General features: G+C 46.5%; 3 protein-coding genes across 3 annotated transcripts; all 3 read right to left on the bottom strand.

Annotated features, from left to right (window-relative positions):
• Positions 1 to 33,423: 33,423 nt before the first annotated feature.
• Positions 33,424 to 35,208, bottom strand: LOC123188696 (patatin-like protein 2). Its single transcript, XM_044600928.1, has 3 exons — positions 34,943 to 35,208; positions 34,667 to 34,848; positions 33,424 to 34,580 (listed from the first exon to the last, which is right to left on the bottom strand). The coding sequence occupies exons 1-3, from the start codon at positions 35,090 to 35,092 to the stop codon at positions 33,683 to 33,685; spliced, it is 1,230 nt and encodes a 409-aa protein (XP_044456863.1). The 5' UTR covers positions 35,093 to 35,208; the 3' UTR covers positions 33,424 to 33,682.
• Positions 35,209 to 47,799: 12,591 nt separating this feature from the next.
• Positions 47,800 to 51,849, bottom strand: LOC123188704 (protein FAR1-RELATED SEQUENCE 7). Its single transcript, XM_044600939.1, has 6 exons — positions 51,582 to 51,849; positions 50,333 to 50,591; positions 49,618 to 50,230; positions 49,068 to 49,528; positions 48,681 to 48,968; positions 47,800 to 48,525 (listed from the first exon to the last, which is right to left on the bottom strand). The coding sequence occupies exons 1-6, from the start codon at positions 51,662 to 51,664 to the stop codon at positions 48,217 to 48,219; spliced, it is 2,013 nt and encodes a 670-aa protein (XP_044456874.1). The 5' UTR covers positions 51,665 to 51,849; the 3' UTR covers positions 47,800 to 48,216.
• A 4,128-nt stretch (positions 51,850 to 55,977) lies between these two features.
• LOC123188711 (adenine/guanine permease AZG1) lies at positions 55,978 to 57,927 on the bottom strand. The gene has a single exon (XM_044600948.1). It carries the CDS (start codon positions 57,769 to 57,771, stop codon positions 56,038 to 56,040), a length of 1,734 nt encoding a protein of 577 aa, XP_044456883.1. The 5' UTR covers positions 57,772 to 57,927; the 3' UTR covers positions 55,978 to 56,037.
• Between the last annotated feature and the right edge of the window lie 14,162 nt (positions 57,928 to 72,089).

A 72,089-nucleotide genomic window follows, 5' to 3' on the forward strand; every position in this document is an offset into this window, starting at 1 on the left:
CCACTCCTCGCACCGTTCACCCCCGCCGCCCACCACTCCAGCAGAAGCCTTGGCGCGAGCTCAACTGCTCCTAGACTATCCTCCGACGGTGGACAAGACCGACGAATGGAGGTGTTGGGGAACGTAGCAGAAATTCAAAATTTTCCTACGTGTCACCAAGATCTATCTATGAAGAAACTAGCAACGAGGAAAGGAGAGTGCATCTACATACCCTTGTAGATTGCTAAGCGGAAGCGTTCAAGAGAACGGGGTTGAAGGAGTCGTGCTCGTCGTGATCCAAATCACCGGAGATCCTAGTGCCGAACGGATGGCACCTCCGCGTTCAACACACGTACAGCCCGGTGACGTCTCCCACGCCTTGATCCAGCAAGGAGAGAGGGAGAGGTTGAGGAAGACTCCATCCAGCAGCAGCACAACGGCATGGTGGTGGTGGAGGAGCGTGGCAATCCAGCAGGGCTTCGCCAAGCACCACGGGAGAGGAGAAGGGAGAGAGGTAGGGCTGCACCAAGAGAGGAGAAGTTCTCATGTGTTGGCAGCCCCAAAACCTCAAGTATATATAGGGGGAAGGGGGCTGCGCCCCCTTTAGGGTTTCCCACCCCAAGGGGTGCGGCCAGCCCTAGATGGGACTTGGAGGGGGCGGCTGTTGGGTTTCGTAGTAATTTCAAAAAATTTCCTACGCACACGCAAGATCATGTGATGCATAGCAACGAGGGGAGAGTGTTGTCTACGTACCCAACGCAGACCGACTGCGGAAGCAATGACACGACGTAGAGGAAGTAGTCGTACGTCTTCACGATCCAACCGATCAAGCACCGAAACTACGGCACCTCCGAGTTCGAGCACACGTTCAGCTCGATGACGATCCCCGGACTCCGATCCAGCAAAGTGTCGGGGAAGAGTTCCGTCAGCACGACGGCGTGGTGACGATCTTGATGAACTACAGCAGCAGGGCTTCGCCTAAACTCCGCTATAGTATTATCGAGGTATATGGTGGCAGGGGGCACCGCACACGGCTAAGGAATAGATCACGTGGATCAACTTGTTGTGTCTTTGGTGCTAGCCCTGCCCCTCTATTTATATGTTGAGCCCCGGGGTCGAAACTTGGAGCAAAAGCCTCCTCAAAGTCGGTTTTGCCCGAAAGGCAAGAGTCCCACTCGGACTCCAGGACCAAACGCCACAATCCTTGGCGTCTGGCCCAGACGCCATGGGCCTCGGCGTCTGGCCCAGGGCCAGACGCCAGGGTCTCCGGCGTTTCGCCCCCTGGCCTCCGCAAGACTCCTTTTTGCACCGACCTAAAGCCTCATGGGCTTGACCCCTTGGCCTAACCATATCATCCAATATATGAATCTTTACGTCTCGACCATTTCGAGACTCCTCGTCATGTCCCCGATCTCATCCGGACTCCGAACTCCTTCGGTACATCAAAACATGTAAACTCATAATATAACTGTCATCGTAACCTTAAGCGTGCGGACCCTACGGGTTCGAGAACAATGTAGACATGACCGAGACACGTCTCCGGTCAATAACCAATAGCGGGACCTGGATGCCCATATTGGCTCCTACATATTCTACGAAGATCTTTATCGGTCAGACCGCATAACAACATACGTTGTTCCCTTTATCATCGGTATGTTACTTGCCCGAGATTCGATCGTCGGTATCCAATACCTAGTTCAATCTCGTTACCGGCAAGTCTCTTTACTCGTTCCGTAATACATCATCTCACAACTAACATATTAGTTGTAATGCTTGCAAGGCTTATGTGATGTGTATTACCGAGAGGGCCCAGAGATACCTCTCCGACAATCGGAGTGACAAATCCTAATCTCGAAATACGCCAACCCAACATCGACCATTGGAGACACCTGTAGTACTCCTTTATAATCACCCAGTTACGTTGTGACGTTTGGTAGTACCCAAAGTGTTCCTCCGGTAAACGGGAGTTGCATAATCTCATAGTCACAGGAACATGTATAAGTCATGAAGAAAGCAATAGCAACATACTAAACGATCAGGTGCTAAGCTAATGGAATGGGTCATGTCAATCAGATCATTCAACTAATGATGTGATCTCGTTACTCAAATAACAACTCATTGTTCATGGTCAGGAAACATAACCATCTTTGATTAACGAGCTAGTCAAGTAGAGGCATACTAGTGACACTTTGTTTGTCTATGTATTCACACATGTATTATGTTTCCGGTTAATACAATTCTAGCATGAATAATAAACATTTATCATGATTATAAGGAAATAAATAATAACTTTATTATTGCCTCTAGGGCATATTTCCTTCAGTCTCCCACTTGCACTAGAGTCAATAATCTAGATTACACTGTAATGATTCTAACACCCATGGAGCCTTGGTGCTGATCATGTTTTGCTCGTGGAAGAGGCTTAGTCAACGGGTCTGCAACATTCAGATCCGTATGTATCTTGCAAATCTCTATGTCTCCCACCTGGACTAGATCCCGGATGGAGTTGAAGCGTCTCTTGATGTGTTTGGTCCTTTTGTGAAATCTGGATTCCTTTGCCAAGGCAATTGCACCAGTATTGTCACAAAAGATTTTCATTGGACCCGATGCGCTAGGTATGACACCTAGATCGGATATGAACTCCTTCATCCAGAGTCCTTCATTTGCTGCTTCCGAAGCAGCTATGTATTCCGCTTCACATGTAGATCCCGCTACGACGCTTTGTTTAGAACTGCACCAACTGACAGCTCCACCGTTTAATGTAAACACGTATCCGGTTTGCGATTTAGAATCGTCCGGATCAGTATCAAAGCTTGCATCAACGTAACCTTTTACGATGAGCTCTTTGTCACCTCCATATACGAGAAACATATCCTTAGTCCTTTTCAGGTATTTCAGGATGTTCTTGACCGCTGTCCAGTGATCCACTCCTGGATTACTTTGGTACCTCCCTGCTAAACTTATAGCAAGGCATACATCAGGTCTGGTACACAGCATTGCATACATGATAGATCCTATGGCTGATGCATAGGGAACATCTTTCATATTCTCTCTATCTTCTGCAGTGGTCGGGCATTGAGTCTTACTCAATTTCACACCTTGTAACACAGGCAAGAACCCTTTCTTCGCTTGATCCATTTTGAACTTCTTCAAAATTTTGTCAAGGTATGTGCTTTGTGAAAGTCCAATTAAGCGTTTTGATCTATCTCTATAGATCTTAATGCCTAATATGTAAGCAGCTTCACCGAGGTCTTTCATTGAAAAACTTTTATTCAAGTATCCCTTTATGCTATCCAGAAATTCTATATCATTTCCAATCAGTAATATGTCATCCACATATAATATCAGAAATGCTACAGAGCTCCCACTCACTTTCTTGTAAATACAGGCTTCTCCGAAAGTCTGTATAAAACCAAATGCTTTGATCACACTATCAAAACGTTTATTCCAACTCCGAGAGGCTTGCACCAGTCCATAAATGGATCGCTGGAGCTTGCACACTTTGTTAGCTCCCTTTGGATCGACAAAACCTTCCGGTTGCATCATATACAACTCTTCTTCCAGAAATCCATTCAGGAATGCAGTTTTGACATCCATCTGCCAAATTTCATAATCATAAAATGCGGCAATCGCTAACATGATTCGGACGGACTTAAGCATCGCTACGGGTGAGAAGGTCTCATCGTAGTCAATCCTTGAACTTGCCGAAAACCTTTTGCGACAAGTCGAGCTTTGTAGACAGTAACATTACCATCAGCGTTAGTCTTCTTCTTAAAGATCCATTTATTCTCAATTGCTTGCCGATCATCGGGCAAGTCAACCAAAGTCCATACTTTGTTCTCATACATGGATCCCATCTCAGATTTCATGGCTTCAAGCCACTTTGCGGAATCTGGGCTCACCATCGCTTCTTCATAGTTCGTAGGTTCATCATGATCTAGTAGCATGACTTCCAGAACAGGATTACCGTACCACTCTGGCGCGGATCTTACTCTGGTTGATCTACGAAGTTCAGTAGTATCTTGATCTGAAGTTTCATGATCATTATCATTGGCTTCCTCACTAACTGGTGTAGGTGTCACTGAAACAGTTTTCTGTGATGAACTACTTTCCAGTAAGGGAGCAGGTACAGTTACCTCGTCAAGTTCCACTTTCCTCCCACTCACTTCTTTCGAGAGAAACTCCTTCTCTAGAAATGATCCATTCTTAGCAACGAATGTCTTGCCTTCGGATCTGTGATAGAAGGTGTACCCAACAGTTTCCTTTGGGTATCCTATGAAGACACATTTCTCCGATTTGGGTTCGAGCTTATCAGGTTGAAGCTTTTTCACATAAGCATCGCAGCCCCAAACTTTAAGAAACGACAACTTTGGTTTCTTGCCAAACCACAGTTCATAAGGCGTCGTCTCAACGGATTTTGATGGTGCCCTATTTAACGTGAATGCGGCCGTCTCTAAAGCATAACCCCAAAATGATAGCGGTAAATCTGTAAGAGACATCATAGATCGCACCATATCTAGTAAAGTACGATTACGACGTTCGGACACACCATTGCGCTGTGGTGTTCCGGGTGGCGTGAGTTGTGAAACTATTCCACAGTTTTTCAAATGTACACCAAACTCGTAACTCAAATATTCTCCTCCACGATCAGATCGTAGAAACTTTATTTTCTTGTTACGATGATTTTCAACTTCACTCTGAAATTCTTTGAACTTTTCAAATGTTTCAGACTTATGCTTCATTAAGTAGATATATCCATATCTGCTCAAATCATCTGTGAAGGTGAGAAAATAACGATATCCGCCTCGAGCCTCAATATTCATCGGACCACATACATCGGTATGTATGATTTCCAACAAATCTGTTGCTCTCTTCATAGTACCGGAGAACGGTGTTTTAGTCATCTTGCCCATGAGGCACGGTTCGCAAGTACCAAGTGATTCATAATCAAGTGGTTCCAAAAGTCCATCAGTATGGAGTTTCTTCATGCACTTTATACCGATATGACCTAAACGACAGTGCCACAAATAAGTTGCACTTTCATTATCAACTCTGCATCTTTTGGTTTCAACATTATGAATATGTGTATTACTACTATCGAGATTTAATAAGAATAGACCACTCTTCAAGGGTGCATGACCATAAAAGATATTACTCATATAAATAGAACAACCATTATTCTCTGATTTAAATGAATAACCGTCTCGCATTAAACAAGATCCAGATATAATGTTCATGCTCAACGCTGGCACCAAATAACAATTACTTAGGTCTAATATTAATCCCGAAGGTAGATGTAGAGGTAGCGTGCCGACTGCGATCACATCGACTTTGGAACCGTTTCCCACGCGCATCGTCACCTCGTCCTTAGCCAATCTTCGCTTAATCCGTAGCCCGTGTTTCGAGTTGCAAATATTAGCAACAGAACCAGTATCAAATACCCAGGTGCTACTGCGAGCATTAGTAAGGTACACATTAATAACATGTATATCACATATACCTTTGTTCAACTTGCCATCCTTCTTATCCGCCAAATACTTGGGGCAGTTCCGCTTCCAGTGACCAGTCTGGTTGCAGTAGAAGCACTCAGTTTCAGGCTTAGGTCCAGACTTGGGTTTCTTCTCTTGAGCAGCAACTGGCTTGTTGTTCTTCTTGAAGTTCCCTTTCTTCTTTCCTTTGCCCTTTTTCTTGAAACTAGTGGTTTTGTTAACCATCAACACTTGATGCTCCTTTTTGATTTCTACCTCCGCAGCTTTCAGCATTGCGAAGAGCTCGGGAATAGTCTTGTTCATCCCTTGCATATTATAGTTCATCACGAAGCTCTTGTAGCTTGGTGGCAGTGATTGGAGAATTCTGTCAATGACGCAATCATCCGGAAGATTAACTCCCAATTGAATCAAGTGATTATTATACCCAGACATTTTGAGTATATGCTCACTGACAGAACTGTTCTCCTCCATCTTGCAGCTATAGAACTTATTGGAGACTTCATATCTCTCAATTCGGGCATTTGCTTGAAATATTAACTTCAACTCCTGGAACATCTCATATGCTCCATGACGTTCAAAACGTCGTTGAAGTCCCGATTCTAAGCCGTAAAGCATGGCACACTGAACTATCGAGTAGTCATCAGCTTTGCTCTGCCAGACGTTCACAACATCTGGTGTTGCTCCAGCAGCAGGCCTGGCACCCAGCGGTGCTTCCAGGACGTAATTCTTCTGTGCAGCAATGAGGATAATCCTCAAGTTACGGACCCAGTCCGTGTAATTGCTACCATCATCTTTCAACTTTGCTTTCTCAAGGAACGCATTAAAATTCAACGGAACAACAGCACGAGCCATCTATCTACAATCAACATAAACAAGCAAGATACTATCAGGGACTAAGTTCATGATAAATTTTAAGTTCGATTAATCATATTACTAAAGAACTCCCACTTAGATAGACATCCCTCTAATCCTCTAAGTGACCACGTGATCCAAATCAACTAAATCATGTCCGATCATCACGTGAGATGGAGTAGTTTCATCGGTGAACAGCATTATGTTGATCATATCTACTATATGATTCACGCTCGACCTTTCGGTCTGCGTGTTCCGAGGCCATATCTGCATATGCTAGGCTCGTCAAGTTTAACCTGAGTATTCTGCGTGCGCAACTGTTTTGCACCCGTTGTATTTGAACGTAGAGCCTATCACACCCGATCATCACGTGGTGTCTCAGCACGAAGAACTTTCGCAATGGTGCATAATCAGGGAGAACACTTCTTGATAATTTAGTGAGAGATCATCTTATAATGCTACCATCAATCAAAGTAAGATAAGATGCATAAAAAGATAAACATCACATGCAATCAATATAAGTGATATGATATGGCCATCATCATCTTGTGCTTGTGATCTCCATCTCCGAAGCACCGTCATGATCACCATCGTCACCGGCGCGACACCTTGATCTCCATCGTAGCATCGTTGTCGTCTCGCCAATCTTATGCTTCCACGACTATCACTACCGTTTAGTAATAAAGTAAAGCATTACATCGTGATTGCATTGCATACAATAAAGCGACAACCATATGGCTCCTGCCAGTTGCCGATAACTCGGTTACAAAACATGATCATCTCATACAATAAAATTCAGCATCATGCCTTGACCATATCACATCACAACATGCCCTGCAAAAACAAGTTAGACGTCCTCTACTTTGTTGTTGCATGTTTTACGTGGCTGCTACGGGCTTAAGTAAGAACCAATCTCACCTACGCATCAAAACCACAACGATAGTTTGTCAAATAGACTCCATTTTAACCTTCTCAAGGACCGGGCGTAGCCATACTCGGTTCAACTAAAGTTGGAGAGGCAGTCGCCCGCAAGCCATCTCTGTGCAAAGCACGTCGAGGGAACCGGTCTCGCGTAAGCGTACGCGTAAGGTTGGTCCGGGTCGTCTCGTCCAACAATATCGCCGAACCAAAGTATGACATGCTGGTAGGCAGTATGACTTGTATCGTCCACAACTCACTTGTGTTCTACTCGTGCATATAACATCAACATAAATAACCTAGGCTCGGATGCCACTGTTGGGTTTCGTAGTAATTTCAAAAAATTTCCTACGCACACGCAAGATCATGTGATGCATAGCAACGAGGGGAGAGTGTTGTCTACGTACCCAACGCAGACCGACTGCGGAAGCAATGACACGACGTAGAGGAAGTAGTCGTACGTCTTCACGATCCAACCGATCAAGCACCGAAACTACGGCACCTCCGAGTTCGAGCACACGTTCAGCTCGATGACGATCCCCGGACTCCAATCCAGCAAAGTGTCGGGGAAGAGTTCCGTCAGCACGACGGCGTGGTGACGATCTTGATGAACTACAGCAGCAGGGCTTCGCCTAAACTCCGCTACAGTATTATTGAGGTATATGGTGGCAGGGGGCACCGCACACGGCTAAGGAATAGATCACGTGGATCAACTTTTTGTGTCTTTGGTGCTAGCCCTGCCCCTCTATTTATATGTTGAGCCCCGGGGTCGAAACTTGGAGCAAAAGCCTCCTCAAAGTCGGTTTTGCCCGAAAGGCAAGAGTCCCACTCGGACTCCAGGACCAAACGCCACAATCCTTGGCGTCTGGCCCAGACGCCATGGGCCTCGGCGTCTGGCCCAGGGCCAGACGCCAGGGTCTCCGGCGTTTGGCCCCCTAGCCTCCGCAAGACTCCTTTTTGCACCGACCTAAAGCCTCATGGGCTTGACCCCTTGGCCTAACCATATCATCCAATATATGAATCTTTACGTCTCGACCATTTCGAGACTCCTCGTCATGTCCCCGATCTCATCCGGGACTCCGAACTCCTTCGGTACATCAAAACATGTAAACTCATAATATAACTGTCATCGTAACCTTAAGCGTGCGGACCCTACGGGTTCGAGAACAATGTAGACATGACCGAGACACGTCTCCGGTCAATAACCAATAGCGGGACCTGGATGCCCATATTGGCATGTTACCGGCAAGTCTCTTTACTCGTTCCGTAATACATCATCTCACAACTAACATATTAGTTGTAATGCTTGCAAGGCTTATGTGATGTGTATTACCGAGAGGGCCCAGAGATACCTCTCCGACAATCGGAGTGACAAATCCTAATCTCGAAATACGCCAACCCAACATCGACCATTGGAGACACCTGTAGTACTCCTTTATAATCACCCAGTTATGTTGTGACGTTTGGTAGTACCCAAAGTGTTCCTCCGGTAAACGGGAGTTGCATAATCTCATAGTCACAGGAACATGTATAAGTCATGAAGAAAGCAATAGCAACATACTAAACGATCAGGTGCTAAGCTAATGGAATGGGTCATGTCAATCAGATCATTCAACTAATGATGTGATCTCGTTACTCAAATAACAACTCATTGTTCATGGTCAGGAAACATAACCATCTTTGATTAACGAGCTAGTCAAGTAGAGGCATACTAGTGACACTTTGTTTGTCTATGTATTCACACATGTATTATGTTTCCGGTTAATACAATTCTAGCATGAATAATAAACATTTATCATGATTATAAGGAAATAAATAATAACTTTATTATTGCCTCTAGGGCATATTTCCTTCAGCGGCCAAGAGGGGGAGAGAGGGGGCGCGCCCTAGGGTGGGCCTATAGGCCCATCTGCGCCTAGGGTTTCCCCTCTCCCCTCCTAGCTGCGCCTTGGGCAAGGGTGGGAGGCGCACCAGCCCACTCTGGGGCTGGTCCCTTTCCACTCTAGGCCCATGCAAGCCTCCGGGGCCGGTGGCCCCACTTGGTGGACCCCGGGACCCTCCCGGTGGTCCCGGTACGTTACCGATAAAACCCGAAACTTTTCCGGTGACCAAAACAGGACTTCCCATATATAAATCTTTACCTCCGGACCATTCCGGAACTCCTCGTGACGTCCGGGATCTCATCCGGGACTCCGAACAACATTCGGTAACCACATACAAACTTCCTTTATAACCCTAGCGTCACCGAACCTTAAGTGTGTAGACCCTACGGGTTTGGGAGACATGTAGACATGACCGAGACGTTCTCCGGTCAATAACCAACAGCGGGATCTGGATACCCATGTTGGCTCCCACATGTTCCACGATGATCTCATCGGATGAACCACGATGTCAAGGACTCAATCGATCCCGTATACAATTCCCTTTGTCTAGCGGTATTATACTTGCCCGAGATTCGATCGTCGGTATCCCGATACCTTGTTCAATCTCGTTACCGGCAAGTCTCTTTACTCGTTCCGTAACACATCATCCCGTGATCAACCCCTTGGGCCCAGAGATACCTCTCCGTTTACACGGAGTGACAAATCCCAGTCTCGATTCGTGCCAACCCAACAGACACTTTTGGAGATACCTATAATGCACCTTTATAGCCACCCAGTTACGTTGTGACGTTTGGTACACCCAAAGCATTCCTACGGTATCCGGGAGTTGCACAATCTCATGGTCTAAGGAAAAGATACTTTACATTAGAAAAGCTTTAGCATACGAACTACACGATCTATGCTAGGCTTAGGTTTGGGTCTTGTCCATCACATCATTCTCCTAATGATGTGATCCCGTTATCAATGACATCCAATGTCCATGGTCAGGAAACCGTAACCATCTATTGATCAACGAGCTAGTCAACTAGAGGCTTACTAGGGACATGGTGTTGTCTATGTACCCACACATGTATCTGAGTTTCCTATCAATACAATTATAGCATGGATAATAAACGATTATCATGAACAAGGAAATATAATAATAACTAATTTATTATTGCCTCTAGGGCATATTTCCAATAGTCTCCCACTTGCACTAGAGTCAATAATCTAGTTCACATCGCCATGTGATTAACACTCACAGGTCACATCGCCATGTAACCAACACCCAAAGAGTTCTGGGTTTGATCATGTTATGCTTGTGAGAGAGGTTATAGTCAACGGGTCTGAACCTTTCAGATCCGTGTGTGCTTTACAAATCTCTATGTCATCTCCTAGATGCAGCTACCACGCTCTATTTGGAGCTATTCCAAATAACTGTTCTACTTGGAGCTATTCTAAATTGTTGCTCCATTATACGTATCTGGTATCTCTACTCAGAGCTATCCGGATAGGTGTTAAGCTTGCATCGACGTAACCCTTTATGACGAACTCTTTTACCACCTCCATAATCGAGAAAATTCCTTAGTCCACTAGTTACTAAGGATAACTTTGACCGCTGTCCTGTGATCCATTCTTGGATCACTCTTGTACCCCTTGGCTGACTCATGGCAAGGCACACTTCAGGTGCGGTACTCAGCATGGCATACTGTAGAGCCTATGTCTTAAGCATAGGGGACGACCTTCGTCCTTTCTCTCTATTCTGCCGTGGTCGAGCTTTAAGTCTTAACTTCATACCTCACAACTCAGGCAAGAACTCCTTCTTTGACTGATCCATCTTGAACACCTTCAAGATCATGTCAAGGTATGTGCTCATTTGAAAAGTGCCATTAAGCGTTTTGATCTATCCTTATAGATCTTGATGCTCAATGTTCAAGTAGCTTAATCCAGGCTTTCCATTGAAAAACACTTTCAAATAACCCTATATGCTTTCCAGAAATTCTACGTCATTTCTGATCCATAATATGTCAACAACATATACTCATCAAAAAGTCTATAGTGCTCCCACTCACTTCTTTGGAAATACAAGTTTCTCATAAACTTTGTATAAACCCAAAATCTTTGATCATCTTATCAAAGCGTACATTCCAACTCCGAGATGCTTACTCCAGTCCTTAGAAGGATCGCTGGAGCCAGCATACCTTTTAGCATCCTTAGGATCGACATAACCTTTCTGATTGTATCGCATACAACCTTTCCTTACGATTGGTAAGGAAACTCGTTTTGACATCCATCTGCCAGATTTTATAAATGCAGCTTGTGCTAACGTGATTCCGACGGACTTTAAGCATCGCTACGGATGAGAAATCTCATCGTAGTCAACTCCTTGAACTTGTGAAAAACTCTTCGCCACAAGTCGAGCTTCATGGACGGTGACATTACCGTCCACGTCCGTCTTCTTCTTAAAGATCCATTTATCTCAATGGCTTGCCGATCATCGGGCAAGTCCACCAAAGTCCATGCTTTGTTCTGATACATGGATCCTATCTCGGATTTCATGGCTTTTAACCATTTGTAGGAATTTGGGCCCACCATCGCTTCTCCATAGCTCGTAGGTTCATTGTTGTCTAGCAACATGACCTTCAAGACAGGATTACTGTACCACTCTGAAGTAGTACGTATCCTTGTCACCCTACGAGGTACGGCAGTGACTTGATCCGAAACTTCATGATCACTATCATAAGCTTCTACTTCAATTGGTGTAGGTGCCATGGGAACAACTTCCTGTGCCCTGATACACACTGGTTGAAGTGATGGTTCAATAACCTCATCAAGTCTCCACCATCCTCCCACTCAACTTTCCGAGACAAACTTTTTCTCGAGAAAGGACCCGATTCAAGAAACAATCCCTTATTGCTTTCGAATCTGAGACAGGAGGTATACCCAACTGTTTTGGGTGTCCTATGAAGATGCATTTATCCGCTTTGGGTTCGAGCTTATCAGCCTGAAACCTTTTCACATAAGCGTCGCAGCCCCAAACTTTTAAGAAATGACAGCTTAGGTTTCTCTAAACCATAGTTCATACGGTGTCATCTCATCGGAATTACGTGGTGCCCTATTAAAGTGAATGTGGTTGTCTCTAATGCCTAACCCATAAACTATCGTGGTAATTCGATTAGAGACATCATGGTATGCATCATATCCAATAGGGTGCAGTTATGATGTTCGGACACACCATCACATTATGGTGTTCCAGGCGGTATTAATTGTAAAACAATTTCCACAGTGTCTTAATTGCGTGCCAAAGCTCGTAACTCAGATACTCATCTCTATGATCATATCATAGACATTTTATCCTCTTGTCACAATGATCTTCAACTTCACTCTGAAATTACTTGAACCATTCAATAATTCAAAATTGTGTTTCATCAAGTAAATATTCTCAGTATCTACTTAAATCATCTGTGAAGTAAGAACATAACGATATTCACTGCATGCCTCAGCACTCATTGGGCTGCACACATCAAAATGTGTTACTTCCAACAAGTTGCTATCTTGTTCCATCTTACTGAAACAAGGCTTTTCAGTCATCTTGCCCATGTGGTATGATTTGCATATCTCAAGTGATTCAAAATCAAGTGAGTCCAAACGATCCATCTGCATGGAGTTTCATCATGTGTCTATACCAATAGACATGGTTCGCATGTCTCAACCTTTTCAAAAACGAGTGAGTCCAAAGATCCATCAACATGGAGCTTCTTCATGCGTTTTACACCAATATGACTTACATGGCAGTGCCACAAGTAAGTGGTACTATCATTACTATCTTATATCTTTTGGCATGAAAATGTGTATCACTACGATCGAGATTCAATAAACCATCCCTTTAGGTGCAAGACCATTGAAGGTATTATTCAAATAAATAGAGTAACCATTATTCTCTTTAAATGAATAACCGTATTGCGATAGACATAATCCAATCATGTCTATGCTCAACGCAAACACCAAATAATAATTATTCAGGTTTTAACACCAATCTCGATGGTAGAGGGAGCGTGCGATGCTTGATCATATCAACATTGGAAACATTTCCAACACATATCGTCAGCTCACCTTTAGCTAGTCTCCGTTTATTCCGTAGCTTTTATTTCGAGTTACTAACACTTAGCAACCGAACCGGTATCTAATACCCTGGTGCTACTAGGAGTACCAGTAAAGTACACATCAACACAATGTATATCCAATATACTTCTATCGACCTTGCCAGCCTTCTCATCTACCAAGTATCTAGGGTAATTCTGCTCGAGTGGCTGTTCACTTTATTACAGAAGCACTTAGTCTCGGGTTTGGGTTCAACCTTGGGTTTCTTCACTAGAGCAACAGCTGAATTGCCGTTTCATGAAGTATCCCTTTGTTCCCTTGCCCTTCTTGAAACTAGTGGTTTCACCAACCATCAACAATTGATGCTCCTTCTTGATTTCTACTTTCGCGGTGTCAAACATCACGAATATTTCAAGGATCATCGTATCTATCCCTGATATGTTATAGTTCATCACGAAGCTCTAGCAGCTTGGTGGCAATGACTTTGGGGAAACATCACTATCTCATCTGGAAGATCAACTCCCACTCGATTCAAGTGATTGTTGCACTCAGACAATCTGAGCACAAGCTCAACGATTGAGCTTTTCTCCCTTAGTTTGCAGGCTAAGAAAATCGTCGGAGGTCTCATACCTCTTGACGTGGGCACGAGCCTGAAATCCCAATTTCAGCCCTTGAAACATCTCATATGTTCCGCGATGTTTCGAAAACGTCTTTAGTGCCTCAACTCTAAACCGTTTAACTGAACTATCACGTAGTTAACAAAACGTGTATGTCCGATGTTCGCAACATCCACAAACGACGTTTGGGGTTCGGCACACTGAGCAGTGCATTAAGGACATAAGCTTTCTACTGTCCGCATAGTTGCTACTTTCAACTTTCAACTATATTTTCTCTAGGAACATATCTAAACAGTAGAACTGAAGCGCGAGCTACGACATAATTTGTGAAGACCTTTTGACTATGTTCAGGATAATTAAGTTCATCTTATGAACTCCCACTCAGATAGACATCCCTCTGGTCATCTAAGTGATTACATGATCCGAATCAACTAGGCCGTGTCCGATCATCACGTGAGACGGACTAGTCATCATCGGTGAACATCTTCATGTTGATCGTATCTACTATACGACTCATGCTCGACCTTTCAGTCTCTGTGTTCCGAGGCCATGTCTGTACATGCTAGGCTCGTCAAGTTAACCCTAAGTGTTTCGCGTGTGTAAATCTGTCTTACACCCGTTGTATGTGAACGTAAGAATCCATCACACCCGATCATCACGTGGTGCTTAGAAGCGACGAACTTTAGCAACGGTGCACAGTTAGGGGGAACACTTTCTTGAAATTTTGATGAGGGATCATCTTATTCACTACCGTCGTTCTAAGCAAATAAGATGCATAAACATGATAAACATCACATGCAATCAAATAGTGACATGATATGGCCAATATCATTTTGCTCCTTTTGATCTCCATCTTCGGGGCTCCATGATCATCATCGTCACCGGCATGACACCATGATCTCCATCATCATGATCTCCATCATCATGTCTTCATGAAGTTGTCTCGCCAACGACTACTTCTACTTCTATGGCTAACGCGCTTAGCAATAAAGTAAAGTAATTACATGGCGTTGTTCAATGACACGCAGGCCATACAATAAATAAAGACAACTCCTATGGCTCCTGCCGGTTGTCATACTCATCGACATGCAAGTCGTGATTCCTATTACAAGAACATGATCAATCTCATACATCACATATATTCATCACATTCTTCTTGGCCATATCACATCACATAGCATACTCTGCAAAAACAAGTTAGACGTCCTCTAATTGTTGTTTGCATGTTTTACGTGGCTACTATGGGTTTCTAGCAAGAACGTTTCTTACCTACGCAAAACCACAACGTGATATGCCAATTGCTATTTACCCTTCATAAGGACCCTTTTCATCGAATCTGTTCCGACTAAAGTGGGAGAGACTGGCACCCGCTAGCCACCTTATGAACCAAGTGCATGTCAGTCGGTGGAACCTGTCTCACGTAAGAGTACGTGTAAGGTCGGTCCGGGCCGCTTCATCCCACAATACCGTCGAAACAAGATTGGACTAGTAACGGTAAGCATATTGAACAAGATCAACGCCCACAACTACTTTGTGTTCTACTCTTACAAAGAATCTACACAATAGACCTAGCTCATGATGCCACTGTTGGGGAACGTAGCAGAAATTCAAAATTTTCCTACGTGTCACCAAGATCTATCTATGGAGAAACTAGCAACGAGGAAAGGAGAGTGCATCTACATACCCTTGTAGATCGCTAAGCGGAAGCGTTCAAGAGAACGGGGTTGAAGGAGTCGTGCTTGTCGTGATCCAAATCACCGGAGATCCTAGTGCCGAACGGACGGCACCTCCGCGTTCAACACACGTACAGCCCGGTGACGTCTCCCACGCCTTGATCCAGCAAGGAGAGAGGGAGAGGTTGAGAAAGACTCCATCCAGCAGCAGCACAACGGCATGGTGGTGGTGGAGGAGCGTGGCAATCCAGCAGGGCTTCGCCAAGCACCACGGGAGAGGAGAAGGGAGAGAGGTAGGGCTGCACCAAGAGAGGAGAAGTTCTCATGTGTTGGCAGCCCCAAAACCTCAAGTATATATAGGGGGGGAAGGGGGTTGCGCCCCCTTTAGGGTTTCCCACCCCAAGGGGTGCGGCCAGCCCTAGATGGAACTTGGAGGGGGCGGCCAAGAGGGGGAGAGAGGGGGCGCGCCCTAGGGTGGGCCTATAGGCCCTTCTGCGCCTAGGGTTTCCCCTCTCCCCTCCTAGCTGCGCCTTGGGCAAGGGTGGGAGGTGCACCAGCCCACTCTGGGGCTGGTCCCTTTCCACTCTAGGCCCATGCAAGCCTCCGGGGCCGGTGGCCCCACTTGGTGGACCCCGGGACCCTCCCGGTGGTCCCGGTACGTTACCGATAAAACCCGAAACTTTTCCGGTGACCAAAACAGGACTTCCCATATATAAATCTTTACCTCCGGACCATTCCGGAACTCCTCGTGACGTCCGGGATCTCATCCGGGACTCCGAACAACATTCGGTAACCACATACAAACTTCCTTTATAACCCTAGCGTCACCGAACCTTAAGTGTGTAGACCCTACGGGTTCGGGAGACATGTAGACATGACCGAGACGTTCTCCGGTCAATAACCAACAGCGGGATCTGGATACCCATGTTGTCTCCCACATGTTCCACGATGATCTCATCGGATGAACCACGATGTCAAGGACTCAATCGATCCCATATACAATTCCCTTTGTCTAGCGGTATTGTACTTGCCCGAGATTTGATCGTCGGTATCCCGATACCTTGTTCAATCTCGTTACCGGCAAGTCTCTTTACTCGTTCCGTAACACATCATCCCGTGATCAACCCCTTGGTCACATTGTGCACATTATGATGATGTCCTACCGAGTGGCCCAGAGATACCTCTCCGTTTACACGGAGTGACAAATCCCAGTCTCGATTCGTGCCAACCCAACAGACACTTTTGGAGATACCTGTAATGCACCTTTATAGCCACCCAGTTACGTTGTGACGTTTGGTACACCCAAAGCATTCCTACGGTATCCGGGAGTTGCACAATCTCATGGTCTAAGGAAAAGATACTTTACATTAGAAAAGCTTTAGCATACGAACTACACGATCTGTGCTAGGCTTAGGATTGGGTCTTGTCCATCACATCATTCTCCTAATGATGTGATCCCGTTATCAATGACATCCAATGTCCATGGTCAGGAAACCGTAACCATCTATTGATCAACGAGCTAGTCAACTAGAGGCTTACTAGGGACATGGTGTTGTCTATGTACCCACACATGTATCTGAGTTTCCTATCAATACAATTATAGCATGGATAATAAACGATTATCATGAACAAGGAAATATAATAATAACTAATTTATTATTGCCTCTAGGGCATATTTCCAACAGGAGGGCCACTATCCAGAGCCTCATCGGCTTCGCCAACGGCGACACTGCGCGGCAACCAAGCACCTCGCTGCCGCGGCAGGACAGCCGGACGCGAGCTGATGGCAACAAGACCGGGGGAGGTGCGACTTCCATGCACTCTCCACTACGAAGGCCAAAATCGCCGACTCGCCGGGTCCACCCCGACAGTGGCTCCACCGCCTCGTCGGACCCACGAGCTCGTCGCGACCAGCGCCAAGTTCTCCATGAACGACAACAAGAAGACGCTCGAACCCGCATCGAGCGCCGAAGAGAAACGCGACGTCAATCCGACAAGTGCGCTGGGCCCTCTGTTGACATGCATGCGCCAGGGGAACCAGGCGATCTGCCGTACGCGGTAGGTTGTCCTGCGTTCACCTGTGAGCTGCGGCAAGTCCAGTGGCCCAGCACAAAGAATTTCAAACCAGACGTACCAGAGAAGTACGACGGGAAGACGCATTCGTCGGAGTTTCTCAGCATCTACACCATCGCGGTGCAGGCTGCCGGGGGACGGGACGACAAGATCCTTGCCAACTACTTCCCGCTGGTACTCAAGCCCAACGTCAGGTCCTGGCTCATGCACTTGCCAGACAATTCCATCTCCTCTTGGGCAGATTTATGCCATCAGTTTGTCGGCGCCTTTACAGGCGGCCACAAGCCACATGGCCAAGAGAGCGATCTTCATCTGCTCGCCCAGATGGAAGGAGAACCACTGCGCAAGTACATTTAGAGATTCAGCCGTGTACAGCACAACATCCCAGACGTCCACCCCGCCGCGATTATCAGCGTGTTCCATCAGAACGTGCGAAACCGAAGGATGAGGGAGGAGATGGCGATGTGTAAGATCAGAGACGTCAGCGAGCTTTACGCCCTGGCCGACAAGTGTGCACACGCTGAAGAGGGGAGGAGGCTCCCCGGAGAGAGTACAGGAGCAGGAGGATCCGACAGTGAGGATGCCGCCCCGACAAGGAAAGGCCAGCGGCGGAACAACAGAAGGAAGAAGGGCAAGGAAGTGCTAGCTGTCGAGCAGACCGGCAATGGAGGTGGCGCCAAGGAAGCTAAAGCTGGTGGCTCCGACAAGGATGCCCAGCCTGTGGCGGCCGCCGACAAGCAGGACAGCTCCGGCAAGCAGTATTGTAAGATTCACCGCACCAAGGGTCACGATCTCCAGAACTGCAAGAAAGTCAAACAGCTTGTTGAGCAACAAAAAGCTGAGTACGAGCAGCGCGATAAGGAGAAGGCCCAGGAAGGAACTGGTGGATCCGGCAAGAAACGTCCCGGCTGAGGAGGACGCCGCGGCAAGGCCAAACAGCGGCAAGGAGACAGACCTCCCCGCAGCCGCGACAAGGATGAAGACGACGACGATGACGAAGACGTGGATGTTAATAAAGCTTGTCCCAAAGACCCATTTCTCTTGCCGCGCATTGACCAGATTGTTGACTCCACAGCTGGATGTGATTTTCTTTCATTTCTTGATGCATATTCAGGATATCATCAAATCTTCATGGCAGAAGAGGATGAGGAAAAAACCGCATTTATCACCCCTTGCGGCACATACTGTTTTGTACGGATGCCCTTTGGGTTGAAGAATGCTGGTTCAACATTTGCAAGGGTAGTCCATGTCGCTTTTGAGCCACAGATACACAGAAATGTGGAAGCCTACATGGATGATATAGTGGTCAAGAGCAAGGACAAGGCTACCCTGATCCAAGATTTAGAAGAAACTTTTGCAAATCTGCGCAAGATCAACCTCAAGCTCAACCCCGAGAAGTGCGTGTTTGGAGTCCCTTCCGGCAAGCTTCTTGGATTCTTTGTGTCTCAGCGGGGAATTGAAGCCAACCCCGACAAGATCAAGGCCATCGAGCAGATTGAAGCACCGAAGCGCGTCAAGGATGTGCGAAGGCTTGCCGGTTGCGTGGCTGCTCTCAGCAGGTTTATCTCTAAGTCTGCTGAGCGCGCCCTGCCGTTTTTCAAAATATTGAAAAAGGCAGGTCCAATGAAATGGACTCCGGAAGCGGAGGATGCGCTGCAGGACTTGAAGAGGTACCTGTCCTCCACTCCAATACTTGTTGCACCTAAGCCACAAGAGAAGTTGCTGCTATATCTGGCAGCAACCAATCAAGTGGTTAGTGATGCGTTAGTAGCAGAGAGGGAGGCGGATGATGAGCCAGCGACCGCGACAAGTGAATCCAGCGACAAGCAGGGGGCTTCTCCGACAAGCTCTGGTCCCGACAAAGATGAATCTGCGCAGACATGCAAGGAGGTGCAAAAGAAGATGGTGCAGCGCCCAGTTTACTTTGTCAGCTCCCTTCTCCAGGGGGCTAGGTCGAGGTACTCTGGTGTGCAAAAATTGCTTTTCGGCCTTCTCATGGCCTCGAGAAAGCTGCGCCATTACTTCCAGGCACACGAGATCACAGTTGTCACTCGCTTTCCGCTGAAGAGGATACTGCAGAATCTAGAAGCAAGAGGCAGGATTGTCGAGTGGGCATTGGAACTGTCAAGCTTTGGCCTCAAGTTTGAGAGCACTGCAACGATCCAAAGCAGGGCATTGGCAGAGTTCATAGCAGAGTGGACGCCAACCCCAGACGAAGAAATTCCAGAGACGAGCATCCCCGTCAAGGAGACAAGCAAAGAGTGGATGATGTACTTTGATGGTGCCTTCTCGCTGCAAGGCGCCGGTGCTGGCATGCTGCTTATCGCACCCACCGGAGAGCACCTCAAGTACGTAGTCCATATGCACTTTCCCAAGGAGCAAGCAACGAACAATACTGCAGAGTATGAGGGTTTGCTTGCCGGCCTCAGAATCGCAGCCGACCTTGGGATCAAGAAACTCATTGTAAGGGGTGACTCGCAGCTTGTCGTCCGCCAAGTGAACAAGAGCTATCAGAGTCCGTTGATGGAAGCATATGTTGATGAAGTAAGTAAGCTAGAAGCACACTTTGACGGCCTGCAAATGGAACACGTTCCACGAGCTCAGAACGATATTGCTGACGGCCTGTCAAAGTGCGCTGCACTAAAGTTGCCTGTGGAACCAGGGATCTTTGTGCTCAAGCTGACTCAACCATCCGTGACACCATCAACTGGACAGAATAAGAAGAGGAAGTTGGTTTCCGGTGACTACTTTCCGGCAGAGCTCCCCGAAGCCGCCGCCAAGAAAGTCCCCAAGATCAACACCAAGGATGCTGAGGGGCAGTCTGCTCCGGCAAACCTTATGGTTTGTTCCGTCGAAGCAGATGCTCCCGACAAGTTTTGCTCCGGCAAGCTTGCCGGGGAACATCAAGCTCCGGCAGGGCCGCAAGTCCTTGCCGTAGAAGCGGATGTTCCCGCAGCAGCAGATACGCCTTTAGTCCTTGTTGTCGAGCCACAAGCTCCAGCATGGGCACAGCAGATTGTCCATTTCCTTCAGACAGGAGAGCTTCCCGAAGAGCAAGAAGAAGCGGAAAGAGTAGCCCGGCAGTCAAGTATGTACCAGTTTGTCGATAGCATACTGTACAGAAGAAGACTCAACGGTGTGAAATTGAAGTGTATTCGCCGGGAAGAGGGACAAAAGCTGTTGGCAGAGATACATGGGGGCATATGTGGCCACCACATAGGCGCAAGGGCACTTGCCGGCAAGGCTTTCCGGCAAGGCTTCTTTTGGCCGACAGCCCTCCAGGATGCAACTGCACAAGTAACCAAGTGTGAAGCGTGCCAGTTCCACTCCAAACAGATACACCAGCCAGCTCAAGCTCTCCAGACGATCCCTTTATCCTGGCCATTTTCGGTCTGGGGGCTCGATATCCTCGGCCCCTTCCCCCGGGCTGTCGGGGGCTTTGAGTACTTGTACGTCGCAATCGACAAGTTCACAAAGTGGCCGGAAGTGCAGCCAGTGAGGAAGGTGACAGCACAGTCAGCAGTCAAGTTCTTCAGGTCGATTGTTTGCCGTTTCGGGATCCCTAACAGGATCATCACCGACAACGGCACGCAATTCACGAGCCGCACCTTCATGCAGTACGTCCAAGACCTTGGCGCCAAGGTCTGCTTCGCTTCTGTTGCTCATCCGAGAAGCAACGGTCAAGCAGAGAGGGCAAATGCTGAAGTGCTGCGCGGGCTCAAGACCAGAACTTTCGACAGGCTGCACAAGTGCGGAAGAAACTGGATCGAGGAGCTGCCGGTGGTTCTTTGGTCGATCAGGACGACGCCAAATCGAGCCACTGGCCAGACACCCTTCGCTCTAGTCTACGGAGCGGAGGCAGTTCTCCCCATGGAACTCGTTTACGAGTCGCCTCGAGTGCTCGCTTATGATGAGCTCGAGCAAGAGCAGCTGCGACAAGATGACGCGCTGCTCCTTGAGGAAGACCGTCTTCAGGCTGCTGTGCGATCCGCTCGCTATCAGCAAGCTTTGCATCGCTACCATAGCCGCAAAGTTAAGGCCAGAAGCATCGAGGAAGGCGACCTTGTTCTTCGGTGTGTTCAGTCCGCCAAGAATTCCAACAAGTTGACGCCAAAGTGGGAAGGCCCTTATCGGGTGAAACGAGTCACTAGGCCCGGCGCTGTCCGCCTTGAGACCGAAGATGGCATTCCGGTGAGCAACTCCTGGAACATAGAACATCTTCGTAAGTTTTACCCGTAGGGAGCGGTTGCCGGAAGCTTTTCCGGCAACCACCTTTTGTACAAGTCTTGCCGCTGTTGCATGTAATTCTTTGTACAAAGCCGGGCGCAGACCCCGTGCACCAGTAAAGTTCATGTGCCCCGCACATCTTGTCAGTTTTTTTATGCTATAATCCTTTTTCGCATATGCTATCTGACACGTTGGGCAGCACCAGACCCCGGTAAGCGATAACGAGCCCAAGGCTCCATATCATTATTTTATTTCTCTGTTTCTTTCTCAAAAGAAGGAAGGTTCCCTCGCCCACAAGGTTTACCGGGGGGAGAAGGAGAAGATAATGGTGTGGACCAGGCCGTTCAAGAAAGTTTCTCCTTGCCGGGAAGCAGACGACAGAAAAGCTAAGTTGCTAAAGTTTGAGCAATCAGTTTTTTAAGTTTTTGAGTTATTTTCCTTGAACGACCGTGCTTTGTATGGAAAACCTGTGCGCGGAGGAACCAACTCGTAGCTAGTTGTGCCTTTACTTTGTTTCAAGTCCGCTCAACAACTTAAGTGAGCTGCTAGCGCCCTTACTTTGCTTCGAGTCCGCTCAGCAACTTAAGTGAGCCGCTAGCGCCCTTACTTTGTTTCGAGTCCGCTCAACAACTTAAGTGAGCCGCAACTAGTTGCGACAAGGTTGCTTGTCGGTAGCAACCCCGCCAGTAGGCTGCTGAAGTTCCGCACTCGGCACTCGCGGCAAGGGTGCCTGCGCCGGCAAGTTTCCCTAGAAAGCGTAGGGCAGAACCGTACAAAGCCAAGAGTCGAGTAAAGGAAGTAACACAGCAATTTTTTGCCTAAGATAGAGTTATATTACAAAAATAACTTGTCGCGCCTCTAATAAAGTGTTCCCGTGACATGGCTGGCAGCGACAAGGAAAGAAGAAGTGGGCGGTCTAATCTACGCGATCGCCTTCGACCTTCTTGATTCCGCTCACCTTGTCCACAATGGGTGCGACAAGGGCTTTGAGCTCCTCCAGATCAGCTTCTGGCGGCAAGGTCCTGAGGATATTGGTGAGGCGGAGGCCCGGATTGCGGAAGGCCACCTTCATCAGCACCTTCTCCAGAACTCCGGCGCAAATCATGCGCGACTCGTCGGCCAGCTGCTTTGGGATCCGTTCCCGGAGCTGCTGGAGAGCCGTCGCCACGCCCTTGAAGAACAGAGTGAGCTTGGCGCTGGGTTGGAGATTCTCGTCGGAGGAATACCCGAAGCCTTCCACCCCCAACTGCACCAGCTCCTCTTCAATGACTGCAGCAATGTTCACGAGGCCCTCCGTCCAGAGCGCCACGGTATCTCTGAGGAGATTCTGGGTTTCAGCGGCCCTCGCCAGCAGCGCATCGTTGGCCTTGATGTCTTTCTTCAAGTCTGCCTCCCGTTTCCTGGCGCTGTCCAACGTCTCCGTCAAGGTGGCCAGCTTCAGCGTCAGATCTGCGTTGGAATCCTTGGCGGCGCTCAGTTCCTTGCCCCTCTCGGCGAGTCAGCCCTGCAGCTCACCGTGGGCAAGGGCGTCCTTCTCGCGCTCTAGCTTGAGCGCGGCAAGCTCTTCGCCACCAACCTTCAGATCAGCTTCTAGCTGCGCCACCTTTGCCTCCAATTCTTTCTTGGCGGCCTCGGCAGCCGCAGCCGCATCCTTTGCCTCTTGGAGCGTCCCGCCAAGTGCCCGTTCGCGCGCGGCAAGCTCATCTTCGTGGCTGTCGAGGTTCACTTTCCGCTGAGTCAGCTCGCCTTCTCACGCGTACAGCTTCTCGCCGGTGAGCCGCTGCTGCTCTTCAGCCTCAGCCTTCTCAAGGAGGAAGGCCTTCCGCTCCTCAGCAAGCTGCTCCCGCTCCTCCGCCAAGGCCCGGAGAGTTTCTTGGCGAAGACCCCGGAGTTCCTCCGCACGCTTCTCTATGTCCATGCTCGCCCTCGCGACAAGCGCTTCCCGGGACTCCAACTTGACTTGGCGGGTGCGGTAGAGCGCCAGCAGCCTCCGCAGCAGCCGCTCCTCCTCGGGCTCGTCACTGCTGCTTCTCGGCGCGTCAACGATCGACAACCCGGCGGAGGCGAGCACCTCCCCATCCAAAACTTCTCCTTCCACCGGCGCCTTGGAGCTTGACGCCCAAGGGAGCTTGATGAAGATGCCCTCGCCAGCCTTCAGATAGGCGCCGGGCTGGGGCTCCTCGGAGCCTGACGCTGCGGCAGCGGCGGAGGGATCGGCGGTCGGTGCAGCGCCTGACGCTCCTGCGGCCTCAGGGCCGTCAGTGCGATCGCCAGATCCCCCGCCAGCTTCCCCGGCGGCAGCCTTGGCGGCCTCTTCGCCGGCAGGCACGTCAGCGCCGGCTCCTTCTTCGGTGGCCGCGGCATCATCAGTATTGCCGCGCGCGTCCTCCTCGCCGCCCGCCTCGGTCTCCATCGGATCCGCGGAGGGTGGGTCTGACGACCGGAGAAGAAGGAGAAATCAAACAAGTATCCGAGAAGAGAAATCAGCAGAAGACTACAAGGAAAGTTTCGGGCAAGAAGGACTACCTGTGCTAGGATCTGCTGTCATGACCTCCACCACCGGGGGATCGTTGGCGCTGTCCCTTGCCGGAGACTCCTCCCTTGCCGGAGGCTCCTCCCTTACCGGAGAACGCTCCCTTGCCGGGATCCGCCCTTGGCGGCGTAGTCGAAGCAGACGACGAGTCGGAGGAGATCACCATGCCCTCCTGATGAAGCTGTTCTGCTCCTGCACAAACAAACCAGTGATCAGATGTCAACAAAGGAAAAGAGCAACCACGCGCACCCAGAAGCAGAGAGTAAACCATATGCTTACGTTGGGGGCTGCGCTGGGGGCTGCTCTGCGAAGTGATGGCCGGATCCGGCAAGGTGGTCTCGGGCGCGCCTCCTGTCATCACAGTGGGCTCGTCCTCGATGACCACCACCTGAGCCTTGGCCCTCTTCGCCGCCCTCTGGGCCAGAGTCCTGAAAAGGGAGAGTCCAGGGTGGGTCAGATCAGATGCAAGACAGGAATGGCAAGTTGAAGAACTACAAGAACAACAAGGGAATCTTACTCTTCTTCCTCTTCCTCGTCGGAGCTGAGCGCGGAGAGGTCGAAGTTCGGCCCACCCCCGGCGCGACGAGGTGGAGGGGTGGGATCCCTTGGCCGCTTGGCGGGGACTGCGGCGCCAGCCCGAGATGACCTCGCCCCAGTTGCCACTGCGGTGGGAGGCGCACCCGCGGCAACCGTACTTGCCGCGGCGGAGTGCATCGCGCGACGCTGCGGCTGTTGGCCCACTTGCCGCCCTGCTACGTCGCCGACCCTGCGGAGGCGCCTTCTTGGCTGCGCTGGGGGCTGCGCTGCGGGCCCTGCTCGCGGCAAGCTCCTCGGAGATGGCGGGCCGCTCGCACCCTCGGCGGGCTCGTTCGACTCGGCGTCGGGCGCGGCGAGCTCTTCTTCCTCTTCGGGCTGCTCCCGTTCGGCAAGACTCATCGCCAACGCCGCGTCCGCTTCCTCCATGGTGAACCCGAATTCACCCGCGGCCGCGGCTGCCGCCGCCTCTTCCGCCCTGGTGGCGATGCGCTCCATCTCTTGATCAGTGGTGTCGCGGGTGAGGAGTTTCTTCTTGTCAGCATTGACCGCCACCTCCACTAGGCTGTCGAAGAACTGCTGCACGACGTCGCCGGTGGGCTCTTGCCAAGTTGGAGCGATCCCGTGCGAGTCACACAACGGCATCATTGCGCAGATGCGGTCGCGCGAGGAGTTGTTACACAGAGGCACGACGCCTGCCGGCAACCTGAACCACTCGGGATGCTGCGGGTCGTGCTTGAATATTTCCTTAAGTATCCCGTCCAATTCTATGACGGTGAAATTGAAGTTGAGGCCTGGGCGCAACGTCATGATGTCTGCCGGGCCTCCAAATTCCCAGGCAGGTCTCCCCTTCGCCTGCAGAGGGGCGATGCGACGGCGTAGGAAATCTGCGCCGACAACTCCTACAGTCAACCCGGCAAGCCTGAGGCGCAAGATCCGGGTGGTGGCAATCTTCAACTTGTCATCGTCCGCAGACAGAGCGTTCCAATCATTGCCTCGCACTGCTGGGGCTTGGCGCAGGGCGGTGAACGGCTGCGGGTTCTCCTCTACAACCCAGCACCAGTTTGCTCTCCACTCATCCCACTTGCTGCGGAGCTCTCCCTCTAGATAGGTCTCCTTCTTGCCGGCTCGCGAGATCCAGGCGATCCCCCCGGCAAGGGTTTCCCCTCTCTCGACACGGGGCATGAAGAAATGGCGGAAGAGAGCTACGTTGGGGTGGACTCCGACAAAGTTTTCGCATAGATGGGCGAAAACTGCCATGGTCAAGACGGCGTTGGGGGTAAAATCAAGGAGGTGGAGCCCGTAGGTGTTCATGATATCACAGAAGAAATCAAAGAATGGCGGGCAGAGCCCGCAGTAGAAGAACACGGCAAAGAAAGGGTACCCGCCAACTGGAGCTTCTTGCGAGGTGATGGCGGAGAGTACCTTTGTGCGCGGATGCGCCCGTGTCTCCGTCGACCAAATGAGATAGTACCACTCCCTCAGATCCTTTGCGGAGAGCTCGAGGAGGAAGGTGGCCCGCTCTTTCCGCAGTGCCTCAAGCCGCTGTGCTTCGGTCGACTTCACAGCTTTCGCGACCTTCCCCTTTCCGGGCTTCGGAGCCATGGCGGAGGCGGTGGGGGAGATCGACGGCGCTGGTAGTGGCGGCGGCGACGGGAGCGGAGCGCTGCTCTCTTTCGACTTTGGAAGCGGAGGAGGGCGGCGGAGGTTTCTGAGATTGCAGCAGCGAATGACGAAGATAGGGGAAATACTCCTGTTCCCCCTGCTTATAAGGAGGAGGGGGCGGACGTTGCGCTCTTTCCGAATAAAGAACCACCCACGATCTCCCCCACGACGCCGTGATTGACGCGTGCTGTTGCGGGGGTGCGGTGGATACAGAGTTAGATTCGGCATACCCAGGCCCGCGCGTGCCCGTGCCCTGTTTTGGGCCTGGCCCAACAGCGCTCGGCACCGTGTATGGCCCAGGCCCGGGGGCTCCTGTCGGTGTACTAGAGTAGGGGTACCCTAGTATCCCGAACTCGTGCACGGGCAGTTGCAGCGCCGCGCGGCAAGGCTTGCCGGATGACCGCCAGAGTCCTCCGTGGGTTCCTTTGGAGCCATTCAAGAACAAAGCATTCAAGACGAAGAGACAAGGCCCCGGCAAGAGGATCTTGCCGGGAAGAGACAAGGCCCGGCAAGAGAAGCTTGCCGGGAAGGCCAACCACGGCACTTCAAGAAACTTGCCGCGATGCACCGCACGTCCCGGCAAGGTCCGGTGAGCGACAAGCTTCTGGACTCGACAAGACGACGACCCCGGCAAGGTACTTGCCGGGGGCCAGCTGCCACCCCATACCCGCGCTCCAGCGCACCCGCCCGTGTGTCGCCATGAGGCTTTCTCAGGGGCGCGTGGCGGGAACCTGTGCAGCCAGGGGTACGCGGTGGCAAGCGGAGATGAAGAGGAGGCCATCGTGGCGAACGGTGGCGCTCCTAACGGTCACTTTTTTGCACTGTTTAGGCAACTCAGACGGGCATTCAATGCCCCTGTCCCCTGCCGTCAGAGTTAGGTAGGGTGCACTATATCCACAATAGCGGTAGCTGCACCTACCACATCCTTTTCCATTTTTACCCTTCTAGTCTACGTTGCCACCTGTCGGTGACCCCTTGAAAGTATAAAAGGAGGCCCAAGCGCAACGTAGAGGGGGGTCGGCTCATTCGAAACACCAGGAACACTCTCACGCTCGGTCTGGCAGCGTCCATCGCTCCTGAGCAAGAATTCAATACACACAAACAAGCAGCAGTAGGGTTTTACGCATCCGTGCGGCCCGAAGCTGGGTAAAACTGCTCGCGTGTACCGCCTCGATCCGCTCTTTGTGCGGCCTCCGGCCCCCTCCGAACCGAAAGGGGCCCTGTCCCCATAGGTGTTGGTGGATCAGTTTCCCCGACAAATTACAATGAGATGGATGCACAGTACATTCACAAGATAAAATGCTACCACTATAGCACCTCACAAACTGAACTCCAGTGTATTATAGATTCAGAAGAGAAAGTAATGATACTACTACTATTTATTGGCACGGTTCTTCAGTTTCCATGCCTCCATTTCCGGGATTAACTTGCAGTCGCCAACATGATGTCCATCGGTCTCCAGTGGGGCGTCGGACGTGATGGGCGGCCGCTTCTTCCGCTCTAGGTTGCAGCACCTCAGCGCCAGCCACAGGAGCCGCTCTGCCTACAAGCAATGACCTGGGGAATTCCAAACATGATCCACATTTCCTCCGGCCGGCTACTATATGTAATGCAACTCAGAAGATTCTTCTCCAAGTAATAAGATATGCAAGTTTGATACTTCTTTGCCCATCTACTTATCTACTTAATTTGTTGATTTGTTTGAGATAAGTAAGGTGGAGGGGTGTATAAAAGCAGGCAGTTCTCTTAAAGAATTACAGAAGGATCCTGTCAAGATCATATGTACTACAGTTCAGATGGAAATACTTGCAACTTGCTCTATACAGATTACAGAATGAGTGTTTGCTTTTTCATGTAGTTATGTTTAGGTTATAATGTGTGCATTCTCAAACAGTTAAAACTTAGCATGACTTGATCGAGTTCATTATATTTATATATTACCCTCCTGCTGATACTCTGGAAAACATTATTTTTCCTTCGCAACAGGATGCTTTCTTCATGGTTATGTACTTATGCCCCTGGTCTTACAGCTTCTTTAGTTTCCTCTGGAGTTTGTCCATTTCATCCTGCACAAAAACAAATGGGGTTATTGAAGTAGTTAAGAGATTCCATGCTGAACCGATGTTCTCTGACATACACTAATGTATATCATCTATTTTAGTGGTCCTGACTAGGATGTCTCCAACTTATTTTTGTTTCTATTATTTTCCTTATCATCATTGTAAGTTGGAATCTTCACCTAGCCATGTTTTTATGTGTTCGAGGTCTACAGGTTCTGATTTATTTTTAACGAAATAGGTATTACCAAAGGTCGTATCATGTGATTTTTACCGTCAATTTTTCAGACTCCTGACAAATATTTTTGGAACTCTGTATTTCATCAGATTGATGAGCACCTTCTCCAGAATTTGTGCTCACCTCTTCATAAGCATCTGATTCCTCAATGCCTTGTCCAGCTTCATGCGCATCATACTGGAATGGATCAATCTCTTTATTTCATGAACCCAAGCTGCACTTTCAGAAGCCATAAGTAACACCTGTCTTTTTGTTGTTGACACATAATTAATCAACATGCCTTTGAGGCAACGGTGGTAAATCCAAATCTGAGGTCTGCTCCTATGCTTTCCTGAAAAGTTTTTTCAAGACAATTAAAGTTCATCAATGGTACTGGTTAGTAGAGCTAATCCATCAGACTCTGCAGCACCAGACTCGGCTGCCTCCAGGTGAAGCGGCGCCCCTCCACCTACGACCCTGACATCTCTCGCCTCAGGCAGCTCGTCAAGTAAGTTCTTCCTAAAATTAATCAGTGATTCCTGTTGTCACAGCCTATTCATTTTATAGTGCTCCGTGGGAGTATGTTATGTTCCTTTTTTTACTAGCTGCAAGGGGAATGTTTGTGGTTGCAATAATATCCTATTCGATCTGCTGAAGAAAAAACAGGACCCCAAATTTTGAGGGAATTTGCTTGGTAAATTAGAAGTAACATACTCTGTTACATTTAACATATTATAATGTGTGTTCAGGCTTTCATGATTTATCTGTCCAACTGGAGTAGTATATGTATTGGAGATGATTATATTTACCAATTTGATATAGGACCATAAATACGTATGCATACATTTAATACTAAGAATGTCAAACTTACCACAGTAGGGTTATGGAATTTAGTGGTGTTTATTATCTATCCATAACAACAAGAGGACTTAATATATATCAGGATACTATATGTCTGGAAGAATAGGTAGAACTTTTTATTTAGATGGTTATTAAGATATGTATCTTCAAGAGAAGCGATAGAATGCAAAAGGAAGTTTTCAGATACTTGCAACTATTGGATTCATTCATTATGGACTGAGGGCATGTGACTAAGTTTTACAATATTGGCAAGTCAAAACATACTACCGTTTAACTCATATTGCTACCTTGATGTGAAAAAGATGTACTTCGCTTGCCTCCTGCATGATTGATATCCTTAGTAGAATGCTATTTAGCGGATATGTACCGTATTTCTGTCAGCTAATTATTCTTCATGTACATTTAGGATGCCTGCAAATATTATGGACCAGAGACCTTGAGAGGTATGAATATCCCTTCAGGTTCATGTAGCATGCCCTTCAAGGTAGGTGGCACACTAGAAAAGTGGAACATTAATGATTTTCCTCTCCTTTAATATCAATAACAAAATGTTTTTTATGTATGTCAAACCACTGAATGTTTCATAATGGTTTTGGTAAAGTGTGTGGAACTGTTGCATTTATAATATGCTTTTTTAATCATAAATTTCTTCAGAAGAATGATCTAGAACCATGGGTATCTGTTGGTTTATGATATTCCTTCAAAATGAAAATGAGGCCATTTGCATGCATGTTGCGACGCTTCTTCAAACTACATTTGTATTGGACATTGTTTAATAAAAATAGAAAAATAGTTAATCACATACTTTCGCTGTAAATGAAATGAACTTTCCTGGCATTCTTACTTTACATAAGCTTTGCTAATGAGTGTATGTTCTTAATAACCTTTTTCTTTTATTTGATCTGGTCATGAGTACTTGGAGATCTTCAAAGGATCACTAGAAGGATATAGAGGTTTGCACAAGGACACTACATTCCATTTGTATAACATGATTTCATATGTATCTAGATAGTAAGTGTGGTCGTCTTTTCATTTGTGAGAAACCATAATGTACCTTTGTGATCATAGCTGTTAGAACGATCTAACATGTCTTTTCATGTTAGCGAGAAGCATATGCACCTCATGACCTTTACTGATTAAAGTAATCATTTTTATTATTAAGAGCAAATAGTTTTAGGCAATAGACAACAAATGTCTCAGATTCACTACAGATATATAGCGGAAGTTAGTTTGGAAGAAAAATATTAGAAAGATATATAAGTGAAAAAGAAGGACAATAAAAGGTACGCTAACGTAGCATACCATGCAACTTAATGAAGGAAAAATATGTTGTGACAGTAATGAATGGTGTTAATTAAGAAATAAGAAAATTGAGGTAAAAGAATCAGTAAGTTTTTTTAGGGTAAAAGAATCAGTAAGACGATAAGAAAAATAAAAGTTATGACAAGATCGAGTGGGAGGTGACACTTCAGATAAAGTCCTACAACTATATTTTCTTAGATGAGCAAGTGACCAAGGCAAGTAATATGTTCATGCCTCAAGCTTCATTGTGATAAATGACGAGTGAACTGGAGAAAGAGAACATGGAGTATACGAACCATAAATACATGATTAGATGTACAAAACTGTGAGGATTGGAGGAAACAAACATGTAAATTCGGTGAAAAGGGGGTCTATGATTCTGCATGAGGCCATTGATCTTCATGCCATTGACCGTTGATAATCACTTAACAAGGTTTTGACTAGCAACCAAATACATCTTGCAAAAATGTTTCTACAAATAAAACCATCTTTCTCAAGACTTATATTTTATATATTGTATAATTTGAGTTATTTGACAACACGAAGAAACATAATATATATAATAAGTATAGGCACGCAAACGTTAGAATAACCCCGTGTATTAGTATATTTTATATGCTTATCTATAACCTTCATTCACAATGTGATATTTTTATCAAGTCACAAAAAAGATAGAAGTATTAAAATGTGCACACCACGTAAAAAATACAATACTTATCGAACACTATGAGTGCCAAGAGAAAAAAAATCACACACCAAAAAACATAGAAATACATGATAGAAGATAAACTGAATGTAGTATTTATAGGATATATATACCAACTTCTTGACTCACACTATGACTGGTAGGAAGCAAGACATAAGAACTATGTAACCACATTTCTACGTAGTAATATAGCTATAGAGTGATTACTATCTACGAAACATCATGACTATAAATGAAGACATGAGAGACTATCTCATCTCAAGGCAGTCTCCACAAGATGAAAAAAATTACATTCAAAAGTTAATGTGAATTCAACAAATTGAACTACTCGAACAATTTCTCATAACTAAAAAGCATCTTAGGTTTTCTAACGGCTACTAAGCCATTGAACTCTTCAAAGTTTTATTTTTTTTTAAATAATATTGACACCCGTTGAAACATGCTAAAAATATTTACTTTCAAAAAATACAATATGCCTTAAAATAAAAACGGCAATAATAAAATTTAGCCGCGCAAATGCGCGGGTGACCCATCTAGTTCTCAAGTAATGCAAAAGACCAGGAAATATATTGGTACGGTCTCGGTATTCAGAGGTGTAACCTATATAACCTCCTCAAGTAAATATACAAAGGGAACTGGTCGGTACAAGGTGAGTTGTTCCAGTGGAGTCAAAGGTCGGTGATCATAGTTAGTTCCAACTGAAGTTTGTTTTCCTGTCAGTACAAACTAGCTTTATTCATTGTTTCAGGTCCAATTCAAAAGTGATCCCAGTATCACTACAAAGTAGACCACAGAAAGTGTGGAATGACACTTAGTATATGTTACAGCGGATACTGAAGAGCCAATCCTTGGAGGACCTATGACCATAAGCTAATACCAAAAGATCAAACGGGAGATATCTTGCCGTAATACCACAATAGTAACATTCTTACTAGCCTAGCCTACCTAAAATCATGAACCATATGATTAAGAGCCCATATATGTGTGGAAGCCACCGTTCTGTTTCTTACTGGTCACACACGTAGTCTTGTTTACAACATCTAAACAAGAACACTTCTGTATGAGTCTATTCTCATCATAATATTTGTCTCTCTGTCTATTAAAAAAAATCTTAAGTGAGAAATTAGGGCATGTGCATACTGAATTGTATTTCCGCAATGTTTCAATTGCTAACATCAAGATCATTAATTAGACGCCATCTCTGTTTTCCTTTACAGAGTGTGTATCTTTTCAAATCTTGTATGAGATGCAGAAATGCTAAAATGAGAGAGAGGCGCACGTATCTGAGTCCATGGACAGCGGAGTAGCCGAGCTGACAACAAGTCGCGTCGGCTGCAGCGGCGTTGGAGGCAGAGCCGACCGGCGGCGTTCGAGGAAGGTACCAGCCGGCTGCGTCCGAGGAGCAGGGCGAGGAGGAGGTTGCAGGAGGATGTTATGGCTACGGGGAGCTCTCGCGGCGACGCGGAGGAATCGCTGGGAACGGAGACGATGAGAGATCGCGGCCTCATTTCACCCTTTATTAATGGAATCGTGGCCTCGGGTCTGGTGGGGCGTGAGCGGGTCTCAAGGGCACTAGTTGGATATGGGCCCTGGCTATCCTCTGACTTGGTCTAAAAAGAAAAGAAAAAACTAATCTGCCCCTGACGCTAATTTTTTTTAACACGTGATTTGACATTATTGCTCTTTCTGAGTGAAGGGTAAGTTCTAATCTGCACCAATGATTTGTCTCGATAATTTTAAATGTATCTAGACGGTGGTAGCGAAGCACAACTCAGATTTTATTTAAAAACAATAATTACTCACCCACGTTACATTATATTACAACTCTCGACTGGTTGACCTAGCATTGCTAGGATGCAAATGGACACGTTTGTCCGTGAAAGCATAATAAAAACATTCACGGTGACAATTAAAATAACGAAGATTAGTGTATCTTCGGCCGCGCATCAGTCTGCATCCCTGAGCATAGCAGGTAGTGCTTCTTCGTCTCTCTTCTCTTCCGAATCGACCTCTTCTCTATTGGGAGTTGAGGTTGGTTTGGCGCAGCTTGCGCTCCTTGGAGAGCTTCCTGGCGAAGCGCGCGAGGGCCTCTTCGTTGGTGCCCTCACCTTCGACGGACTCATACATCCCCGTGTCAATGTTCACCCGGGACACATTCTTCTTGAGCAGATTCTTACCGATCCCGATAAGTGCCTCCATGTTCTCTTTGGTGGCGATATCCACCGAGGACGTGTGCCCCGTGAGCGAGTCGTCCTGGATGCGTAGGTAGTTCTTCTCGATGCGGAGGGCCTGGAACAGCACTGCTGCGTGGATGTCGACCATGTCGGCGCTTGCATGGGAGAAGATGTCGATGAGCGGGGTGAAGCCACCGTCGTAGAGCCAGCGGAGGACGCCCCACTTGGCGCAGTCGGGGGCGGTGTACTTCTCGGCCATCTTGGCGGACCCGGTGCCGATGGAGATGATGAGGTAGTTGTTGTACTCAGTGGGCTTGCCATGCGTGAAGTCGGGGTTGCGGCGCAGCACCTCCTTGGTGATCATGGACATGGCGGCCATGGTGGGGTTGTTGGCTGCCACGCCGCCGTCGATGAGGTGGTACTCGCGGTCCGGCTGCTTGCCCGTGGGGTCGCGGGTGGTGAAATAGTGCGCGGGGAAGTAGGTGGGCGCGGCGGACGTGCTGATGCAGATGTCGGAGAGGTGCGCGTTCTTGAGCGGGTCCACCTTGGCCTCGTAGGTGTTGAAGATGATCGGCTGAAGGTACTTGATGTCGAAGGTCGGGACGATGATGTTGGTGACGGTGTCGGCGACGGTGACGTCGTTGGTGAGGCTCTTGATCTTATCGTGCAGGAACTTGCCGTCGTACTTGGGACCCATGACGGCGCCAAACATGTTCCCTATCGGGGTCAGCAATCCCCAGCTGGGCGTGAAGCAACAGCAACGACATCAACATCGTCGCCGACGGCAGAGTCCGCCGGCCGGAATTAGAAGAGAAGGTATACGTACCTCCTCTGCGGGAAAATCTTGGGCCCGTTGTCGAGGTAGAACTTGTTGATTTCCTTGGCCTCGAAGAGCGGCCGCTTGTTCTCGCCGGGCGCCGCCAGCATGGACGTGACCAGCGCGCCCGTGCTCGTCCCGGCGATCACGTCGAAGTAGTCCGCGATGCGCGCGTCCGGCCCGTCCAGCTCCTGTCGAAGTCGAACACAGCACACATCCCAATCAATCAACCGAACAATATAGAATGAGAGGAAAATGGAGGTGCAGAGGGACGGACGGACGTGCCTGGAGCTTGGACTCGAGGCAGGCGAGGATGGTGGAGGGGATGAGGCCGCGGATGCCGCCGCCGTCGATGCTCAGCACCGTGATGAGCCGCCCCTGCGACGGCGGCGGGCACGTCACGCACGTCGTCGTCGGCTCCGCGTGGCTGCACATGTTTAGCTTTCTCCGCACACCGCGTGCCCTGCACTGCTCTAGCTTTAGCAGCAGTCAAGATTTCCCGGGCGTGCTCGTGGCTCTTGTGTGTTCTTGTGCTTCCCGATCTGGAGCCTCTACCGGCTATTTAAAAGTCCGAAAATCTGTCGTCAGTGGCTAAGATGAAATCTTTTTCACTCCGTACTTCACACTTATAAATTTAAGACTCGATAAGTGCCACACATGTAGGCGTTAGGAAGTCTGCCCACACATTTTGTATGGTGTATAAGAGGAACAATCCACACATCTACATGTGGGCAAAACAACTAGCGCCCACACGTCTTTTTTTCCCTTCTGATCCCTCTCACACGTGTGCGTGTGGGCGAAGTTGATAACGCCCACACGTCCGTATGTCAAGCCTCGTACCTTCTGATCCCGCACGCCACGTGTGACGGTCACCGCGCGCCCACAGTTGCCATGGTCCAGACCCTTGTCCATGTTCGTTTAACTGCAGTTGCCATGTCGCTGAACTATGGTTGCCATGTCGGACAACTGCAGTTGCCATGGTTGCTCAACTGCAGTTGCTATGTATGATCTGATCTAATGTAGTTGTCATGATTTCATAACTTTAGGAGTTGCCACATACTAACACTAGGCAGTTGAGAGAGTTGTCATGTGCTCACAAGCATGCTAGGACAGTTGCCATGTAAAAAGGGAGAGTTGCCATCTGCTTACGTGCACGTTAGGGCAGTTGCCATGTACCATGCAAAAACATATGACAACTCGGTAAAAGAGAGTTGACATCTGCTTACGTGCACACTAGGCAGTTGCCGTGTACCCTGCAAAACACATGGCAAACTCGGGTAAAAAAAAAGTTGCCACCTGCTTATCAAGCACACTAGAGGCAGTTGTCATGTGCACTGCAAAACACATGGCAACTAGCAGCTTGGGTATGGGAGAGGAGACGGGCGTGTGGGCGAGATGGCAAATGCCCACACACTAGCCTTTATGTGCGCGTGCAAAATGGCGTGTGGGTGAACTGCTGAACGCCCACACATCAGCCCCTCTTGTGTGGTGAAACGGCCGTGTGGGCGACCGGCTGAACGCCCACACACCAAACCAGTCCTACGTAGCACTAGAAACATGTCAAGATTCGTGCGCTCACGAACGGACGTGGATTCATGCGTGTGGGCGAGATGCAAACGTCCACACGTGTGGGCGTTAACATTTCCATAAATTTATGGTGCGCGCGTGTGTCACGTTTGATGGGCTGGACTGCTGGAGTCCCTACTCGCCGGACCAGTGTACCACCGGTCGACGACAGCGGTAGGTGGAGCTTCAGCGACACATCAATCACAGCACGGTTCAATTATTGGCGCAGCGACGATGCTTGGTCGTTTCAGATTTTCTTCAAAAGTTACCCATGATCTGCGCAGGCACTGAGTACCAACGTTAGTTTTGCAGATGCATATTTTAAAGTATGCACGTCCACTCATGGCTGTCCATGTCGAGTGTAATGCATGCGCTCATTTGGGACACGGAGGCAGTGCTGGCCAAAGAAGCAACTGTTCATGACGACAAATATCCGTGCACACCTTATTTTGTTTTCTTGAGCTGGAGTGCGCCTCAATCATATAACATGTGCTGGTCAATTGGACATCAATGACGAATGAGAATTTGGTGTTGTCTAGCAGGCCCATAACATGCGTGCTGTGCTTGATTGATCAATTAATTGTACAACCTTGTCTCAACAAAAAATTGATTGTACAACCATATAGATGGAGGATGCGTACTGATTCTAGCCAACGAATCAATGAGCTCGATGCTATAGTTGTCGTTTGAAACTCTAAATAATACTCTCTCCTTCCGAATTACTCGTCGCAGAAATGGATGTATCTAGATATATTTTAGTTCTAGATACATCCATTCCCGAGACGAGTAATTTGAAACAGAGGGAGTACTTGTATGTATCATAGATGCACTAAGAAAAATGCTTCATGTCATTTTGGATAATACTTTTATCATTGATGCAGACGATTAAACTCTATCAATAGTTCATGTTTTGTTTTAATATGTATGCAGTTATGGAGAAGAAAGATGTGGTTGGGTGCCCTATTTTAGCATATATGTTGGAGCGGTGGTGGCGATGCCCTATTTTAGAGCAACTGTTGAATAAGAAAGAAATTTGATGCCCTAAAATGCATTTTTGGTGCCTTAAAACTATTTTCCTTTGTGCCATATTTTAGAGCAGCTGTTGGAGATGCTTTTAAACGACACATCATTAGCAACATGATTTATTGGCACTAATGCTTGTCCCTCTCGTCCGTACAAGGTCCTTCATTACTTAATAATACAAACTTATTTGATTTAGGTACTATCATATTCTCATTAGCATTAGCAAAAGTTCCTAGAAATAGAAGTTCCTGAAAATGGAACTTTGTCTAGTACGAATGTCCTCATGATCACCATCTACTAGATGAAAACCCTTAGTCCCATTTGGGCGAAAACAACCCTTTTGTGTCGTATTCCTCCCTAGAGGCATCACATGCGGACTACGAGGATGGTAGTCGAGAATCCCTTTGATTGGTAGCTGCTTGTATTGGCTCTGTTGACTTCTAGCTATGACTTCACCCTGTTGTCGATTTGGCGGGATCTGGCTATCCTTGCTCTTCTCCACATGTGCCCTGCAGGCTGACGGGTTGTCTCCTCCCCCTCCACGGTAGTAGTGGCGTGTTAGGGTTGGCGAGAGCCTGTTGTTTCGGTATGTCTTGTCCTTTTGTGGTAATGTGGTCGTTCTATCTTTGTCGTGTTTTTTCCTGATTTGCGTTATCATCCTACAATGTCGTCTTCTGAGCGGTTATGTCTTGTCTTTTTGTGATAATGTGGTTGTTCCATCTCCGTCATGTTTTTTCTTGGTTTGTGATATCATCATGCAATGTCTGTCTTCTGAGCTGTTATGTCGTGCGCGACGGTGGGAGTTCGACTCATGTGAGGGGTGGCTGTCGTCCCCTCCCCTAGCAACATGTTTTCCTATGGCTCGCTCGGAGTTCTAGGGTGCATGTCGACAATGTGGCGTCTTTCGATCTAGGGAGGGAGGGCAATTGCTCTTTTTTAGCCTTCGGCGTCAGAAACGCATGGCATTGTGTCCAGGTTCGACCAATCGGAGCAACATGGGCTCGTTCCTACTCCCTTCTTTCATCTATATAGGGCCTAATGCGTTTTTCAAGACCGCCTTTGACTATTGATAATATTAATAATACTCCCTCCGTTCCAAAATATAGTGCGTCCTAGGTTCCCGCGCTTCAATTTGGCCTTAAAATTTAACCAACGAGATCAACTGCGGCGGGAGTAAAATTTATACCAATGAATTCGTATTCAAAAGAACTTTCCGATTATATAATTTTTGCTCCCGCCGCATTCGGTCTCGTTGGTTAAATTTTGTGGTTAAATTGAAGCGTGGGAACCTAGGACGCACTATATTTTGAAACGGAGGGAGTACATGAGATGTATAAAGTAAAAATTATATCATTGGAAGCTTCTTTCACGTACGAATTTGACCGTATGCATTATGTAAGTCGCATGTCATATATTATTGTTCTAACACTTGGTCAAAGTTAGCCTCGAAAAACGTATTAGGACCTATATAGATGGAAGGAGGGAGTAATTCAAATGTGCTTTCCCCAATATCGGTGTTGCTTCGCTGGTGCTAGCCGAAATGGTGGATGACGGGCTCGAGTTTCAGGCTGCATTTGTTTGGTTTATTCCTTTTGTTTGGTTGTTTTGTCTTTCATGACTTGTGGGCTCCTTTTCTACGCATTGTGCATCAAGTATTGTTCGGGGCTTCATATGTTTAGAAGGGCTAGCATTTTGTCCCTTCCTTTGTACACAGAATACTGTGGCCTGTGGGGGTAGAGCTGTACCCCGTGCAGCGTGCAGCATCCAAGTCCGTGTTTTCTTGACGAGGAGATAGGGTTGAATATACACTTTGAACTTGATCCAAACAATTGCCCTTGCCTGCTTGTTTTGTAGCAAATGATTCGCTAGCTGCTTTTGATATGGTGTTAGGCAGCTCGTGGGAAGCGTGATCTCATTGTATTTTTGCACAAGTCAGATGAAGAGATTCATAGACATGTGACATGTCAGCGTATCTACTACTAGCTGTGTTGTAGCTGACCGTACACGTATCTTTGACAATGTGCGGCCTTCCCATGCCCTAATCATGGAGAAGATAAGGAGGATGCCTGGGCCAAGGCAGGCGCCAAGGGACTATACAATCTTGCCTATGACTTGACACGTTGTAAATAGGGCTGAGCAACCCTTCTTCTTTTGCTCATCGCAGGTCTCGACCATGCCTTTCGGAGTGTACATGGCCTAGGGCTGTACCATTGTATTCTCTTTCCCTCGTCAATGAAATGATACGCAACTATATGTATTCGTGAAAAAATTAATTAACAACAAGCATAGGAACAGTGCTCATCGTCAGTTAAAACGTGCACAAACTCACCTCAAAGTGCCACTGTTGGTAATTTGATATAAATCAACTTCTAGCGCTTTCATCTTTTTCTGTATATATATATAAGAATCTCCTTGTTGAGTTGTTATTATGCCATTTGTGCCCTCAAAAAAAGATACAGAGCAGACATTCACAATGTGGGTGCAGTGAACAGAAATGTGTGCTGCAATGTAGGGCAAGGTTCAGCGGAGGATCGACCGATGTTGAGGATTGGAGGCCCTCCTGTAGGTATGGAGGTGCTCAAAGAGTCGGTGTGCCATAAACGATTTATTTAATCTTTTTTAGAACAGAAATGATTTATTTAATCTGGCACATGGATCGAACCAATGGGCGGATCTACTTGGGGGGAGGGGGGGGGGGTAACTGGCTCGAACCCCCCTCCAGCCCCAGAAACATTAGTTTCTACTAGTAGTTTCAAGGCCCAGCCTAGCCATTTGCCACGCCAGCCCAACACATGTTTCTCCGGAACTTTGGTATTATCTCTCGTCCTCTCATGGGTATGCTAAAAAAGGGTACTCTCTTCATTTGGATGCCAACAGCTGATGTGGCATTTACAAAACTAAAGTGGGCCCTGGTTCAAGCTCCTGCGTTGGCCTTACCCGATTTTAACAAGCGACTCACCATGGTGGAAACATATGCGAGTGCCATGGGTTTGGGCATTGTATTGATGCAAGATTCCCACCCCTTGGCATACTTGAGCAAGGCCTTGGCACCACGCAATCTGGGGCAGTCAACATATGAGAAAGAGTGCTTGGCCCTCATCCTGGCAGTGGATCAGTGACGTTCCTATCTCAGCATGCAAAATTTCTGGTGCGTACTGATAAAAAAAAATTAGTCCACTTGACAGACCAACGGCTCAACACACCAATATAGCAACGCGCCCTCACAAAATTGGTGGCCTACAATTTCAGAACCAATACAAAGGCGGGCATCACAAACAAAGCAGTAGATGCACTGTCGTGCCGTGAACATGGAGCAGACATTGAGATATTAGCAATTTCAGTGTGTAGACCAGCATGGATCGAGGTAGCGGCTGTTAGTTATCAGTAGGACATCGAAGTGCAGAACAAAAATGACCCAAATTAACATGGATCCATCTAGTGACACGGATTACACTTTGAAGAACGCGGTGATCCGTTACAAGGGGCACATCTGGATTGGTTCCGATGCGACCATCCAACAGTCACTCATCAAGGCCCTTCACGATAGTGCAATAGGAGGGCACTCTAGTTTCTATACCACCTATCACCGCGTCAAGAATATTTTCTTCTGGAAGGGTATGAAGGGCATGATCAAACAGTATGTGAGGGCATGTGACACTTGTCAATGAGCAAAAACAGAACGGGTTTCTCCTGATGGGTCGTTGCAACCGTTACCTATTCCTAAACGTCCATGGGCAATGGTCTCTCTTGATTTTATTGAAGGACTTCCTAGTATGGAGGCCACGACGTGATCCTAGTAGTGGTGGGCAAGTTTTCCAAATATGCACACTTTGTACCATTGAAGCACCCCTTCACGGCCTTGACGGTTGCCACAGCCTTCATGAAAAATATATTTCATCTCCATGGGCTGCCATTGGCAATTATCTCAGACCGAGACCGCATATTTACCAGTGCAATTTGGCTAGAACTATTCAAGCTCTCTCAGACTCAGTTGCGTCTGAGCTCTTTGTATCACACCCAAACTAACGAGCAAACTGAGCGAGTCAACCAATGCTTGGAGGGATACTTACGATGTGTCATTTATTCCTGCCCAGGCAATTGGAGTAAGTGGTTGTTCTTGGCGGAGTACTGGTACAATAGAACATTTCACTCTTTCTTGGGGCGCACACCGTTCGAAGTGATTTATGGGCATCTGCCACATGAATTTGTTGTTGCCCAAGTTGATGAAAGTTCAGTGTCCAACCTTGCGGCATGGTTGCAAGAGAGTGAGGTGATGTTACATCATTTGCAACAACAACTGAAGCATGCCCAAGATCGCATGAAGAAGCAGGCAGACAAGCATCGCACTGACCGCTCTTTCGAGGTTGGTGACATGGTTTTTCTCAAGCTTCAGCCGTTTATCCAGACATCGGTTGCTTAGCACCCATATCAGAAATTGGCATTCCATTATTATGGTCCTTATCCAGTGCTCGCCAAGTCGGAAAGGTCACATACAAGCTTCGATTGACTGATGACACTAAGATTCATCCTATAGTGCATGTCTCGCAGTTGAAGTAAGTAGTGGATTCTAACACACCGGTGAGTCACACCCTTCCCCCAGCTAATTCTATTATGCAGGCAGAGCATCATCCTGAAGCTATCGTGGATACCAAGTTGATCCGTGTTCAAGGAAAAATGCAGTCGCGCCTCCTTATGCAATGGAGCGAGCTGCCCCTATCGTTGGCAACCTAGGAAGGGCCTAGGAGCTCCGCCACCGGTTCCTGACGATTTCGGCTTGGGGACAAGCCGCATCTCAAGGAGGGGAGAATGTCACGCCTGCAGGGAAGGACCCACCAGAGGACAAGTTGCAGGAAGGAACGGACCCAACTGCCAGTGAAGCGAGTGGTAACACAACCGTCAACTAATGGTGGGTTGTGTGTGTGCGCGTGAGTTGCGTGTGTTGGGCCGAGTCGGAGCCTGCGTGCTCGGGTATGTTAAGTAGGTGGTCGAGCCACCAGTTGGGGCATCGATTGTATGAGAACGAAATTGACAAAGAGAAGTTGTCCTTCTCATGGTTATCCCCTTCCTCCTCCTCTACCAACTCCCTTCCTTCCTTTCCTTTCCTCCTCCAGATCCGTTCGGAAGACTAGGGCCGTGTTCGGTATCCATCCCATCCGCTTCGACTCCATGGAGTTGTGGAGCTCAGTTTAGTCCGCTCTCGTAAAAATGAGCTAGAGGCTCGTCTGCTCCGGAGCGGAGTGGAGGGAGTGGAGAGGAGCCGAACGCGGCCTAAGTAGATCGAGCTTGTTACACCGAGGCCGTCCAAGTTGGCTTGCTAGCGCTCACGCGCATGATCAGTTGTGCCTGCCAACTGCCAAGTAAGCACGGGTCATTCATTGACTATTTGACACTTTCCTCTGACCTTTTGACATGTTGACCATTGACCCTTCAAATTTTGAAAAAAATATGAATTTGAAAAAAATCACAAACAATTAAGTGCATAAATTTGTAAAAAGTTCATGATACAAAAATGTTTGTTAATTTGTAAAATGTTCGCAAAAACAAAGAATGCGAGAATTTCAAAAAAATTATCAAATACAAACTGATAATGAAGTTAGGCGACGAATAGGATTTCTAGGCCAACCCCAATTTAGTGATTATGGCGGCGTTTAAAGGCTTATGCGTACACGGCACACGCGCCCCCTTGAACTAACGGGACAGCCCATGTAAACTCCACAGTAACTGGATTTTTTCTCGTTTTGGTAAGCTTATAGTAGCTTATGGATGGTTTTGTATTTTCCTGGTCTATTGTATGTTTGCTTTCGCAGGTTTTTCTTTAGCTTTGTCCATTTCTTTATTTCCTTTTTTTCGTTTTATTGAATTGGTTTGACATTTTTAGAAATCAATGAAAAAATCAGTTTGCTAACTATTTCAAAATTCTAGGATTTTTCCAAATTCAAGGATTGTTTTTTCCAAATTCATGAACTTTTCTATTTAATGGAAGTTTTTATCCATAAACTTTTTTCCAATCCATGAATGTTTTTGAATTTGTGGATGTTTTTCCAATGTGTGAGACTTTTTTTTGCAAATCAGTGAGATTTTTCAAATTCTTGAATTTCTTTCGAGGCGTGTGAACTTTTTCTACAAAAAAGCCAACGGTCAACCATCAATGTATCAACGGCCTAGTCAATGGTAGGTTTTTTTTTTTAGAAAAGCTTGCCAGGCCTGTATTAATTAGCTAAAATGTTCATAGGAATTACAATTGGGTCATGCGGAGTGCCCAACCACAAATGCCTCCCAACAATGAGCGAAATACCAAACCTAGCAATCCTATGAGCCTCGTAATTCGACTCTCGAGGTTCAAATGAAAAATTACAAGAAGTGAATGATGTAGAAGTTTGTAGTATCTCTTTGATGATGATACCATGATCTTCTCCAGCTCTTTGATGAATATGATTTACCATCTACTTACAATCAGAAGTGATCTGGAGATGATTCATTCCCAGGTCCAGTGCCAAGGACATACTCTCTCTGCATGTGATTGCCTCAAGCATCGTAGGATCCGTTAACCCCTCAATTGCCAGCATGGAGGAACCCAGGTAAGCTCCGTCTCGGTCGCGGCAAAAGGCCGCTGCCGTACCCATGTTCATTCCCGCCGATACACCGGCGTCCACATTAATTTTTACACATCCCTCTGGTGGTGGAACCCAAGTGAAAGCTTGCCGAGCATGTTGCGGACCTGTCTTGCGTTGTGTCGCTGGCACCAACACTAACTGGTCTAGGTCAGATATGAAATTAAGCACAAACCTGTTTTCTCATATGGGCTTTGGTGTATCCCCTCGTGGATAAGTTGTCTGCGAGCATACCAAATCGCCCACATGGTGACTGTCAACCTTGTCAATTTTCCATGGTCCAAAGTTTCCATCATGGAAAACAGCCAGGCTTGTGCTGACGGCTCTAATATAGCAATCAAGTGGTCCATCAGATCATGGTCTACAAGAGACCAAACACACAGTGCCATGTTGCACTCGAGAAGGCTATGTCTCCAAGAATCCTGAGCTCCACATGCGTAGCATTGATCATGGTGTGACATTTTTCTGTTCTTTCAAACATCTTCAGTAGGTAGCGAGTTTTCAGCCAGTCTCCAGAGAAAATTTTTCTGCTTCGCCGGAACCTGCACTCTCCATAATGTATCCCAGGCCTGCTCGTTTGCTGCCGTATTAGAGGATCCCCCTCGTCCTTCCAGCCAGTCCTCACGCCTCCTCTTTATGCCCACGATCATTCTGTAAGCAGAGCGAACGGAGAAAATTCCATTCCTTTGAAAACCCCATGACCAGAAATCTTCCATGTTCCTTGTACAGATCGGCACATTCAGAATAGTTGTTATACCATATGGTAAGAAAATCTGATTGAGCAATGTTGTGTTCCAGCATGCATTATCATGATCAATTAGCTCCGCCACCATCTGAGGTGGATCAACCTTTGAAGCGATAATGGGTCTCATATTTTCCTTCCTGGGTAGCCAATTCACATCCCAAATATGACTTGTGTTTCCATTGCCTATTCTCCGGATGAGTCCGATCTTCAGGATGTCACGGCCCTCTATCAAACCCCTCCATATCTGAGAAGGATGCCCACCAAGGTTGGCTGTCAAAAGCTCACCCTCCGGAAAGTACACAGCTTTTAAGAATTCTTGCACTGAGTGAACTAGGGTTTTCCAGAACTCTCCACGCCTGCCTTGCCAGGAGCGCCAAGTTGAAAATTTCAAAGTCACGGAAGCCTAGCCCCCCCATATGTGCACGTGCTGTTTTGGGTCGGCCCATGAAAGCGAGCGCATGAGCTTCGCTCCGCCAGCGGCAATGTCGTATTGGAACTCTTGGTCATGAAACGAGATATGTACTGTAGTAGTTCGAGTACTGCAGCGGTTCGATATGGTAGCAAGGCTATATGGTACTGTGGGTGGCACGGGCAATGTAGCTTCTCGTTTGACTTTTTTAAAAATAAAATCAAATACCTTATAAAGAAAATATAGTTTGACAATTTTTTTAAATAGGAACATTTTTAGTTCCAATTTTTTATGATAATACAAACATTTTTTGGAAAGGAGAACAATATTTGAAAACGTGAATAGATCTTGATCCCGCAAACATTTTCAGAAAAATCGAACAATTTTAGAAGACGTGAACATTTTTTGAAATTTTGAAAATTATATTAAAACTCGAACATTTTTTTAAAGGGACGCTTTTTGAAAAACACTAACACTTTACGAAGTCCAGAACAATTTTTTAGACCTTAAACTATTTTTGAAACCCACAATATATTTTGGAAAAACCAAATAGTTTTAGAAAATGTGAACAATTTTCTATATCCCGAACAATATTTTGAAAAACGTGGAAATTTTTTAAACATTTTAAGTAAACAATTTTTTAAATCACGATCTTTTTTTAACTTGTTCAATTTTTTAACATTTTTATAGTTTCTTGAACAAATTTTGTATGTTTCTGAAATATTTCAAAAAACAGAAAATTATTCCAAAATAAATAGAATAAAAAAACTCAAAAATACGTAAAAGGAAAAAAGAAACCTTTTAAAGTTTGTAACAGCTCGCGAGCATGTCTTTTGTCTCTTTTCTTTTTCTGTCGGAGTGAGCTAGAAGACCTCCTATACGTTGCTTTATGTGCGAGTTAGCTTGCTGGCGCTCACGCGCATGGTCAGTTGAGCCGGCCATGAAGCACGAATGCACGATTGTTCGCTCGACAGGCAGGCTTGCTCGGTCTTTCCTTGACTATTTGACCCATTGACCATTGACCTTTTATTTTTTTAATGTGAATTTGAAAAGGTTCATGAATACCAAAAAAGTGCATGAATGTGAAAAAAATATGCGAATTTGGAAAATGTTTGCAAAGTTCAAAAAGGTTCACAAATTTTGAAAGAAAAAATTCACGATTTTAAGAAAGTTCATTTGTTTGGGAAAGTGTTCATGAATATGAATAAATTTATTGAGTTTGAAATAAGTTCATAAATTTGAAAATAACTTTTTAAAATTACATGAATTTGTAGAAACTTCATGAAAATAGAAAATAAAAAAGGAAAAAGGAAAAAGAAAAAAATCCATGAAAAACTCAATCCAAAAGAAACCAACCCACAAAAACCAGGGGAGGCTTTTAGAAGGTTCCCAAAACCGATGCAGGTGAGAAAAGTTGGTATGGGCCAGCCCACTTAAGTCACATAGCGTTGAACGAGGGTGTGCGGTACATACCGATAACGATGTTAGTCCAGTCACAGTGGGGAGTAATTATACTAGTGTCATGCACATGGCACTAGTCTAAGTTACTACAACCATGATGCAAAATAAGGGCATGTACAATGGTGCTATCTTAGGAGTGCCACGTAGGATAAATGATAAGGTGGAGAAGAGAACTTATAAAAAAAGGCTTATTTTCTCTTATTTAAGAAAAGACAAGAGATGATCTCTTAGCACAATATGTCTCACCACATTTTTAGGAATAACTAGTTATTAAAGATAAGACTAAGAGATGGCCCATTGTAGACTCTTTTTGTTGTCATCTCTAAATTACATGCAAGACTTAAGATAAAATTGTCTTATCAACCATTATACATGCCCTAATATAGTAGAACTATCATAAATGACTTCATTTATTAGCTTATAGATTCGTCTTCTTTTGGAAGGCGCTATGTTATGGAAGGTGCTATGTTACTGTAACATACTATTATGTTATCAAAACCATCTCTCTCTCCTCATTAACTATTTATCACATAAACAGATTTATCTTAAAATGCGTTATTTACTAGCTAAGTTACTTCCACTATGACTAACCTTCAGCGCCGAATAGGATTCACGCGTTATAGATGCCCAACCCAAAGGACCTTTATGCAGAGTAGAAACATCCTCGGGGGAGTTCTGATACGACACAAGACCGTTCATGAGCATCGTCAGAAGAGGTCAATGTATGCCAAGAGGTGTAATGATGGTCACCATGTATGTCATCCTATTCTGGATAAAGGAAAAACCCAAAACCCCGTAAAAGAAAAACAGAAACATTTTTAAGTTTGTAACAACTCGCCGAGCATGTCTTTTGTCTCTTTTCTTTTTCTGTCGGACTGAGCTAGAGGACCTCCTACCCCGTAAAGGAAAAACAAAAATGTTTACGGATTTTTAAAAACCTCAGAATACAAAAAAGTTCAGTTTCTTAAAAGGAAAATTTGAAAAATTTACAAAAAGTTCATGTGTTTGAGAAAATGATCGTAGATATGAACAAAGTTTTCGAACTTGAAATAAGTTCACAAATTTGAAGAACGAACTTTTTATAAGTTCATGAATTTTAGAAAACTTCATGAAAATGGAATAAGAAAAATAATAATAAATGGAATAGAAAAAACGAAAATAAACATGGAGAACTCGGTCCAAAAGAAATCAACCCAAACCGGGGAACCTCTCTGATGCAAATAAGAAAAAATAGGATTGGCCTGCCCACTTAAACTCACATAGCGTTGAAAGAGGGTGTGCACTAGAAAGCGATAACGGTTCTCAATATAAAAAAACTAGAAACCGATAAAGAAGTATTCGGCGCCTTAAGGCCTGAATAGGATTCGGGCGTGATAGATGCCCAACCCAGGTAGAAACATCCTCGGGGGAGTTCTGATACGACACAAGACCGTTTATGGACCATGTATGTCATCCTATTCTGCTGACATTGCACACCCAATTGGTTTTACTGGCACACATGGTCGCCTCGACATGTATACACGGGCCGCCACCCCTAGCAATCAACCAACCATGGTGCCAGGCAGTTGCCGAACATGCAAAATACTACTACTGATCTAGCCTAGTTCATACGTGGTCAGGTTCAGAGGTTATCCACACTCGCAAAAAGAAGAAACCAGAAAGAACAAGTCAGTTGACATATCTTGGTTTCCTTCCATGCCTCGCGAAGCATCGGACAGGCTTTCAGGCATCCGGGGGCAAGTAATCAACGCTTCCTCCTCGGCTTCCGCGGCGCCGGCTTGGTGCTGCGGCGGCGGGGCGCGGCCTCTGCTGCCACCAATTCTCTGTTCAGTTTGCCGATGCCCCTCACAACGACCTCGTAGCACCGATCATCCTCACAGGCGAGGCGCGCTAGGTCTAAGAACTTGTCATGCAGCACGGAGTGCCTGCATTGCTGGCACGTGTCCGTCCGAGGTTCACCGCGGCAGTGCATCTGGCACTGGAGCGGCCTGGCTGTCCAGCGCGGCATGACGTGTAACCTTGGTATTTCACGCACGCCCAGGTGGATCATCACCTGAAAAAAGATTCGAAGCCTGAAGGTGTTGAAAGGTGTATGTACTACATATGGCAGCTAATACTAAGCATGCAAATGAAAGGTAGTAGGAGCAAGAGAATACTGCAGTAGCAATGGATGGAAGATAGTACTACTGACAGAGAACTGTTTGTTACCTTGACAACATGGCAGCAGAGCATCCCCGTGTGCTCGAATTGCTTGCACACGCACATGAATGCTTCGCCGTCTTCTCTAACATTCACCTCATATTCCACCCTAGACCATTTCATCCTAGTTTCACTGCTGGGACGCCGTGCTATGTACCTCAGGTTGGGGATGACTGCCTCCACCACGTAAGGCTCAGATTCGCGTAAGGCTTGCACAAATTGTTCGTACACCGGTTTTGTGTACACCTCGCCGGCATGCTTCTCGATTGGTAGATTTGTTCTCAGAACAATCTCATCCTGCACGAAAAACAATAATTCATCCCTAGTCTCAGCTTATCTATCTTGAGTGCCCAAAGGAAGGATATTAATTTCCTCAAGTGAAGAAGTTAAGCTTACCATAGTAGTCCTCTTCTCCTGAAACCCATAGTCCGGTTGTTGATCGGACCGCAGTTTCTCATACTGTAGGGCGAAAAGCTCCATTGAGCAATCCCTTGGAACATGATGTTGTTTCAGAAAGTGTTTCGCGCTCTCACTCTTCTGTGTGCTGGTCAGTGTAGCACAGAATATGTCGCTGAAGTATGCCTTAACCCACTTGTGCCGCACCTCATAGATCTCCTTCAGAAATGGATGATTCGCTAATCCATGCTTCTCTAGCAGCATCGCCCATGCTCTCTCAAACTCATCAGCCGTCAGCATGTCGTTCAGAATTTTGTGGAGCCCCACTCGGAAGCTACTCGTTTTGGTGTAATGAAAACCAAGGTAGTCCTTTGCCCTGCGAAGGACATTCCACTTGAACCATCTGTGCGTGGTGGATGGCAGTACCTCCAATACAGCTTCCTCAATTGCCTCGCAGCGATCTACAGGATTTTACACAAACAACTTAGATTGGCAGTGCTGCAGAAAAATACTATTGGGTAGGGAAAAGTGTGTACGGAAGCAATCTTACCGGTCAGTATAGTTTTGGGGTGTTCCCTACCCATTAATTGGAAGAACTGACTGAGCACCCATTTGTAGCTCTCCGTTTTCTCGTTTATCATCAGCACCCCACCAAGCAATATGGTCTCAAAGTTGTTGTTGACTCCAACAAAAAGGCCGAACGGCGTCCCATACTTGTCCGATCTGTAGGTGGTGTCGAAGATAATCACATCCCCGAAGTATTGGTACTGAAGGCTCTGGCCACTGGTCCAGAGTAGTGGCCTTACTCTCCAGTTACTATCAAGCTGCAAACCAGTGTAACCAAATGTTGGATCCTTTGCTTTGATCCTAGCAAAGGTTTCCTCTGTCTTCCGGATATCATCAGACAGCGGATTATTTGCATCATTATCATCAATGTGTGGCACATTGTTTTCCCTTAGTTGACGAATCAAGCCCCTTGTGTTCTTGTCAATACTACTATGAGATTGCCAAGATGACCTCTGCGCACACATCTTAGAAAGTGGATGGTTATGCCCAACTTGATGCTCACACACACGCCATCCGCCGTCTCTGGATCTCAGCAAAAGAATTGACGCTTTGCATTCACACTGACGAAATGAATCGCTGTCCTTGGACGGTTTACCCTGTAGAACATAACATTTTCTGAGCATTGGTACTGGGTTGAGACCAACAACACAAAAATCAGAAATACTACCTTAACTACAAGGGGAGGGTGAATATCATACCTCACACGCGCAAACAAGTTGTTGTATGCATTTAGTTCCATGAGAATCCATACTGCTAGCTCCATACCTAACTCCGAAACCAGATTCCCAAGAATAAATGTTGTAGAATTCATAAGCCTCGTCAAGAGAAACAAAGAAACTCCCGACAGTTGGATTGACCACGGACTCAGTTTCCCTCTGCGCAAACCCTGCAATCGCCTTCTCCAGCGCACCAACACGATACACAGAAGCAGATCCATGTTCATCTCCGAGTCGCGCCCTACATAATTTGTTATCAGCAACTAGTTGCATACACAGAGATTTGTGGTAAGTTGCTGAATGAGAGTACAGTTTCCTTAATTTGCACCAGCATACAAACAACAGAACATATCTGAATATAGCATTCAAAAAGTATTGAAGCATCCATGTGTTTCTCGTATCTGAATAGAACAATCTCGGGGCTGCAACTAGCAAATGTAGAACTGTACTATTAGAAAAACAACCAGGCTATAAATGTTTTTGCCTATCTAAACGAAACTGCTGTGCAAACGACATTCCCTGGCCGATATGCGCAGACACTCTAATCAAGCGGGGGTACAAGTGTTGCCCAACTGAATCCGATGGTTGCCGCAGCTTGTCGGCCGTAAATCGGACGCAATTGTGTCGTTCGTATAGCAGCGTTCCTATCTAAACATAGAAGGTTCACAAAGTCGCAGACATCAAATGAGTGTAAATGACAAAAGTGAGATATGTACTTTGAGTTCAACAATCCTACAGTTTGGGTTCTTAATTTGCACCAGCCGGCACATGAAGAAACAAACCTAATATATCTACGATTGGGCTGTGAATATCAATCAACAGGAGTAGATGGTGCTGAGTACATGCTCTGGATTGGGATTGTAGTATCTGTGCTGATACGATAGATGCATTTAGTTGCCACAGTAAACACAACTGTTCATAATGATTTGCAACAAACTTGGAACAGGTAAGCAGAGAGCCTGACTGAATTTGTTTGGGCGCACATCACCACCAGCAGCTAACCAACAACCTAAAAGGTTAAAACCCTAACCCCCAAATCCTTGTGGATTAACTAATCAAGGAGTCCTAGATCCAGGGATTATTCTTAATTGATGATTAATTAATCCGCAAGCCCTGTTCCATGGAATTAGGTCGCAATCATCCAGATCCAGCCAACCCCCGGGCCCCTCGACGGAGAAACCCAGCAAAAAACTGGACAGCAGACAACACCTAGCGCGACGGGCGCGAGTACCTAGGAGGAGGGGCGGCGTCGGCGGCGGCGGCGCCATGGGCATGCGGGTGCGGCGGCGCCTTCTCCTTCTCCTCCTCCTTCATCCTGATCCTGTACCAACGAAGCGAACGGAACGAACCGCCCGCGTTTAGTTACTTCGCCGGCCGGACAGGAAAGTGGCAGGAGGATGGGTAGACGCCGGCTGACCTCCGCTGCTCCTTCCCCGGCGGCGCGAACTCCGCGGCCGTCTCTGTCGCCCGCGGCGGTTGGGATGAATATTCTTCTTCGAGTGAATTACACTTTTTTTACGACGTAGACTGTCACTATTTATTGGCAGTCACTTATCATTTCGCCTTGCCTTAGAATTTTAAAACTTTAAAACTTATTGTTTCACTTAATCCTCAAAAATATTTCACTTTGACCCAAACGTGCTATTGTAGAAATGATGTTACACACTAGTGTAAAATGTGGTAGAAAAAAAGTTACTAGAACATATCCAACTTGGGTCTAATCTTCAACATCTCATCGACAAGAGTGAAAGCACATTGTGGTTTGGAGGCTTAATTTTAGCTGAGTGCATTTTAATTTATTTTTCTTTGGTCGTACTAGTTGTATCGCACTACTTAGTTTTATTATTAAAAGTTTCGACTGCTCAAAAGTGTCATCCTTGAATTAAGTTTATGTAACATGGAGGCTTGTCAAGACGGTTTGCACTATCTAGAGGTCTCCGGCGGAGCCACCCCTTATACCCCAACTTATTCTCATTATGTGTGGAGGGGTTCTCTGCTTTGCTTAGAAGAGCACAAGAGAAACACCATATTAAAGGGGTGTTTTTTGGGAGCACTGGCCCATATGTTACACACCTTCTCTTCGCCGATGGCGGTATAGTTTTTTTGGAGGAGGCTAGTGCCAACATAGTGGCTCTTAAGGAGATTTTGGTGAAATATGAAGAGGCTTCTGGTCAGCGTACTAATCTTCAAAAGTCGTCTATTTTCTTTGAAAAAGGAACACAGGAGGAGTTCAAGTTAGAGCTTAATAATATTTTGGGCATTCAACCAGAAGCCCTCGGTGAGAGATATTTGAGTGTTCCAACATTGGTTGGGATATCAAAACATGGTACTTTCAAGTATGTTACCGAGTGCTCAAAGGGAAGAGTTAGTGGCTTGAAGGGACAAGGGATGTCAAAGACTGCAAGAGAGGTGCTCATCAAATCAGTTCTCCAAGTCACACCAACTTACATCATGAGTTGTTTTCATCTCACAAAAAAGATGTGTCAAAATTTGACTTCGATCTCTTCGAAATTTTGGTGGGATGCGACGAATGATGAAAGTAAGGTGCATTGGATTGAGACAAATGTGTGTAGCCAAACGTGAGGGTGGTCTTGGTTTTCGAGATTCGGAAGAGTTCAATCAAGCCCTTCTAGCCAAGCAGGCATGAACGATTTTGCAGTTTCCACCAGCGGAGACACCACACCTCTTGTGATTACTAACTCGTTTTTCTTCTTCTTTCTGTTTCTTAATCCATGGACTTTTTCAAAATTTGTGAACTCTTTTTGAATCGCTGATTTTTCAAAAATAATTGATGAACCTTTTCCATTTTCTTGTGAACTTTTTTCAAGTTTGTGAATGAACTATTTTTATTAAATTAAAAAACGATGAAATTCTGGCAAAAATTGATGAACACTTTAAAAAAATGATGAGCTTTTAAAAAAATCAAGGAACGGCTCTCAATTTTTGAACTTTTTTTTCGAAATCGATGATAACTTTTTTCTCCAAATGGATGAACTTTTTTTTATAATTTTCGTAAACCTTTTTCACAAACTTTTTCATCAGAATTAAAAAACCGGCCTGTCTCTTTTCTACCAGGCCAACAACGCAAAAAGGGAGAAAAATAACCTGCGGCCGAGGGACGGACCGAACCGAGCGGACGTGCAGCTGGAACTGGGCAGGATTTGCGAAGCGTGTTGTTGGGCCGCGGCCCACTTGGTCGCGCGTGAGCGCCAGTTAGTTCCAGGGCACAGAAGGCGCCATATAGGAGCACCCCGAACTTCACGTTCTTATTTGAGCAAACTCTCCTTGGTAAAATGCTGACTAATAGCATGTGTGTTGCAATGGGAGCATACATATACTAGTGGTTTAATGACACCAATCATGTTCGACATATATCTTACCCCATCGTATTCTAGATTTTTATATAAATATTTGGTTTGATTTGATTTGATTTCTATATAAATAATTTTATGTATCATGAGTAGGGATTTTTAAGGAAATGTTTTGATTTAGTTGAGGTTTTGATGAGATCTGATTTGTTTTTTATATGAGTAGGGCAAGAAAAGTTTTAATTTAACTAAGGTTTTGATAAGATTTTTTAATTTAACACACTAGCTTGTGCTTGTGCATCCCCGGCCGGCCAGCATCTCGTTGTCTCGCTCTCATCGGCACGACTTGCGGACATTGGGGCGACGCGCCCATGCTCTCTTCTCGTTGCTCAACTGATTCTTACTCAGTGTATTAGAGGATTATTCTTTCAAGTGCGAGAACGACCCGCCCAACCCGCATAAACATCCGCACACTACGGATGTACTCCCTCCGTTTCGAAATATTTGTCTTTTTAGGCATTTTAAATGGACACAACATACGGATGTATGTAGACTTATTTTAGAGTGTAGATTCACTCATTTTGCTCCGTATGTAGTCACTTGTTGAAATCTCTAGAAAGACAAATATTTAAGAACGGAGGGAGTACCACACATGTGTAGGGAGTTGACAGTTCCTTAACATAGCGTGGGCGCACATTCTCCGGAAATATATGGTTGTGTGATTGTAAGATTGTCATAGAAATCCAGCATGCGCATGGTGTTTCCTTTGAATAGTTTCAAAACACTCTATTTTCAACGGGGCAACCAGAAAGGCACATGTTTTATCAACTGGAGTGACTTTTTAAGCACACTCAAGTCTCAAAGACACCATATAATGATGCTCAAATCATGACTCGCGAATGGCATCCGTTGTTTCCTTGCATTTTCCCTCCATGCTCCTACTTCTGTCTATATAATACGTATGTAACTTTGGCTATTAAGGGTATACCTAATAAAAGATTTAACTTTTTTTGCGAGAACACTTTAGTTAATTAATATATGGGTTTTTTTCAGAAAAAAATAGGATACAAGGTCCAGTGGATGGAGAGGGCGAGACAATCAGGCCTTCAAAAGTCATCACCATCATCTTCCAAATTCTTCAAAAAAAAAGGATAATATCCACTCAAGTTGATGAATCACTACACGGTCAGCTTATCGGAAGCACTTGATTACAAGGAATTCTCGTGAGAGGAATCAACATTGATCTCCTGTTCACCTCACCAACCACAAAATAGGCAATCATTTTCTCTAAGCCGAAAGGTCCAATCTGTCCTAATCCAATGCAATGGTGTGTTTCCCACTGAACAGTGCAATAAAGACAAATTAAAGTATAGTATCTCATCGGTGACTAGTTTACCACATCGTTCAAACAGAAAGCAGAAAGAATTGGCCCTTTTCCATAATCGTTCCTCTCGAAGCCCTAGGAGAGGCGATCTCCGAGTGTACAATGCCGTACACCGCCACCTCTCCTCCGTCGGTAGGTTCCCCCTCCCCACCCCACCCTTCTCCTCTGCGGGCTTGCTGGTGTGGGTGCGGCGGGAGACACTGATTTGCCGGATGAAGTTGTAGGTTTCACCTAATTTGGCGCTCTTAGGTAGGTTTTCGTTGCCCGTCGCTTCAGAACTTCCAGCAGTGGTGACGGTGGCACTCAACGAAGTCTTCTCCAATAGCTTGTTTGTAGATGGTGGCGGTGCCGATCCAACGAATAAGGTTTCGCAGAGTCATCCCATCTCGGCAGTTCGCCTGTGTGACATTGATGGCTCAAGGGTGTATTTTTCTGGTCGATCATTATGCTCGATGAGTAATGGCCCGCATGGTTTTTTGGTACGCGTGGCGCGCCATCGATCCATTTTGCAACATGAAGATGGTCGACTCCCATGGACTTCAATGCAACTTTTTTTATTTCCCTGAGGGTGTTTGTATAAAAATAGACAAATGCGAAGGGCAAAAAGAAAAATCCACAAATACCCAATGAGATATTACCAGTAGGACACAGGTCAAGGTATTTGACGGTTCATTAACATAGGTTGAGCACATAACGAAGGCTTTCAAATAAGACATTTTGAATGCGTTTTGACGGGTTTTTTAAACTTTTGTTAAGTTTCAACTTCTGAAACTTAATACGAGGGACCAACAAAATCGTAAAAGAATACTACATAGGAGAATCATAAACATACTGCTTTGCTTGTTTTGTTTGCTGTCTTTGTAAGCTGGCCCTTTAATTTAGCAGTTTCAGGTTTGGCGTCATTATTTTTAATTTAGCACCGAGTCTAGTCCTTGTTTCCAAGAAAACAATTCACAAACAAAACATAAACTACAAGCAGAAAATGAAAACTGCTACTAGGACAATTCCACGTGAGACACGTCTTTCCCATGTTCCCCATTGCCACTAGCACTGCCACTGTTGCTACTTACTACTGGTGTATCGGCTCCCGTGGCCTCACCGCCACCCACTTTCCGGCGAGGACGACAACCAAACCTGGCGGCGGCATGGCACGCCCAATCCCAGGAGTGGAGCAGCATGTAGGAGGCGATGCCGCCGATGAGGCCGTAGGCGATGGAGTAGGTGAGCGGCATGAGCGCCAGCGTCATGAACGCCGGCACGGCCTGCCGCATGTCCTCCCAGTCCACCTCCGCCACCGCGCGCATCATCATCACGCCCACCAGCACCAGCGGCGGCCCCACCGCCCACGACGGGATCGACGCCAGCAGCGGCGTGATGAACAGCGCCGCCGTGAAGTACAAGGACGCGGTGAGCGCCGTGAGCCCCGTCCGCCCCCCCTCGCGGATCCCCGTGGACGACTCGATGAAGACCGTGACGGGGGACGTCCCCAGCAGCGAGCCGAAGACGATGGCGGTGGCGTCGGACATGAAGGCGAAGTACTGCCCCTCGAACTCCCCCGTCGCGTCGTCCACGAAGCCGGCGAAGCGCGCCATGGAGTAGAGCCCGCCGGTGGTGTCGAGGATGTCGACGTAGAGGAAGGTGATGAGCGCCTCCCAGAAGTAGCCGTGCCCGATGCCGCTGAAGTCGAGCGCGCCGGCGGTGGACTGGATGCGGTGGACGTCGAACACCTTCTTGAAGTAGCTGAAGCTCTCGTCGCCGGCGGGCGTGTCCGGGAACGCGGTGACGGCCGTGTTGCGCGGCCATGAGATGAAGGTGACGAAGAGGATGCCGTAGATCATGGCGCCCTTGACGTTCTTGATGAGGCAGAAGGCGATGATGAGGAGGCCGACCATCGCGAGCCAGAAGGTCGGGGAGGTCATCCGGCCGGAGAGGCAGAGTATGCCGCCGGAGACCGTGCCGCCGGGCATCAGCGCCACCGTGCCGTTGGGGAACGTGATCACCGGCGCCACGGACGCGCGCTGCGACGCGGGGCACGCGCCGAGGGTGACCAGCGTGGAGGTGCTGAACCCGACGAGCCCGAACCCCTGGTTGCTCTGCAGCCCGATGAACGCCAAGAAGAGACCGATCCCCGCGGACGACGCGATCCGCACGGGCTTGGGGATCAACTGGGCGAGCTTGGACCGTAGCCCGACGACGGAGATGAGGAGGAAGACGAGGCCCTCGATGAAGACGGCGGCGAGGGCCTTGCGGTAGGAGAGCGTGCCGGAGCCGTGGAAGCCGACGACGGTGTAGGCGAAGTAGGCGTTGGTGCCCATGCCGGGGGCGAGCGCGATGGGGAGGTTGGCGAAGGCGCCCATGATGAAGGAGCCGATGACGGAGGAGGCGGCGGTGGCGACGATGAGGTCGCGGCGCGCGCGGGAGAGGCAGGCGGCGTACCCCGGGTCGACGGGCGGGAACTTGCAGGCCGGCGAGGGGTTGGCGCAGTCGTCGACGGTGCAGGTGGCGCCCGAGTCGGAGAGGATGGAGGCGTTGACGGCGAGGATGTAGGCCATGGTGAGGAACGTGGTGGTGCCGGCGCGGAGCTCCGTGGTGAAGGTGGTCCCCCGCGCCGCCAGGCGGAAGCGCCGGCCCACCCAGGACCGCTCCACCGCGGCGTTGAGGCGGCCCACCCTCGTCGCCGTCGCGGCATGGCCGCCGTCGTCGGTCCGCGGGATGATGGGGCTGGTCATGGCGGCGTGTGGCTGCGGGAGTTCGTTCGTCTGGCGGGGAGGGAGGGGGTTGGGGTGCCGCCGTCGAGGGTCAAACGCTGAGGTGCGAGGGGCCAAGAGACGTAGATGAGTCCACACGGGGCGGGGAGGAGATTCCAAATCTCGTTGGGAATCTTTTGCCCACGTTTTTCGTCCTTCTGTGTGAAGGATGTGGTAAACTAGTCACCATGCCTTTTAAATTACTAGGACCAGATTTGCTAATTCTATGTTGACTGAGTATTAGATAAATCTCAGCAAGGACCGTCTATCTTGACATTTACTCCCTCTGTTCCTAACTATTTGTCTTTTTAGAGATTTTAAATTGACTACCACATCCGGATGTATATAGATATATTTTAGAGTGTAGATTCACTCATTTTGCTTCGTATGCAGTCACTTGTTGAAATTTCTAGAAAGACAAATAATTTGGATCAGAGGGATCCATGAATCTATACATTGATATACATGCAAGTTTTCCATCTTTCAGAGCTATGATGAACACAATGGTACAGTTTTTACAATCCTTTTTTTTACTATAAATGGAGAGTTGTTTATAGTAGGGTAAGTATTGTTTGCAGTTTGTATTAACAAATTTATATATTTGGCTGAGAATTTATTGATTCACAGTGGATGAGGACACTCCTTCAAATCATCTTTGATGTATTCTTCAATTGGGAACGTGCATTTGGGAGAATTTTTGGTGTTTGATGTAATGAACATGTGATTAATGTTGCAGGTTAGGACAAGGTTGCTTTCTCTCTCAATAATCCGTCTAATTCAAGTGCCTCAGAGAAGCTGCCAAAGTATCGATTCATCGATGAGTGGATATCTCCTCTTTTAAAAGAATCAATATGTTTTTGGAGTGTTGCTTTGGAAGATGACGACCATGACCTTTATAATGTGTGTTGGCCTTGCCTTCTTCATTCGCTGGACCTTGCTTCATTTTTAGCTCTTGTTGTAGGTGGTATTGCATCATCTTGCTCCATGTGTCCAAAGCAACGGACAACTAAAACCTACGCCCTTAATCGGGTAAAAGCTACAACTCTATCCAATAGTTTCGGGCCTCCTTACACCCTCACACTGACAGAGCTAGAGAAGGGGGAGACCGCAGGCAGAGGAGAGATGGTGATGATGTGTGCCCAGAGATTGGCTCTCCTAGGGTTTGAAGAGAAATGATTGGTGAAAAAGATCAACTCTTTATGTTTTTGGTTTGGATGATTTGAATTATCATTCTTGAATTAAACTAGTCACCCGATAATATACTTTGCCCTAAAATATCCTTCTTGTATTCTTTCAGGTGGGAACACACCTTTGCATTGGATTAGGACATGATCGACCTTTCGGCTTAGTAATGGGACACTTTTGTTTGCGTGTGTGTGTGTTTCGTGAGGTGAACAGGAGATCAATGTAGCGGTTTAGGGAAACTAAAAAAATGCTGCAGTTTTGGTGTTTGATTTCTCTCACAAGAATCCCCTGCAATCAAAGTGCTCCGAGAAGCAGCCCAACTGCCCAAGTAATGAGTTGTAAATTTGAGTGGATATATTCGTTTTCAAAGAATAAATACCTTTTCAAGTAGCGTTGTGGAAGACGATGTTGATGGCAGGGTGTTTTGTGGGCACATATTTGTTGGAAATCCAATTTGGCTCCCGGGAGCACGCGCTCCTGCGTGCGAAAAATAAATTTTCAAATGTAAAAAAATTCTGACAATTTTTTATGTATTTATAGCTGCATCCAAATGTTACCTGCAAATTTTTCGACAAAAAGGTTAAACATTTTGGACTGTGAAAAAAAAAACAAATTTGAACACCAAACGTTACCCCAAATTTGTTTTTCACCGGCGAAACACTACTGTTTTATTGCACATGAAAATTATCGACCATGCTTGCGACACAATGCAAGACGGGAAAATGCAAGGAAACAATGGCCGCCATTCGCGAGTCATGATTTCAGTATTATTCTATGGTGTCTTTGAGACTAGAGTATACTTAAAAAGTTACGTACTATTACTCCTATAGTTGATAAAAGCTGGTCCGTTGAAAATGCAGTACCCTAACCCCATGCTCGTGCTGAATTTTTATCATAATCTTGCAAGCACGCAACCGCAACCATATATTCTGGAATGAAGTTCCATCCATTTACTCGCAGGGAGTGGCTGTGGCATGATGCCTACCGAAAGGGATTGTGTCGGAAAATGCGTGCCCACGCTATGTTAAGGAACTCTCAAATCCCTTAGCATGTTGGGCGAGTTGGGCGAGTCGTTCTCACACCAGCCCACACATTTTATTTGCAAGAATCAGTTCAGTAACGAGCAGAGCACCTCATTCTTCAAGCATGCACGGACGCGTTGTCTCGCCGGTGTCCGCAAGTCGTGCCGGTGAGAGCGAGGCGGTGACATGCCGGCCGGCCGGCCGGGGATGCACAAGCACAGGCTAGCGTGCACGCCTGCCTCTACATGTATCATATCATACACACCGCATGAGCTACTTAAATTGACCGGTTGAATGCGACGTGTTCACGCTTGGCAGCATCGCTCGACTCGTTGGATGGGAGTGCATGTATGTCCAACGGAAGGTGGCTTGCCGTGCTTGTCTATTGACTTTCTGTATCGAGAAATGCCCGGGGTTGACCCGGAGTATGTGCGGCAAAAGGCCAGGACAAGAGAAGAAATGTTGCACGTGAGAAACTGAAATCTTATAGACGCCTCGGCAGCTCTAGTTACACACATATAGGCCGCCGCAGGTTCTCCTCGTCTCCGGTGGCTCTGGGCAAGGGAAGCGCGGTGGATCGTGGCAAGGGCCGGCGGAAGGGCTCTGTTTTTAGCCGTTTTTTCCTGTCTTGTTAGAGTTTGTGTTCTGCTTAGGAAGGCGAGACAGCGGCGGCTCTTTGAAAATGGAATAAAGGTCTCCCCGCCTAGCCCCCGTTCTGAAGATGGAATAAAGGAAATTTATTAATTTCCTCAAGTTAAGCTTACCATAGTAGTCCTCTGCTCCTGAAACCCATAGTCCGGTTGCTGATCAGACCGCAGTTTCTCCTACTGTTCGGCGAAAAGCTCCATTGAGCAATCCCGTGGAACGCCATGTTGTTTCAGAAAGTGTTTCGCGCTCTCGCTCTTTTGTGTGCTGGTCAGTGTAGCAATGTGTCGCTGAAGTATGCCTTAACCCACTTGTGCCGCACCTCATAGATGTCCTTCAGAAATGGATGATTCTCCAATCCATGCTCCTCTAGCAGCATCTCCCATGCTCTCTCAAACTCATCAGCCGTCAGCGTGTCGTTCAGAATTTTGTGGAGCCCCACTCGAAAGCTACTCGTTTTGGTGTAAGGGAAACCAATGTAGTCCTTTGCCCTGCGAAGCACATTCCACTTGAACCATCTGTGTGTGGTGGACTGGTGGATGGCAGTACCTCCAATACGGCTTCCTCGATTGCCTCAAATCAAATATCCCTCAAATCAAAAAGTAAAATACCCCTCCCCCTGCGTACGTCGTCATTGTCCAAGTTCCAGGCCAGGCCGGATCTTCTCGGCTCGCCGGCCGGCTTCAGGCATGGACCGAGTTTCCCCGTGCTCCTCATCCCCAACCATCACGCCCTCGATCTGCATGCCGGCGACTCTTCTTTTCATCGGTAAACACGGCATTTTGAGGACGCCGCCGGCCACGAATCGTACGTCGCCGCCGTGCTCATCCTCCCGCGATTTCCACGCCAACCAACAAAAGGAATCGTACGTCGCCGTCGTCCCCGCCTCCGGCTTGTCTCCGCCCTCCCCCCATCTCCTCCTCAACCGGAACGCCGTCCGCGCCGTGATGAGGTCCATCAAAGAGAGCTTCTTTTTTTACGACGACGAGGAAGGCGAGACATCGGCGTCTCTCTGAAGATGGAATAAAGGTCTCCCCGCCTAGCCCTCATTCCGGTAGAGCGTCTAGCATCGTTGGTGAGCGTGTGGAGATGTGTCTCCGGCGGATCTATCTTTGGTGGATTTGCTCGGATCTCGCCGTTGTTCGTCTACGTTCGTGTGTCTTCGGGTTGAATCCTTCCAACCTACGTTATTCTTCATCGGCGACGGTTGCTGTTCTGGTGCACTGGTCTTATGGGGCCTTAGCACGACGACTTCCCGACTGTCTACTATAACAAGTTGCGCCCGACTCCGGCGATGGAGGGGCGATGACGGCGAAGCGCCTTCGGCTCGCTTCAGTGCTTGTAGTCGTTGCTAGGTGGTTTACGGATCTGGATGCAATTTCTATTTTTTGTGTTCGTCGTACTGCCATGATTGAAGATGAATAGATTGAAAGTTTTTCTGAAAAAAAAAACTATACATGTATTTCTCCATGGAATTACTTTACATGTTTATAATTGAATTATTCCTTGCTGGAACGTATTTAAGTATTGTATGCTTTGGTAAGTTGGAAACACAATATCCTCTATAATACTAAGCTTTCTAGCTTTAAAGAGTCCACGTTTAATTGAGATTTTCAATTAGAATTGGATTACCAGATTTTGACCGGATCAACAATTTTTAAAAACTCTTTTATTCAATTCTTTTATGCTATACACTATACTTTCAAATTTTAATGCCTTACAATTAATTGATGTCAATTTAGAATCGGGTCATCCGATTTTGATCGGGTTAACAATTTCTCAAGATCCTCATTCATTTTTTAATCTACTATGTTCTGCAGCTCTTTCATTCAATTGAGGTATTCAATTTTGGATTTAGTTTATGATTCTGATCGGACCAACGATTTTTCAAATCAATCAGCAGCAACCGGCCTATAAAAATATATCAATCATGCGCACCCTTCCACCACCTAGAAAAAAGAAGCATCACCATGTGATATTGTAGCACAAATATAGTATGTGCAACCACTGACACAAAAAATTTCACACATAAATATAGGTTGGTTGGCAGATAGCACAAAATCACACCATGATAGACCCGCCAAATCACCGCACTATAAATAAAAATAAAATACACTCTATCGTCTCCCCCACCCGCCAAACTAAATATTCTATCCATTTCAAGATATAAGGGGTATTAGTTTTTTGGAAAGTCAAATATCTTTAAGTTTGACCAAGTTCAAAGCAAAAATATCCGCATCCACAATTATTAAACAAAATAAGTGTGGAGATTCATTTCACAACGAATCTAAAAATACCAATTTGATATTATGAATTTTGATATATTTTATAAATTTGATGAAATTTGAAAGGTTTGACTTTTCATAAAAATAATATATCTTATATTTTGAAACAAAGTGATTAACTTTTCAAGAAATTCCACAACACCAATGGCGCAACAAAACGCGCCCAACCCTTCTAGCACTATTGATATTGGAAAGACTACCTGTGTACATTGATGATTGGAAGGAGCTAAATCGTATAGTTAGATTAGGGCATCTTCAATGGCAACCCGCAAATTTCTTCTCGCACCCATCCGCAGACATGAATGTAGAAAGACACCATCCAACGCTAGCCTGAAGCAAATATGCCCTAGAGGCAATAATAAAGTTGTTATTTATATTTCCTTATATCATGATAAATGTTTATCATTCATGGTAGAATTGTATTAACCGGAAACTTAGTACATGTGTGATTACATAGACAAACAGAGTCTTCCTAGTATGCTTCTACTTGACTAGCTTTTCAATCAAAGATGGTTAAGTTTCCTAGCCATATACATGTATTGTCATTGGATGAACGTGATCACATCATTAGAGAATGATGTGATGGACAAGACCTATCCGTTAGCTTAGCACTATGATCGTTTAGTTTATTGCTATTGCTTTCTTCATGACTTAACTGGGTGATTATAAAGATGCTCTACAGGTGTCTCCGATGGTGTTTGTTGAGTTGGCATAGATCAAGATTAGGATTTGTCACTCTGATTGTTGGAGAGGTATCTCTGGGCCCTCTCGGTAATGCACATCACTATAAGTCTTGCAAGCAATGTGTAACATTCCAAACTTTCAATTTGGAATGTTTTACAATTATTAGCTAAGCATCTATGCATGTTGTTTGAAATTGAGTGGCATTTGAAATTTCAGAGGCAGTTGAGTTTTATTTGAATTTGAATTTGAATTGGCAATTGAAATTTATTTCAAAAATACCTAACAAATACTTGAGCAAACGTATGAGAGGAGTAAACATGACACTCCAAAAAAAACGTCAGAAGAAAATATTGCCAAAAAGTTTGAATTCAAATTTGAATTTATTTGGAATTTGCAGAAAATGTTTTTTTGTTGTTTCTATTTTGCCTCTGGAAAAATGTTCATGTTGTAGGATCTATTTTTATGACTTTATTGATATATATATATATATATATATATATATATGTCCTATATAAAAAATACTATAGGTTTCTCTATAATTAGTTTTCTCTCTCTACCTTAATTCAAAAAAAGGGAAAAACCCCGGCGCGCTAGGCGCTAGGCCAGCAGGCCCAGTCGCCGAGGCCGTAGCCCACCAGCGCCGAGGCCGCCAGCCCAGCGCGCCGCACGCCCGAGCCGCCTCCGCTCCGGTTGCCCGACCGCAACTCCCTCTCTCTCTCACGCCGACACCCCGACCCCACCTTATCTCCTTCCTCCTGCAACGACCAGCGCCAGAATCTCGCCAGCCCTCGACGTCCGTGCTCCCAAAACCCTAACCCGAGCTGCCCCTCCTCCACGAAAACGTGTCCTATAAATACCTACGCATCTCCTCTCTCGATCCCCCTAAAACCCTAAGCCCAAATCCACCCATAGCTCGCGCCCTCGCCAAACGCATCTCGCCACCGCCGCCTCGGTTCGCTGCCGCTTCTGTCGCCGGTGAGCATCCCCCTTGCTTCCAAGCTACACCACCCAAACCGCCTGTTCCCCGCGCACCTCGCTGACACCATCTCATCGCCTAGGAACCCCAAAGCTGTCGCCCTCGAGCTCGACCGCCGCCCGCCGGAGCAGGAGCTCACCCAAGCACGTCTCCATCGCCTCCGTCGTCTCCGAGCTCCAGTGACCCCGCCGTCTCCGAGCTCCAGCGACCCCGCCCCGAATTCCCCAAGCTCCGCCGCATCGCCCCGATGCCACCGCCTTCCTCCCCGACGACCGAGCCGCCGCACCGCCATCGCCCGAGTCGCCGCCGTCGTCTTCGTCCATCGTCGCCGCTGTAAGACACCGGACCCCCCCTCCACCGTTCGATCTTCCATCAAACCCGTTAGATTAGAACTAGTGAAGGGGTATGGTTTTTCTTTAGTAGATCGGTTTTAGTTTCGGTTTAGACCGGCTTATTTTTTAAGTTGCGGTTTAGTTGGACTGTCCGATTGGTTTATTTCTATTAGCTCGTGGACGCATTGGTTTATTAAACGCTTAGGCGATGTTTAGTTTTAGAACGCTCGCTGTTTCGGCCCGTTAGTGCGTTAGTTTCTTTTAGTTCTATTTTCATTTCTGTTTTAAAACAGAATAGTTCCAATCTTGGAAAATCTATATCTTTTAGTTTATTTATTATTTTTAGTTGATTCTTTTTTGCTTTCGTTTGCAAATTTCCTATAGTTTCTGTAGAAAATAGTTTCGGCCATGTTTTAGTTTTTTAAAAATTGTTTTATATTAGATTTAGTCAGATTAGTATTTCTGCTATAATTTGAGCTTGAATTAATATTTTTAGGTGATCTTTTTGCTAATGCTTAGTTTGGACCGGCTAGTGCAGAACCGGGCAATAGCACCAGTTCATAAGTCCCTTTAGTGCCGGTTCCATAACCGGCACTAAAGTGTGGTCACTAAAGGCCCCCCCTTTAGTATCGGTTCAGCATGAACCGGTGCTAAAGGGCAACCACGTGGCACGAGCCAGCTCCGGGGGCCGGGAGCCCTTTAGTACCGGTTGGTAACACCAACCGGTACTAAAATGTTTGGTTTTTTTTGGTTTTATGATTTCTTTTTCATTTAATTTTGTGTTTTCCATTTTAATTCTTTTTCGTTTGCTGGTATTTTACGATACTACACACTGTACACGTTATGCATATATATATAAATAGAATTTCTAGTAGAACCAATCATATATATATATATCATCAATGTCTCACTGCGACCCGTCAGCGGGTACTCTCAAACTTTCCGTCTTTTTTACGGTCTTCTCTGTGCCATCGCATCGCCTTGGCATGCTCTTTGTTTTGGAACAAACATTTCAACCGTGGTATTATAGAAGCATACCACATCACCTTGGCAGGAATCTTCTTCCTGGGGCGCTCGCCCTCGACATCACCAGGGTCGTCGCGACTGATCTTATAGCGCAATGCACCACATACCGGGCAAGCGTTCAAATCCTCGTACTCACCGCGGTAGAGGATGCAATCATTAGGGCATGCATGTATCTTCTGCACCTCTAACCCTAGAGGGCAGACAGCCTTCTTTGCTTCGTACGTACTCTCGGGCAATTCATTGTCCTTTGGAAGCATATCCTTTATCATTACCAGCAACTTTCCAAATCTCTTGTCAGATACACCATTCTCTGCCTTCCATTGCAGCAATTCAGTGTGGTGCCCAGCTTTTTCTTGTCACCTACGCAATTCGGGTGCAACAATTTTTTGTGATCCTCTAACATGCGCTGCAACTTCTTCTTCTCCAAATCACTTGCGCAGTTTCTCTTTGCATCGGCAATGGCCCGACCTAGATCATCAACGGGCTCATCTGATGCCTCTTCTTCAGCTTCTTCCCGCATTGCCGGCTCAGCTTCTTCCCGCATTACCGGCTCAGCTTCTTCCCCCATTGTTGTATCATCGTATTCAGGGAACCCATGGCCAGGATAGCTGTCGTCGTCCTCTTCTTCTTCATTGTCTTCCATCATAACCCCTCTTTCTCCGTGCTTGGTCCAAACATTATAGTGGGGCATGAAACCGGACTTAAACAGATGGACGTGAATGGTTCTTGACGTAGAGTAATTGTGACCATTCTTACAGCGAGCACATGGACAAGGCATAAAACCATCCGCCCGCTTGTTTGCCTCAGCCGCAAGCAGAAAAGTATGCACGCCCTCAACGAACTGGGGAGAGCATCGGTCATCGTACATCCATTGCCGGCTCATCTTCATTACACAACACCGAATAGACCAAATTAATACAAGTTCATACATAAAGTTCATACAACACTTAAATGCAACAAACAAATAACTCTCTAGCTAAAGCATTTAAATGCAACAACAAATACGATCAAGATCGCAACTAAGGTAACAATGGATCCAACAACATAATGATACCAAGCCTCACTATCGATGGCATATTTTCTAATCTTTCTAATCTTCAAGCGCATTTTCTCCATCTTGATCTTGTGATCATCGACGACATCGACAACATGCAACTCCAATTCCATCTTCTCCCCCTCAATTCTTTTCAATTTTTCTTTCAAGTACTCGTTTTCTCTTTCAACTAAATTTAACCTCTCGACAATAGGGTCGGTTGGAATTTCCGGTTCACATACCTCCTAGAAAAAATTTCTATGTCAACTTGATGGGCATAATTTGTCATAAACACGAAATGCAACTAGTTTTAAAAGAGAATATATATACCACATCTGAATCATAACAAGGACGAGGGCCAACGGGGACGGATATCAAAACCATGGCACTATATGTATAACAAACAACGTACGGGTAAGATAATTATACGAGTAACTATATATCCAAATCACACAAACATCAATTTTTATATAAAATTTCATGAACAAGAGGCTCACCACAAGGTGGTGCCGGCGACGGGACGGTGCGGACGATCGACGGTGGTTACGACGGACATTTAGAAGGCACTAAGTAAACCACACCTACATATGCAAACTAAGTGTTATTTTTGACCTCAAATTGCATATAAATCAAATACTAGCACACACACACATATATATATCCTCCCAAATTACTAAACTCACAAATTAATCACTATATAAAGCATTGCAAGAGCTAATCTAGCAATGAGAGATGAAAGGACAAAGTTGCTAACCTTTGTGATCATTTGAATGGATGGGGGCCTTCAAATCTTGACAAATTTTGGGCAAAATGTGTGATGAGCTCGAGAGGAAGAGGGGAAGAACAGAGAGGAGAGGGGAAAGGGGAAGAACAGAGCGAGCTCGGGTAGATGAAGGGTTTATGTAGGATGACCTTTAGTACCGGTTCATGCCAAGAACCGGTACTAAAGGGGCTGGAGGGGCCCCAGTCTGACAACATCCTGCCACCACTCTCATTAGTACCGGTTCGTGGCACGAACCGGTGCTAAAGGTTCGCCACGAATCGGTACTAATGAAAGCGGCCCGGCTAGCCGTTGGAACAGGCACTAATGTATACATTAGTGCCGGCTCAAATACAAACCAACACTAATGTGCTTCACGTTTGACCCTTTTTCTACTAGTGACCTAGCCTAGCAGTAGGAACTTGTTGGGGGTATTTGAAGATTGTATTAAAATTAGTTTTAGTCAAAATCAAGCTTTTCTAGTTTTATTTATCCTGCTACTGCTTCCTGCTGTTCTAGTTAGTATAGAATTTTAATTTACCCCTGTTATAATCTATTTTAGATTAGTTTCTGTAGTTACAGAGGGTGGACATTTATTTACAGCAAAATAAAAAGTTTTATTTTATTTTTCTTATTAGTTTTGTTTTAGGCATAATAGGAGTTTATAATAGCTATTGATGTGATTCTTTTTGCACCTAGTTTATATGCTATTTTCCTTTTTGTTAGATAGCAAAACCCTTGTTTTGGTTCTGTTAAGAATTTTTTTAGTAGGACACAACTATTTCTTTGTTGTTGCTTGAAGTGATGAAAACCTTGATTTTGTTTTCCTCGAGTTTTCTTTGGTTTTGGTTTGAGTACTGGTGTGATTTCCTTTAGCTTGCTGTTATGTTATTTAGTGGAATACTTATTTGTGCTATTGTTTGACTTGATAGAATTCCCGGAGTGCGAAGCCTGCTATTACAAGTCGCTAGCTTTCGAAGACCGTCAGCCAGGCAAGTCATTGATCATGTTTTACAATACCTATGATTTTGTTGCATTAGAATTATTCCTCCCTGTTGGAAATATGCCCTAGAGGCAATAATAAAAGCATTATTATTATATTTCCTTGTTCATGATAATTGTCTTTATTCATGCTATAATTGTGTTATCTGGAAATCGTAATACATGTGTGAATAATAGACATCAACATGTCCCTAGTGAGCCTCTAGTTGACTAGCTCGTTGATCAACAGATAGTCATGATTTCCTGACTATGGACACTGGATGTCATTGATAACGAGATCACATCATTAGGAGAATGATGTGATGGACAAGACCCAATCCTAAACATAGCACAAGATCGTATAGTTCGTTTGCTAGAGTTTTGCAATGTCAAAGTATCTTTTCCTTAGACCATGAGATCGTGTAACTCCCGGATACCGTAGGAGTGCTTTGGGTATGCCAAACGTCACAACGTAACTGGGTGACTATAAAGGTAGACTACGGGTATCTCCGAAAGTGTCTGTTGGGTGACATGGATCAAGACTGGGATTTGTCACTCCGTATGACGGAGAGGTATCACTGGGCCCACTCGGTAATGCATCATCATAATGAGCTCAGAGTGACCAAGTGTCTGGTCACGGGATCATGCATTACGGTACGAGTAAAGTGACTTGCCGGTAACGAGATTGAACGAGGTATTGGGATACCGACGATCGAATCTCGGGCAAGTAACATATCGATAGACAAAGGGAATAGCGTACGGGGTTGATAGAATCCTCGACATCGTGGTTCATCCGATGAGATCATCGTGGAGCATGTGGGAGCCAACATGGGTATCCAGATCCCGCTGTTGGTTATTGACCGGAGAGTCGTCTCGGTCATGTCTGCTTGTCTCCCGAACCCGTAGGGTCTACACACTTAAGTTTCGGTTACGCTAGGGTTGTAGGGATATGTATATGCAGTAACCCGAATGTTGTTCGGAGTCCCGGATGAGATCCCGGACGTCACGAGGAGTTCCGGAATGGTCCGGAGGTAAAGATTTATATATGGGAAGTCCTGTTTCGGGCATCGGGACAAGTTTCGGGGTTATCGGTATTGTACCGGGACCACCGGAGGGGTCCCGGGGGCCCACCGGGTGGGGCCACCCATCCCCGGGGGCCACATGGGCTGCAAGGGGGTGCGCCTTGGCCTAATGGGCCAAGGGCACCAGCCCCACATAGGCCCATGCGCCTAGGGTTCAAGGGGGCAAGAGTCCTAGGAGGGTAAGGCACCTCCTAGGTGCCTTGGGGGGGGAGGGAAACCCCCCTAGGCCGCCGCACCCCCTAGGAGATTGGATCTCCTAGGGCCGGCCACCCCCCCTTGGCACCCCTATATATAGTGGGGGAGAGGAGGGACTTCATACCTTGAGTCCTTGGCCTTTGGTTGCCTCCTTCTCCCTCCCCAACACCTCCTCAACCTCCATAGTGCTTAGCGAAGCTCTGCCGGAGTACTGCAGCTCCATCAACACCACGCCGTCGTGCTGCTGCTGGTGCCATCTCCCTCAACCTCTCCTCCCTCCCTTGCTGGATCAAGAAGGAGGAGACGTGGCTGTTCCGTACGTGTGTTGAACGCGGAGGTGACGTCCGTTCGGTGCTAGGATCTCCGGTGATTCGAATCACGTCGTGTTCGACTACATCATCCCCGTTCTTTGAACGCTTCCGCTCGCGATCTACAAGGTACGTAGATGCATCCAATGACTCGTTGCTAGATGAACTCCTAGATGATCTTGGTGAAACGAGTAGGAAAATTTTTGTTTTCTGCAACGTTCCCCAACAGTGGCATCATGAGCTAGGTCTATGCGTAGTTCTTCTTGCGCGAGTAGAACACAATTTGTTGTGGGCGTAGATTTGTCAACTTTCTTGCCGTTACTAGTCCTTTCTTGCTTCAGCGGTATTGTGGGATGAAGCGGCCCGGACCAACCTTACACGTACGCTTACGTGAGACCGGTTCCACCGACTAACATGCACTAGTTGCATAAGGTGGCTGGCGGGTGTCTGTCTCTCCTACTTTAGTTGGAGCGGAATCGATGAACAGGGTCCTTATGAAGGGTAAATAGAAGTTGACAAATCACGTTGTGGCTTTAACGTAGGTAAGAAAACGTTCTTGCTAGAACCCTAATTCAGCCACGTAAAAACTTGCAACAACAATTAGAGGACGTCTAACTTGTTTTTGCAGCAAGTGGTTTGTGATATGATATGGCCAAAGTTGTGATGAATGATGAATGATCTATATGTGATGTTCATGCTATTGTAATAGGATTCACGACTTGCATGTCGATGAGTATGACAACCGGCAGGAGCCATAGGAGTTGTCTTTATTCTTTTAATGACCTGCGTGTCATCGAGAAACGCCATGTAAATTACTTTACTTTATTGCTAAACGCGTTAGCCATAGTAGTAGAAGTAATAGTTGGCGAGCAACTTCATGGAGACACGATGATGGAGATCATGATGATGGAGATCATGGTGTCAAGCCGGTGACAAGATGATCACGGAGCCCCAAGATGGAGATCAAAGGAGCTATGTGAAAATGGCCATATCATGTCACGTTTATTATTTGATTGCATGTGATGTTTATCATGTTTTGCATCTTGTTTACTTAGAACGACGGTAGTAAATAAGATGATCCCTCACAATAAAATTCAAGAAGTGTTCCCCCTAACTGTGCACCGTTGCGACAGTTCGCTGTTTCAAAACACCACGTGATGATCGGGTGTTTTATTCAGACGTTCACATACAACGGGTGTAAGACAGATTTACACATGCAAACACTTAGGTTGACTTGACGAGCCTAGCATGTACAGACATGGCCTCGGAACACAGAAGACCGAAAGGTCGAGCATGAGTCGTATAGAAGATACGATCAACATGAAGATGTTCACCGATGTTGACTAGTCCGTCTCACATGATGATCGGACACGGTCTAGTTTAACTCGGATCATGTAATACTTAGATGACTAGAGGGATGTCTAATCTAAGTGGGAGTTCACTAATAATTTGATTAGTTGAACTTAATTATCATGAACTTAGTCTAAAATCTTTGCAATATGTCTTGTAGATCAAATGGCCAACGTAGTCCTCAACTTGAACGCGTTCCTAGAGAAAACTAAGCTGAAAGACGATGGCAGCAACTATACGGACTGGGTCCGGAACCTGAGGATCATCCTCATAGCTGCCAAGAAAGATTATGTCCTACAAGCACCGCTTGGTGACGCACCCGTTCTCCCTGCAGAACAAGATGTTATGAACGCTTGGCAGGCACGTTTCGATGACTACTCCCTCGTTCAGTGCGGCATGCTTTACAGCCTAGAGCCGGGGCTCCAAAAGCGTTTTG

The sequence above is a fragment of the Triticum aestivum genome, chromosome 1A (assembly GCF_018294505.1).
Source record: "Triticum aestivum cultivar Chinese Spring chromosome 1A, IWGSC CS RefSeq v2.1, whole genome shotgun sequence".
Lineage (NCBI taxonomy): Eukaryota > Viridiplantae > Streptophyta > Magnoliopsida > Poales > Poaceae > Triticum > Triticum aestivum.

Excerpts from the sequence above, each read along its gene's own strand:
- LOC123188704 (XM_044600939.1), bottom strand. The coding sequence starts at position 51,664 with ATGAAGGAGGAGGAGAAGGAGAAGGCGCCGCCGCACCCGCATGCCCAT. Across the intron at positions 49,529-49,617 it reads CCCCAAAACTATACTGACCG|ATCGCTGCGAGGCAATTGAG; the intron begins GTAAGATTGCTT and ends AAAATCCTGTAG. Across the intron at positions 48,969-49,067 it reads AGGAGAAGAGGACTACTATG|GATGAGATTGTTCTGAGAAC; the intron begins GTAAGCTTAACT and ends TTTTTCGTGCAG.
- LOC123188696 (XM_044600928.1), bottom strand. The coding sequence starts at position 35,092 with ATGTGCAGCCACGCGGAGCCGACGACGACGTGCGTGACGTGCCCGCCG. Across the intron at positions 34,849-34,942 it reads GCCTCGAGTCCAAGCTCCAG|GAGCTGGACGGGCCGGACGC; the intron begins GCACGTCCGTCC and ends CGACTTCGACAG. Across the intron at positions 34,581-34,666 it reads AAGATTTTCCCGCAGAGGAG|CTGGGGATTGCTGACCCCGA; the intron begins GTACGTATACCT and ends CTTCACGCCCAG.
- LOC123188711 (XM_044600948.1), bottom strand. The coding sequence starts at position 57,771 with ATGACCAGCCCCATCATCCCGCGGACCGACGACGGCGGCCATGCCGCG.